General features: G+C 49.1%; 1 protein-coding gene across 1 annotated transcript; it reads left to right on the top strand.

Annotated features, from left to right (window-relative positions):
- The first annotated feature begins 3,310 nt into the window (after positions 1 to 3,310).
- CFAP52 (cilia and flagella associated protein 52) lies at positions 3,311 to 58,828 on the top strand. The gene is made up of 14 exons (XM_077458602.1): positions 3,311 to 3,478; positions 12,249 to 12,448; positions 14,849 to 14,985; positions 18,527 to 18,655; positions 20,702 to 20,801; positions 23,718 to 23,834; positions 27,843 to 27,943; positions 28,042 to 28,212; positions 43,745 to 43,893; positions 46,763 to 46,908; positions 53,306 to 53,457; positions 55,126 to 55,228; positions 56,894 to 57,005; positions 58,528 to 58,828. The coding sequence occupies exons 1-14, from the start codon at positions 3,421 to 3,423 to the stop codon at positions 58,701 to 58,703; spliced, it is 1,851 nt and encodes a 616-aa protein (XP_077314728.1). The 5' UTR covers positions 3,311 to 3,420; the 3' UTR covers positions 58,704 to 58,828.
- Positions 58,829 to 71,151: the final 12,323 nt, after the last annotated feature.

The following is a 71,151-nucleotide window of genomic DNA, read 5'->3' on the forward strand; positions in this document are numbered from 1 at the left end:
AATGGTGGATTGTAAATTGCCTTGTCTGGTATGTGATACATGTAATGGAACGCCCCACTCTCCGCTTGAGTGCTTTCGTCATATACCACTTCCTCCAGTCTGAATATAGATATTATAGCCACATATTACAACCAAGAAGTAGGCAGGGCTCGTTTGGCTGCAAAGCTGGAACGCTTTATTTGAACAAGAATACAGGCTTTTATACACTTGAGAAGGACAGTTCCCCTCCTGATCATATTACCCTAACAATACAAACTGTAACCAGAAACATAAATTAAAGCGGAGTTCCACCCACAAATGGAACTTTCGCTTTTTGGGGGGGGGGGGGAGGTGGATAACCTCTTTTTAGAGGGTACTAGCTCCCATTTCCTCCTGGCGCACCCGTGGCATGGGAAGGAAGATGACCTCATCCCCCTCCCTCTCGGCAATCATCTGGGACACAGGGCGTAGCGCGGCTCACGCAGTGCCTGCCCGGCTGTGAAGCCACAGCGGGGAGCCCACTTTGGCAATGCCTGTGCCGCAGAGAGGAGGGGGAGACGAGTGGGGCTTCGTTCCCCAGCATCGCTGGACCCTGGGACAGGTAAGTGTCCAATTATTAAAAAAAAAAAAAAAAAGTCAGCAGCTACAAATACTGCAGTTGCTGACTTTTAATTCATTTATTTTTTTTAAGCGGAACTTTGCTTTAACATGAGCTAATTAACTAGTAATTTAACCAACCTAGGTGACTCAGAGGTCTGACTGATCAGGTCAGACTTGCCGTCTTCTAGTTCAGAAGACACAATACACATTGTCATAAGTATAAACACAGAACACCTTCACACAATAGCAGGAGCCCCCAGTAGCAGACGGACCGGCTCCTACATGGAAGACCATGAAATCCATATCTAAGGAATGCTTTAATTTATCAGGGATTGCAGATGGCATGGCAACAATCTACAAAACTCTTACAAATTTCCATCATTTTCTCAGACACCCTGTGCCCCTAATAGACACAGGATGAGTAGACATAGGAGGTGCATGGGGAGCTGAAACAAGGGTTTCCAAACCTCTCCAAAGGATTCTGGTTTCCATGGGCCCCCCCTAGATTATGAATTCCTGAGTTATGTTTTATACAATGTTCATTGCTCTGACTATAAACCACGTCTATGCTACAGAAGAAAGACAAAGCTCTTGTGTGGTGCAGCAACCTAATGAGGTACATTACATGTTCATAGGAAGGACTTACCAAAGGTTCTGTATGTCATGTGTGATCTCATTCAAAAGATTATTTAATGCTGGACTATAAAATAAAGGTTGTTGGGTTGTAGCACACGATTGTACAGAAATGTTGGTACAGTTTAGGAAACTGGATCTGAGGAACTGACCATGGAACTTTCATAAACATTCTGACATCGGCTCCTCAGACACTTTCCGAGGGTTACGTCATTTCTGCAGCCGCCCTCCCAATGATTCCGATACCAAGAATGCTACAGCTGTAACCCCCTGTTACAGCTCACCATGCACTCCCACATTCTATACCACCATTGCACCCCACTGTGCCCCCCATTATACCTCACTGTGCCCCCTATTACACCCCACTGTGCCTCCATTACACCTCACTGTGCCCCCCATTATACCCCACTGTGCCTCCCATTACACCCTACTGTGCCCCCCATTAGACCCCACTGTCCCCCCATTAGACCCCACTGCCCCCCATTAGACCCCACTGCCCCCCATTACACCTCATTGTGCCCCCCCATTATACCTCACTGTCCCCCCATCATACCTCACTGTCCCCCCATTACACCCCACTGTGCCCCCCATTATACCTCACTGTGACCCCCCATTACACCCCACTGTGCCCCCCATTATACCTCACTGTGACCCCCCATTACACCCCACTGTGCCCCCCATTATACCTCACTGTGACCCCCCATTACACCCCACTGTGCACCCCTATTATACCTCACTGTGCACCCCCTGTTACAGCTAACCATGCACTCCCACATTCTATACCACCATTACACCTCACTGCCCCGCCCCATTATACCTCATTGTGCCCCCCCATAATACCTCACTGTGCCTCCCATTATACCCCACTGTGCCCCCCATAATACCTCATTGTGCCCCCCCATTATACCTCACTGTCCCCCCCATTACACCCCACTGTGACCCCCCATTATACACCACTGTGCACCCTTATTACACACCCCTATTATACCTCACTGTGCTCCCCCTGTTACAGCTAACCATGCACTCCCACATTCTATACCACCATTACACCCCACTGTGCCCCCCATTATACCTCACTGTGCCCCACATTATACCTCACTGTGACCCCCCATTACACCCCACTGTGCACCCCTATTATACCTCACTGTGCACCCCCTGTTACAGCTAACCATGCACTCCCACATTCTATACCACCATTACACCTCACTGCCCCCCCATTATACCTCACTGTGCCTCCCATTATACCCCACTGTGCCCCCATAATACCCCACTGTGCCCCCCCATAATACCTCATTGTGCCCCCCATTATACTCCACTGTGCCCCCATTATACCTCACTGTCCCCCCATTACACCCCACTGTGTCCCCCATTATACCTCACTGTGACCCCCCATTATACACCACTGTGCACCCTTATTACACACCCCTATTATACCTCACTGTGCTCCCCCTGTTACAGCTAACCATGCACTCCCACATTCTATACCACCATTACACCTCACTGCCCCCCCCCATTATACCACACTGTGCTCCCCCATTATACCTCACTGTGCCCCCATTACACCTCACTGCCCCCCATTACACCCCACTGTGCACCCATTACACCTCACTGCCCCCATTATACCTCACTGTGCCCCCCATTATACCCCAGTGTTCACTTCAACATTCTATACCCCATTACACCCCACTGTGTCCCCCCATTATACCTCACTGTGCACCTCGCATTCTACACTCTATTATACCTCACTATGAACACCCAATACACCCCACTGTACCCCCCATTATACCTCACTGTGCATCCCCTCCCCCGCATTGTACACCCCCATTACACACACTGTGCCTCCCCCCATTACACCTCACTGTGGTCCCTTTTATACCTCCCAGCGCACCCCCACATTCATTACCCCATTACACCCCACCTTGTCCCCCGCCCCCCACAATTCTCAGTCGGCAGCCCAGCTCAGTCAGAAACCTCCCGCGCCCACAGCGCATGCGTGCTGAGAAGAGCGCCGCAGCTGCCCTCCACTGCGCATGCGGAAACTCGGAAGGCGGGGCGGACGCCTTCCGCTCATTGGCGCGGTCAACGCGCCTGCGCAGAGCTCGGTTCCCACGGCAACGTGTAAACACACGGAGGAGCCGGTTACTAGGAGACGGGAGGAAGCTGCAGACAAGAAATCATCTCTCAGAGCAACACAAGACAAGAGAAGACATGGCGGCCGAGGAGGGAGACCTGCAGCTGGAGCTGGACTCAGTCATCGGGTTTAATGGTGAGAGGGGAGAGAGGTGGGGGGGGGGGGGGCCCGAAACCAGCAGGGGCCCCACTGGAGTGACTCCACTTGTCTTCTGATATTTGTAACTTTGTATGTTATATATCATCATCTTATATTATATTATTATTATTATTATATATTTATACAGAATTCATATAAACATAGAAATCATAGGCGTGCGCAAGGGGTGTGCGAGGTGTGCCTGGGCACACCCTAATCCAGGGGGGTTGGCAACTGGTAGAGGGTCTTGTACCGATCGGCTGGTGATGGGTAGACCATAACCCTTCTATTGCTATGCCGGACAGGAGGGGCAAAGGGAGGACGACGCCCACCGTGTATCTGATCTGCATATTCCTCCTGCAGCCAATGAAAGTCTGCGTCTCCTTCTCTCCCTTCTGACGCCATTCAGTGGCTGGTGGAAGGAAAATACAGTATATGCCGTCGCCCCCCCCCCCCCCCCAATTCTATTCCTCTTCTTTTATTTAATACCAATCACTCACAGTGTTCATTCATAGCGGAAGCATAATAAACTGTTTACTAGGCTTCCGTATGTGAATGAACAGGAAGCCGCTCAGCGCAGAGCACTCCCCATTCATTCCCTGTGCAGTGCCGCTGAGGCTGCAGAGAAACAGGGAATCCTCAGTCCCTTTATCTGTCTCAAAGGTGAGACATCAGGGGGTGTTTTTAGAGCCCTGATATTTCAATAAAAATTTGTAAAAAAAAAAAAAAATTGTAAAAAAAAAAAAAAATTGTAAAAAAAATGAGAAAAAAATATATAAAAAAAAAAAAAAAGAAAGGAAAAAAAAGGCTGGCAGTTCAGAAAAGCCGCTAACCATGCACACTCTGTACTTGATTAGCCACTTTTGGAGGACAGGAAAGACATTGGAGGTCTGATAGACCCCCCCTGGTGTCTCCATGAAGAGTACCTGTCACTTGCCGAGACCTATCACAAGGGGCTGGGGGGGGGGGGGGGGGGTTGTTCATCCCTTTGTGATAGTAATAAAGTTAAATGTAAAAAAAAAATATGAATTTTTATAAACTAAATAAAAATAATGAATAAAAAAATGTAAGAGCGCCCCCCCCCCCCCCCATCCGCCCACACTCAAAGGGAAGCGCGCGCCTAGGTTTGTATGCGGCTCCAGGACATCCCGGGCACCAGAAATATGCAGCGTCTTTACGTTGCGCGGGTGAATGCGCGGATTAGACATGTTCCATGGCGGAAAAAAAAATGTGTTAATTTTTGGTTTCATTCATTCATTCTTTTTTTTTTTTTTTTTTTTTTATTCTTTTTTTTTTTTTTGTCGTTTTTCGGGTCATTCATTGTGATTGCAATTCGTAAATTTGAAAACTTGAATATCCCAAAAAATAAGAAAGAAAATCCGAAAAGAAGAAAGAATAACTAATTATAATTATTATTATAATAATATAATAATAATAATAATAATAATAACTAATTAACTAATAATCACTAACTATGAAAATGATGGGTATCGGAATTTCCTTTCACATTTGGCTGTTGGGGAACGTGACCAATCCATCTGAAGTTACGAATTATCCGAAATAAGGAATGTCGCATCTAAACAAAACGGAACGGAATGAAATTAATAATAAATAATAATAGTAATAATAATAATAATTGTTATTTATTATTAATTCGTTACATTCACTTCGTTTAGATGCGGCATTCATTAATTTTAGGATCATTTGTAACTTCGGATGAATTCGTATTCGTTACGTTCACTAGCAGACCAATTTTAAAGGAAATTCCAATACCTATAGTTTAATAGGTAGTAAAAGTTAAAGAGGGATTCCACCTACATAAAAAAATGATTAAAAGCCAGCAGCTATAAATACTACAGCTGCTGACTTTTAATAAATGGACACTCACCTGTCCCGGGGTCCAGCGATGTCGGCAGCCGAGACCGATCGATCGCTCGGCTCTCGGATGCTGCCGCCGCCATTCTAGGTGAGGGAATCAGGAAGTGATGCGTTGCAGGCTTCACTTCCCGGTTCCCTACTGCGCATGCGCGCGACTCACGCAGCGCAATAGGAATGGTCCGCGCTGTCTCTGGGGACCCGTGTGAGTCCCAGCAGACAGTGCGCCGGGACAGGAAGAGGCATATACAGTGGGGATCGAAAGTTTGGGCACCCCAGGTAAAAAAAATGTGTATTAATGTGCACAACGAAGCCAAGGAAAGATGGAAAAATCTCCAAATGGCATCAAATTACAGATGAGACATTCTTATAATATGTCAAAAAAAAAAGTTAGATTTTATTTCCATCATTTTACACTTTCAAAATTACAGAAAAACAAAAAAATGGCATCTGCAAAAGTTTGGGCACCCTGCAGGGTTAAAGCGGGAGTCCGCCGGGACTCCGCGTTTTTTTTTTTTTTTTAAAAGCCAGCAGCTACAAATACTGCAGCTGCTGACTTTTAAAATAGTGACACTTACCTGTCCAGCGCGCCCGCGATGTCGGCACCCGAAGCCGATCGCTAGGTCGTCTGTCGGGTCCTGCCGCCGCCATCTTGGGTATGGGAATCAGGAAATGGAGCCTTTCGGCTTCATTTCCCGGTTCCCTACTGCGCATGCGCGAGCCGCGCGGCGCAATCCGGACGGTCCCCGCTGCCTCTGGGAACTGTGTGTTTCCCAGCAGGCAGCGGGGCACTTGCGCAAAGGGGCGGGCAGTTGCGGAAAGGGGCGTAATCTACGCCCCTTTCCGCAGACAGCTATACCCCGGAAGTGGGTGCAGTTACCTGGATTATCCAGGTAACTGCACCCCCCTCCCCCCTGAAAGGTGCCAATTGTGGCGCCGGAGGGGGGGGGATTCCGATGAGCGGAGGTCCATTTTAGGGTGGACCTCCGCTTTAATATCTTGTACTGCCCCCTTTGGCAAGTATCACAGCTTGTAAACGCTTTTTGTAGCCAGCCAAGAGTCTTTCAATCCTTGTTTGAGGTATTTTTGCCCATTCTTCCTTACAAAAGTGTTCCAGTTGTTTGAGATTGCTGAGCTGTCTGTCACGCACTGCTCTTTTAAGGTCTATCCATAGATTTTCAATAATGTTGAGGTCAGGAGATTGTGAAGGCCATGGAAAAAAACCTTCAGTTTACGCCTCTTGATGTAATAAAAGAAAATAAAACCGCGCTGAAACCCCAAAAAAAAAAGGAAATTTCTTTCCTTACTTTGTCAAGCAAAAAGAAAAATATCAAACAAAAAAGGAATATTTTTCTCAGATAAATATCCAAGAAATTAGTCTTAGAAATAAATACAAATAGTCCAAAATTTTTTTACAAATGAATGTTTCACAGGATATAAGGCTGCTGCTCCACAGTGGGATACACACACATAAACATAGATAGAAAATAAACAAAAGAGCTGCGCCAAATAATATAAATCAAAAAAACATACAATTATAAAGAAAAGTCCATGGAAACTTTATGTTATCCAAAAAAAGGAAGACGATCGCACCACAGTGATTCCACACTTCCTTATCACTATAGTGTCCCACCACCAACAAAACAGTGCACTTACCAGACAGTAAAAGCACAAGGAGCGTTTAGAGTACCAAGCCACCGACAGCTCCTCGCCTCCACCAGACACTTTATCCTTTATCCCTCAGGAAGGAATGATCCATACACTGTAGCCGCTCCACATTCTCATAAGTAACCCAATTTCACGTTCGTAATATAAAAAGAAAAGAAGCCTCCCATAGTGTAAAAAAACTTCAATGCTTTTTTAATTAATAGAAATGCACTTACATAAAAACGAACGATTTCAGCATATAAAAACAAGCCGGCCGGCAAAAAACGAGAGCCCGTCCTCCTCTCGTAACACGTGGTGACGTCACAGCGTGCCCTCCCTCTTGATGTAATCCCCTGTGGATTTTGAGGTGTGTTTAGGATCATTATCCATTTGTAGAAGAATTCCTCTCTTTAACTTAAGCTTTTTCACAGATGGCATCAAGTTACCATCCAAAATTTGCTGAAATTTTATTGAATCCATTTTTCCTTCTACTCATGAAATGTTCCCTGTGCCACTGGCTGCAATACAACCCCAAAGCATGATTGATCCACCCCTATGCTTAACAGTTGGACAGAGGTTCTTTTCATTAAATTCTGTGCCCTTTCTTCTCCAAACGTACCTTTGCTCATTCCGGTCAAAAAGTTATATTTTAACCTCATCGGTCCACAGAACTTGTTTCCAAAATGCCTCAGGCTTGTCTATATGTTCATTTGCAAAGTTCAAACGCTGATTTTTGCGGTGAGGACGTAGAAGAGGTTTTCTTCTGATGACTCTTCCATGAAGACCATATTTTTACAAGTATCTCTTTATAGTGGAATAGTGTACCACAACTCCAGTGTCTGCCAGATCTTTCTGGAGGGATCGTGCAGTCAAACGTGGGTTTTGAATTGCTTTTCTCACAATCCTGCGAGCCGTTCTGTCTGATATTTTTCTTGGTCTTCCAGATCTTGCTTTAACCACTTCCCACCCGGCCAATGCACATATACGGCCGGGTGGGAGCCGTCTACTTCTGATAGGACGTTCAGGAACGTCCTTCAGAAGGAGCGGGATCGCGCACGCGCGTGCCCGCGCAGCGGCGCGATCCCGATGTGCTCGTGTCACCCGGACACGGCGCATCTCAGATCGGCAGGAGGGCTCTGTGATTGGCCTTCCTGATCACATGACGGCCATGTCCAATCACGGCCGTCATGTGATGTAAACAAACAGCCGGTTGGTAGGCAATCAGCTCCTCCTCTCCTCACACAGAAGAGCGGAGCCGGCTGATGATCAGTGAGTATGAGCTGTTTTTTACAGCTTTTTACTCACTGATCACCAGTCTAGTGTAAACACACAACACACCACACAGTATAAACGCAGTCCCCACACATGTCCCCAAAACATACATGTCCCCAAATAATAAAACACATGTCCCTAATAATAAAAACATGTCCCCCACATATGTCCCACTAAAATCACATGTTCCAATGATTATCTGCACACATATGTACGTGATCACCTGCACACATCTGTACATGATCATTTGCGTATATATGTCCGTGATCACACAAACCAATTATTATACACTTAACGGAATTTTTTTTACCAAAAACATGTAGCAGAATACATTTTGGATTAAATTAATGCAAAATTAGTTTTTATTGGATTTCTTTTAAAATAGAAAAAAGAAAATATTGTTTTTTTTTCCAAATTTCCACTTTTTTTGTGCTTATATCGCAAAAAATAAAAAACGGAGTCGTGAATAAATACCACCAAAATAAAGCTCTATTTGTGCGAACAAAATGATAAAAATTTAATTTGGGTGCAGTGTAGCACGACCGCGCAATTGTCACTGAAAGCACTAAAGCGATGAAAGCTGAAAATTGGGCTGGGAAGGAAGGGGGCGAAAGTGCCCTGTATTGAAGTGGTTAACTTCCACTGTTCCTGATGACTGCCATTTCTTAATTACATTCCGAACAGAGGATATTGACATCTGAAAACACTTTGCTATCTTCTTATAGCCTTCTCCAGCTTTGTGAGCGTCAACTATTTTCAGTTTCCGTTTTCTAGACAACTGCCTAGAAGAACCCATGGTGCTGATTGTTGGGGCAAAGTCAGATGAGTCTGCCCATTTAAAACCTTTGAGATTGACATCACCTGGTCTTCCCAGACGATGATTGAGAACAATCCATGACACTGGCAGGTCTCAGCTTTGCAAAGGGGGCAGTGCATGCTATGAATTCTGCAGGGTGCCCAAACTTTTGCAGACGCCATTTTTTTTGTTTTCTGTAATTTTGAAAGTGTAAATGATGGAAATAAAATCTAACTTTTTTTGACATATTATAAGAATGTCTAATCTGTAGTTTGATGCCATTTGGAGATTTTTCCATCTTTCCTTGGCTTCGTTATGCACATTAATACACATTTTTACGTGGGGTGCCCAAACTTTCGATCCTCACTGTACTCCCGTGGGAGTCTATGCCCGGAAGTGGGTGCAAATACCTGTCTTAGACAGGTATCTGCACCCCCCCCCTCCCCCCTGAAATGTGCCAACTGTGACACCGGAGGGGGGGAGGATTCCGATGAGCGGAAGTTCCACTTTAGGGTGGAACCCCGCTTTAAGTTATTATTAGTTAGTTATTATTTCAGATTTTCACATTTTTGGATTTTCGGATTATGAATTTACGAATTTTCTAAATATTCAAATTTAATGCCGCATCTAAACAAATGGAACGGAACAAATTAATAATAAATAATAATAGTAATAATAATAAAAAGTTTTTATCATTGTTATTTATTATTATTAATTCTTTACATTCACTTTGCTTAGATGCGGCATTCATTATTTTTAGGATAATTTGTAACTTCGGAGGAATTCGTATTCGTTACGTTCACTAGCAGCCAAATTTACTTGGGAGCTGGGAGGCAGCATACAGGAGGTCAGGTCAGCAGCTTTCAGACTTCACTTGACCCTTGGCCTTCCACAGTGGTAGTTCCCATACTTCCATCTTGACAAGCTTTGAAGTCCAAGGTCACCAGATGTCTGACATTGATTTCCTTCATGTTCTGTCTACCAAGATGCTGGAAGATAACATGTGGTAGGTCAGCAGGACATTTGGGAACTGTTGGGGACCTTATGGCTGACATTGGCAGCTGCCGAATCTCACACTCTGCAGCATACAGGAGGTCAGATCAGCAGATTTCAGACCTCAGTTGACCCTTGGCCTTCCACAACGGCAGTTTCCATACGTCTATCTTCACAAGTTTCTATAACCTTAAGCTTGAAGTCACCTGATGTCTGAAAGTGGCTGCCTTGGCAAGTCCCAGACCTCAGGTGCTGCCTAATAAGGAGCTGGGACGCAGCATACGGGATTTCAGCCAGGTACCATTTTTAGACTTCAGTTGACCCTTGACCTTCCACAGTGGCAGTTCCTATACTTCTGTCTTGACAATTGTTGAGTTCCAGTCACCTGCCTGGGGCAACTGCCAGACTTCACACACTGCCTACTTGGGAGCTGTGAGGCAGCCTACGGGATTTCTGGAAGTTGACACACCTTCAGTTTTCAGACTTCTGTTGACCCTTGACCTTCCGCAGTGGCATTTCCCATGCTTCTGTCTTGACAAGCTTTGAGGTCCAGGGTCACCTGATGTCTGACAATGGCTTCCTTGAGCTCACGTGCTGCCTGCTGAGAAGCTGGAAGACAACATGCAGTAGGTCAGGTGGTTGACATCATGGCTGGTGACCTGTCAAAGACCAAACAAGGGACATTTGGGAGCTGTTGGGTGCCTTATATCTGACAGTGGCAACTGCTGGATCTCACACGCTGCCTACTTAGATGCCGGGAGGCAGCATATGGGATTTTAGGCAGTTGACAGACCAGCAGCTTTCAGACTTCAGTTGGCCCTTGATCTTCCACAATGGCAGGTCCTATACTTCTGTCTTGACAAGCCTTGAGGTCCAAGGTCACCTGATGTCTGACATTGAATGCCTGGGCAGGTGCCGGACTTCACACACTGCTTACTAAGGAGCTGGGACGCAGCATACGGGATTTCAGGCAGGTGCAGTTTTTAGACTTCAGTTGGCCCTTGACCTTCCACATTGGCAGGTCCTATACTTCTGTCTTGACAAGTGTTGAGGTCCAGGGTCACCTGATATCTGAAAGTGGCTGCCTTGGTAAGTCCCAGGCCTCACGCACTGCCTACTAAGGAGCTGGGAGACAGCATACAGGATTTCAGGCAGTTGGCAGACCAGCAGTTTTCAGACTTCAGTTGGCCCTTGATCTTCCACAGTGGCAGGTCCTATACTTCTGTCTTGACAAGGCTTGAGGTCCAAGGTCACCTGATGTGTGACATTGACTTCCTGGGCAATTGTCAGACTTCACACACTGTTTACTAGGGAGCTGGGACTCAGCATACAGGATTTTCGGCAGTTGACACACCTTCAGTTTTCAGACTTCTGTTGACCCTTGACCTTCCGCAGTGGCATTTCCCAGGCTTCTGTCTTGACAAGCTTTGAGGTCCAGGGTCACCTGATGTCTGACAATGGCTTCCTTGAGCTCACGTGCTGCCTGCTGAGAAGCTGGAAGACAACATGCGGTAGGTCAGGTGGTTGACATCATGGCTGGTGACCTGTCAAAGACCAAACAAGGGACATTTGGAAGCTGTTGGGTGCCTTATGTCTGACAGTGGCAACTGCTGGATCTCATTACACTGCCTACTTAGAAGCCGGGAGGCAGCATATGGGATTTTGGGCAGTTGACAGACCAGCGGCTTTCAGACTTCAGTTGGCCCTTGATCTTCCACAATGGCAGGTCCTATACTTCTGTCTTGACAAGCCTTGAGGTCCAAGGTCACCTGATGTCTGACATTGAATGCCTGGGCAGGTGCCGGACCTCACACACTGCTTACTAAGGAGCTGGGTGGCAGCATACGGGATTTTGGGCAGTTGATAGACAAGCTTTTTTCCAGACTTCTGTTGACCCTTGACCTTTCACAGTGGTAGTTCCCATACTTCTGTCTTGACAAGCTTTGAGGTCCAGGTCACCAGTTGCCTGACATTGGCTGCCTGGACCTCTCGTGCTGCCTACTAAGAAGCTGGAAGACAAATGTGCAGTAGGTCAGGTGGTGGACATGGCTGGTGATCTGTGAGGGAAAAATTAAGGAAAAACCTCCAGCGGTCTGTGACAATGTGGTCGGTTATTGAATCTATTGTATCTGTTGATGGAAGGTTGCCTCCACTTCGCAAACTTAACCAACCTTACCGTTCCAGGCCACGTGCCCTCTGGGCTGATCTCTCACCCGGACAGGGAGCACCTCATCTACCCCTTAGGATGCACCGTCGTCATTGAGAATCTCAGCAAACACAAGCAGTACTTTCTTCATGGCCACACCAACAATGTCTCCTGTGTGGCTGTCTCCAAAAACGGACGATACCTGGCATCAGGGCAAGTCACATACATGGGATTCAAGGTCAGTTTCCCATAATCCCTATCAATCCCTCTCATATTTACCATGCTGTACATTGACACCTAACGCCTAGCCCCAGTGTATGAGCCTCCGGTGTTTAGGTGAGGCTGGAAGGTACACTGCCGGTGTTGTGTCGAATTCTGTCCCCCGTCGGATAGTGTTCGCCCTGTATTGCGCTTGCGCAGTACGGAGGACAAGGAGATGCCGAAAGTCTCCGAAGATGGACGGCGCCTGCGCACTGAGTCCAGGTTCAAGCCCCACCATCCAAGTGGACATAGAGTCAGAATAAAAAATTGGCGAGCGAAGCGAGGCCGTGCCCGAAGTGTGGCGAGCGAAGCGAAGGGTCCTCTTACTAAGTGCTGTTTAACATCATCTACCGTATGTCCACTTGCATGGTGGGGCTTGAACCTGGACTCAGGGCAGAAGATACTATTAAGTATACAGGCGCCGTTCATCTTCGGAGACTTTCGGCATCTCCTTGTCCTCCGTACTGCGCAAGCGTTGCGCCTGCGCAGTACGGGGCGGACACTATCCGATGGGGGGACAGTTCTCGGCAGAACACCGGCCAATGCTGCTGCTAGAAATCATGGGGCCCCCATACAGCCTACCCGATGGGGCCCCCCACCCCAGCCTAGGTGGGTGTGTGGGTGCAGGTATATGCCCCCGAACACGGCTACAGCTACATGAACCACTTATTCACGTGGCCAGAGTACCCGTGTGAATGAGCCGTTAAATATGTTTTCTTTATATAATAATTTTCATTTTTTCTTAGTTCGTTGCATTTTTTAATAGCCCCTAGAGTAGGAGGGGAGGGGCAGGGGTGGGGCGGAGCGGGGAAATTTGTGACATATAAGGGAATGTGATTGAGCAGACAAATCCTGCTACAGAATGAAAGAACAGGAAGCACTCTATCCAGAGGCTTCCTGCTCATTCACAAACGGAAGCATAGTAAACATGAGGGGGGGGCACAGAGGGATCAAAGCATCAGATGATCCGGGGTGGGATGGGGTGGGGAAATTGGTGAAATATAAGGGGTCTAAACAGACCCCTGATGTCTCACTTTTGAGACAGAGAATGTGATTAAGGGGACAAATCCTGCCACAGAATGAAAGAACAGGAAGCACTCTATCCAGAGGCTTCCTGCTCATTCACAAACAGAAGCATAGTAAACATGGGGGGGCACAGAGGGCTCAAAGCATCAGCTGATCCGGGGTAGGATGGGACAGGGGAACTGGTGAAATATAAGGGGTCTAAACAGACCCCTGGTGTCTCACATTTGAGACAGAGAATGTGATTAAGGAAACAAATCCTGCTACAGAATGAAAGAACAGGAAGCACTCTATCCAGAGGCTTCCTGCTCATTCACAAACTGAAACATAGTAAACATGGGGGGGAGGCACAGGGGGATCAAATCGTCAGATAAAGGAGATCCTCGGCAGGAGAGGGTGTGATCAGAGTGGTGAAGGGGGCCAATCCATGAAACCGCCCCCCCCCCGGCTCCTCCTGCAGCAGCTAACAGTCAGCAGGAGAGAGAAGAGGAAGCGCTTGCTGTGCTGCAGGGAGGGAGAAATACCTGCATTATAAAGCAGCCCGGGCCCCCTATTGAACTGATGGGGCCTGGGTCTCCCTGCTGAACTGATGGGGCCTGGGCCCCCCTGTTGAACTGATGGGGCCCAGGCCCCCATACAAGAGGGTTGGTGCTACCCCTTTATCAGTTGCTGCAACAGCTGTCAGCTTCTCACTGACTTTGACAGGGCTCCAGCAGCAGGGCCTCTGATAAAGGGGTAGCACCGACCCTCTTGTACGGGGGCCCGGGCATCAATAGTTCAACGGGGGGGGGGGCTAGGTCCCCGTACAAGAGGGTTGGTGCTACCCCTTTATCAGCGGCTCATTGACTTTGACAGGGCTTCAGCAGCAGGGCCTCTGATAAAGGGATAGCACCAACCCTCTTGTACGGGGGCCCAGGCTCCAAAAGTTCAACGGGGGGGGGGGGGGGCAGGTCTCCATACAAGAGGGTTGGTGCTACCTCTTTATCAGCAGCCTGTCAAAGCCTATGAGAAGCTGACAGCTACTGCGGTTGGACAGGGCAGGACGGTGCACTGATTGGTACTTACAATAGTACAGTAGGTGCCCAGGGATGAATGCTCAGACTGCAAGCTGTCTGTATTCTGAGCATTCACTCCTGGGTGCAGACTGCACTAAACATATGTGCCACTCAGTGCACCGTCCAGCCGCAGCAGCTGTCAGCATGTCTCATGCACTTGGGTAGGCCGCCGGCATCAGGGCTGGAGGTCCATTGCCCTCCAGCCGCACAAAAAAGCGCAGCGTCACGCTAAACACCAAGTGTACACGAGGCCTTAAAAAACTTTCCTTGTATATAATAATTTTTTTCTCTCTCTCTAGGCGGACATTTTCTTGTGGGATTATGCTAAGAGAGAGTCTTGCGGCAAACTGACCCTGCACAAAGTGAAAGTGGAGGCCCTGGCATTCTCACCAAATGACCAATACCTGGTGTCACTGGGAGGGCAGGATGATGGCAGGTACGTCGGGGCAGTCATGAGGCACAGATAGAGGACGGCAAAACCTGCCAATGTCATTAGAATCAGTGAAGTCACCTAAGGATGCCATTCTATGGCAAATAATGTCCCACTTCCTTCTTATAATTGAGATATTTGCCATCAAACCAAGAATCGGCACAAAGTGCCGTCCAAACGGGTAGTTTATTGCATGAGCACAACACAAGAAAAGGGGCAATGTTTCAGAGTCACACAGGACCCCTTCGTCATGCACATGCATGATCACAACACAAGAAAGGTGCAACGTTGTGGAGTCACGCAGGACCCCTTCATCATGCACATGCATGATCACAACACAAAGGTGGGACGTTTCGGAGTCACTCAGGACCCCTTCGTCAGGCACATGCATGATCACAACACAAAGGTGTGACGTTTCGGAGTCACTCAGGACCCCTTCGTCAGGCACATGCATGATCACAACACAAGAAAGAAGCAACGTTGTGGAGTCATGCAGGACCCCTTCGTCATGCACATGCATGATCACAACACAAAGGTGGGATGTTTCGGAGTCACTGAGGACCCATTGGTCTGGCATGCATGATCACAACACAAGTGAGGTGCAACGTTTCGGAGTCACGCAACACCCCTTTGTCAGGCATGCATGAGCACAACACAAGAAAGGTGCAACATTTCGGAGTCACGCAGGACTCCTTCGTCAGGCATCTATGATCACAACACAAGTGAGGTGCAACGTTTCGGAGTCACGCAACAGCCTTTCGTCAGGCATGCATGAGCACAACACAAGAAAGATGCAACTTTTCGGAGTCACGCAGGACCCCTTCGACATGCATGCATGATCACAACACAAGAAAGATGCAACATTTCGGAGTCACGCAAGACCCTTTCATGCACATGCCTGACGAAGGGGTCCTGCGTGACTCCGAAACGTTGCACCTTTCTTGTGTTGTGATCATGCAATAAACTACCCATTTGGACGCTACTTTGTGCTGATCCTTGGTGTGCTGGCAAATATCTACGTTGTGACTTGAACCAGTATCCAGCTGGTTGTTGCTGCAGCACCGAAAACCTTGAGAGCTTATACCAGGAACGTGTGCGATGGGAATATAAAGTATTACTTCCCTCTTTTAGACACCATTAGAGGGGAATCCATGCTTTATGCTCATATTTTAGGTTGTTATTGAACAGTTGACCTGAAAAAGTAATTGTGATGTGACTTCATGTATGTGCCGTGCCATATTTTCTTTATTTCAAGCATAGATCTGTTGATTCTTTCTCTAGCCTCCCACTGTCAGATAGTGCAATTGAAATCCTTGCTGAAAACGTTCCCAGACAGGATCAGCTAGAGGATGCACTGCCAAGTTGACCCTTAAGCCTCGTACACACGATCAGATTTCCGGACGAACGGTCGTCCTTTTTTATGTTGCATGCTAGTCTCATGTCGAAAGTGAAGAGGTTTCCACATTACCGTACTTTCTTTTAAAGCAATGAGTACATCTTGAAAGAATAACCAGGATTAAAAATTGGCTGCATATTGTCCTCTAAACATCACAAGGAATGTGGGAATCAGTGCCCAGCCAGTGACTCACTGGGGTCGGGTGGTTCACTTCGAAGAAAGTATTAATGTATATGGTAGGTCTGGAGTGTCCATGCAGTGCCAGCAGCTTTTAGATTTGTTTTATTACACGGTCACCAAAGGTAAGGGGATATTATATTTAATGATGTGCGAGTTATGTTTCATCATCTGTATAATTAAACCATACATTTGGACATTATAGATTAGTCATGATCAGGGCTGTATTTAAGGCAGGGCAAAAGGGGCAGCTGCCCTGGGCCCTGTCATTGTTGTGGGGCCCAAAGCAGCTGCCTCTTGCTTTCCAACTATCCTGGTTTAAATTCCTTTGCCCTTTTGAAGTTTTAGTCCTGTGCTGTGTCCCGATATCTCAGTGTGAAGTGCTGCTACTAATGCTGAGCAGCTCTGCCCTATTGTTGTGTACAGATGACTCACCTGCAGACCCTGTGTTTACATGTAAATAACCGGCATTCATATGTAAATAGCAGCGGCATTCATAAGCAAATAGCTGCAGCCGGGGACATTAATATGTACATAAAGGCGGCATTCATAGGTATATCATGTCTCCCTGCAGTGAGGAGAAGATGTGCTGTAACCTCTACCAACCAGTGAGCAGTAATACTGTAAAGTAATCTCTAGCAACTGATTAACAAGCAGAAATCATTTGCTGTAACCTCTAGCAACTAATCAGTGAGCCGTAATGTGTGCTGTAACCTCTAGCAACCAGTCAGTAAGCGGTAATGATATGCTGTAACCGCTGGCAACCCATGGCAATTGCTGCCTGATCTGATATAGTAAACTGATTTTAAGTCTAGCTGCTCTTTATTGTATGTCTCAGAGCAGGTGGAGAGTGAAATTGAATGGGGGTGGGGCCAAAAAAAATTTTGCCCAGGGTCCAATTAATATTAAATTCCAGTGAAGGGAACTCTTAAGGCATCAAATTTTGGACAATTTCATGCTCCCAACTTTGTCATGTTGGAACAGAAAGGGGCCAATAACAAACTTTTCCCACATAGTTGGGAGCATGAATTTGTCCAAAATGTCTTGGTATGCTGGGGCCTTAAGAATCCCCTTCACTGGAACTAAGCGGTCAAGCCCAACCCCTGATAAACAACCCCCCCACACCATAATCCCCCCTCCACCAAATGATTTGAACCAGTGCACAAAGCAAGGTCCATAAAGACATGGATGAGCGAGTTTGAGGTGGAGGAACTTGACTGGCCTGCACAGAGTCCTGACCTCAACCCCCATAGAACACCTTAGGGATGAATTAGAGCAGAGACTGTGAGCCAGGCCTTTTCATCCAACATCAGTGTCTGACCTCACAAATGTGCTTCCTGGAAGAATGGTCAAACATTCCCATAGACACCCTCCTAAACCTTGTGGACGGTCTTCCCAGAAGAGGTGAAGCTGTTATAGCTGCAAAGGGCCAACTCAATATTGAACCCTCCGGACTAAGACTGGGATGTCATTAAAGTTCATGTGCGTGTAAAAGCAGGTGTCCCAATACTTTTGGCAATATAGTGTATTTAGGACAGAATCCAGGTTCCAGAATGGCAGATGGGGCCCAGGCTGACAATGATCAGAAGGAGCTCAAACAAGCTGGGAAAAATGGGGTCCAAAAAATTTGCAGGGATAATCCAAAGCATGGACAGTCAAATAAAAAGTCACACAGAGCTGAGCCGAGAGTAGGAGCTGACCGACCTGTTGATCAGCTACACACTGAATGTCCAGAAGTCTAATTAAGCTTTCCTGATTGAGACAGGTGTGCGCTGCAGCGCTGAGTTAAACCCAGCTAATAGCAAAGGTTCAAGGCTGTTTGTTTTTTGTGGTTGCCATGGTTTCATCTACTGTTTTCACTTCTTCCATTATCATAGAGAAGCCTTCTTCGAGGATATGCATTTTACCAATAATATATCTCATTTAGGGGCAGCGGGTTTCATGTTTTCTCAGTTGTCAGATTTGTTCTTTCAGCGTCGTCCTATGGAACGTGTTAACCAAAGAAGCTATCTGCGGGAGCCCGGCGTCATCGCTCAGTGCCGGACATGCCGTGGCTGTGTCCTTCCTCAACAACAGTGACGATGTCTTCATAACTAGTGGACAGTAAGCTGACTTCCTTGTATCACAATCTACTGTCGTGACGATGCTTTGTCCTGACATTGACCACACACCGGGCCTGGGCTGGGACAAGGGGGGGCAGGAGGGGCGGCCGTCTTGGGCACGGTGGGGATCTTGGGGGGGTTGTGTTAAAATACACTAAAAACGTGTTGCGCTGTCACATGATTGGTGCATAAATCTCCACAAATGTCGTGATAATATTAATAAATGAATTAAAGTCCAGAATGAAGGAAAAATGATTTAAGTGTCCAAAGAAAAGTCCGTAAAAGTGATACACAACTAAGTGCAAATGTTCCTAATAGGTGCAACAGCCAGTGCTCCCCCCGTAGGAAATCAGGGCAAATATATCCTCTTACCAGATCCTTAGACCAATCAAGGTCTATACTCACATCAGTGAGCTTGACCCCTCACTATAGGTATAAGCCACCTCTGCTTTTCAACTGCCTTGTGGATACCACCAAGGGGTGGGCAGGAGGGGCGGCTGCCCCTGGCGCAATGGTTTATTGCAGGGGTAGGGGGCACCCTGACCCTAACCCTAAGGGAAAGGGGGCGCAGTTTGGCGTCTTTGTCCTGGGCACTGGATGACGGAAAGGGGGGCGCAGTTTGGCGTCTTTGTCCTGGGCACTGGATGACGGAAAGGGGGGGCGCAGTTTGGCGTCTTTGTCCTGGGCACTGGATGACCTTGTCCCGGCATTGGATACCACTGATGGAAGTCACCATATAAATCCTTAAAGAACCTCAGACCGGCTATGCAGTATGTCAATGAGAAGAGAAGAAAAAAAACCTCATTGCGCAGTGTCCAGTAAAAGCAAAAAGGTTTAATAGAAATCTACATACAGCAGCAAAATTGCAACAGGCATTAGGAAACAAACACCCGTCCTCCACCCTCCACGGTCGCTACGACATCCACGCTGCTTCCTTGCCTTGCCTGACGTATGTTTCGTCTGAATAGACGTCTTCTGTGTCACTTCTGCCTCACAGATTCCTGCTGTTGACATCATTTATTTATTATCACGTTGAACACATCAAGCGCAATGATTTTTTTTTTACATACGGTACTTTTTTTTTGTGTTAGAATAGGTGATTTAGAGGAGGGGATTTGTACTACTAGGGATGATTGGGAGGATTTGTGCTAGGAGGGGAAATTTGGGGGTGGGGGATAAGTTCTAGGAGGGGGGGGGGGGATTTGCACTAGGAAGGGGAGTTGGGGAGGGTGAGGATTTGAGTGGGTAAGGGGGATTAGTATTGTAAGAGGGGGAATTATTTTGGGGGGAGAATTTTGGCTTGCAAAGGGAATTTACACTTAGTAGTCAGTGTGAAGTTTAGTGTTCTCATTTTTTATTGTGGGAAGGGAGAGGATTTTTGCTGACACATAATGCTCATAGGACACGCATTGCACGTGGTTGCAGGGCGGCCCCATTCAGTTGAACGGGACATGCTCATCTGGCACATTTTAAGGGGAGCAGAGGCGCCAATTGGCATCTTCGCCCTGGGCGCTAGATAACCTTGTCCCGGAACTGCATGGGCCGAATGCCAAGCGACATCAGCCGGTTCAATAAAAACTGTCTGACATTCGACCCCTTTGATGTGGCAACCGGTCTGACATGGATGAGAGAGTTTGGGGTGGAGGAACTTGACTGGCCTGCACAGAGTTCTGACCTCAACCCCATAGAACACCTTTGGGGTGAATTAGAGCGGAGACTGCGAGGTAGGTCTTCTTGTCCAACATCAGTGCCTGACCTCACAAATGCGCTTCTGGAAGAACGGTCAAACATTCCCATAGACACATCTCCTAAACCTCGTGGACGGCCTTCCCAGAAGAGGTGAAGCTGTTATAGCTGCAAAGGGCCAACTCAATATTGAACCCTCCGGACTAAGACTGGGATGCCAATAAAGTGCATGTGGCTGTAAATGCAGGTGTCCCAATACTTTTGGTAATATAGTGTTGTGCAGTAAGGCATACTACTGTTAATGAAAAAGCTTGTAAAGTTGTAATAATCTTACTGGCCCCAATGTTGTGTCTCCCCACAGCGGCACACTGCGTGTCTGGGAGGTGGACCTGCCGAACAGGAAGATGCGTCCAACTGAGTGTCAGATGGGTCAGCTGAAGAGGGTGGTCACCTGCCTCGCTGTGAGTCATATAATCAATTCTGTCTTTTTTGTCTTTGTTAGACGCTCAGCCTTGCCCAATCAAGGCTCTTCCTCATCCCATCCTCCCATACAAGAAAAGAAACCCAAACTGCCTTTCTGTGAGGAATCAGCAGCAGGGATGACCAAATCTGCATAGCTACATTAGGAAACGAAGGCCAGACTATTATTATATAGTGAAATTATTAATAGTAAAACAAAAGACATCCAAGCACCAGCAAACGGGAAACACAACAAACAAAAACATATAAATGGACCACAACCCAAAAACCAAAATGCCTAACTAGCAACCTAAGTACAGTGGGGTTAGTTTACTAAAACTGCAGAGCGCAAAATCTCGTGCAGCTGTGGGTGGGAGCCAATTAGCTTCCAGGCTCGTTTGGTCAAAATGTAATTGATCCACAGACTGGATGAAGCAGAAGTAGGGAGATCCTTGCACTGCAGGTCCCCAGATACAGCTTCCTTTCCAGCAAGGAGAACAGTGAGCAGCAGGACCAGGTTTGTGTAGTCATTCACCAAAGTGAAAGGCAACGTCCTGCTCAGGGTCTGCACATGTGTCCTTACACAGACTTGTGGTGGGGGGGGGGGGGGGGGTTGGGGGGAGCGTGTCTGACCAGGTTTATTACTGAGTGCTGATTGCTGTATGAACTGGGTCTATTCTGATCCCTGTTAGACTGCACAGTCATATTCAGACATCCCGCACATGAGCAGTAACAGGAAAGTAAAGTAAATGTTCTGGAAATAGGGCTGGTTAGTAGACATGGGCGCCGTCCAAAAATTTGTTTTGTTTCGTTTCGTACGAAAAAACAAAACAAAAAAAAATTCAATTCGGATTCGTACAAAATGCGAATTTTTGTTAGATTCGTAAACTTTTAGTTAAAATAACGAAAGTTTGTTACAATGAATTTATCATTATGAGGGGTTCCCACCATCCCTGTGCTGTGCTGACTTCCTCTGATTGGTGAACAAAACACCAGTCACGTTTCTGTTAATTTGGATCTGAAATTCGTTAATGAAATTTCGTATTTTGTATAAAATTTGTAAGCATAGAAATTCCCCATGGGGTTCCCACCATCCCTGTGCCGAGTTCCCGGGTCTGTACACCCGCTGTGCCCATTATGAGGGGTTTCCACCATCCCTGTGCTGAGTTCCCGGGTCTATACACCCGCTGTGCCCATTATGAGGGGTTCCCACCATCCCTGTGCTGAGTTCCCGGGTCTGTACACCTGCTGTGCCCATTATGAGGGGTTCCCACCATCCCTGTGCTGAGTTCCCGGGTCTGTACACCCGCTGTGCCCATTATGAGGGGTTCCCACCATCCCTGTGCTGAGTTCCCGGGTCTGTACACCCGCTGTGCCCATTATGAGGGGTTCCCACCATCCCTGTGCTGAGTTCCCGGGTCTGTACACCCGCTGTGCCCATTATGAGGGGTTCCCACCATCCCTGTGCTGAGTTCCCGGGTCTGTACACCCGCTGTGCCCATTATGAGGGGTTCCCACCATCCCTGTGCTGAGTTCCCGGGTCTGTACACCCGCTGTGCCCATTATGAGGGGTTCCCACCATCCCTGTGCTGAGTTCCCGGGTCTGTACACCCGCTGTGCCCATTATGAGGGGTTCCCACCATCCCTGTGCTGAGTTCCCGGGTCTGTACACCCGCTGTGCCCATTATGAGGGGTTCCCACCATCCCTGTGCTGAGTTCCCGGGTCTGTACACCCGCTGTGCCCATTATGAGGGGTTCCCACCATCCCTGTGCTGAGTTCCCGGGTCTGTACACCCGCTGTGCCCATTATGAGGGGTTCCCACCATCCCTGTGCTGAGTTCCCGGGTCTGTACACCTGCTGTGCCCATTATGAGGGGTTCCCACCATCCCTGTGCTGAGTTCCCGGGTCTGTACACCCGCTGTGCCCATAATGAGGGGTTCCCACCATCCCTGTGCTGAGTTCCTGGGTCTGTACACCCGCTGTGCCCATTATGAGGGGTTCCCACCATCCCTGTGCTGAGTTCCTGGGTCTGTACACCCGCTGTGCCCATTATGAGGAGTTCCCACCATCCCTGTGCTGAGTTCCCGGGTCTGTACACCCGCTGTGCCCATTATGAGGGGTTCCCACCATCCCTGTGCTGAGTTCTCGGGTCTGTACACCCGCTGTGCCCATTATGAGGGGTTCCCACCATCCCTGTGCTGAGTTCCCGGGTCTGTACACCCGCTGTGCCCATTATGAGGGGTTCCCACCATCCCTGTGCTGAGTTCCCGGGTCTGTACACCCGCTGTGCCCATTATGAGGGGTTCCCACCATCCCTGTGCTGAGTTCTCGGGTCTGTACACCCGCTGTGCCCATTATGAGGGGTTCCCACCATCCCTGTGCTGAGTTCCCGGGTCTGTACACCCGCTGTGCCCATTATGAGGGGTTCCCACCATCCCTGTGCTGAGTTCCCGGGTCTGTACACCCGCTGTGCCCATTATGAGGGGTTCCCACCATCCCTGTGCTGAGTTCCCGGGTCTGTACACCCGCTGTGCCCATTATGAGGGGTTCCCACCATCCCTGTGCTGGGTTTTTAACTTTTAGGTTCGTTAACCTTTTCGTTAATTACAAATTTTTGTTATGAATTTGGATCCGAAATTTCGTATGGAATTCGTATGCATAAAAATTTGTATTTCGGATTTATACGAATTGCCGGAAATTCGTACAAATTTTCGTTTTGTACGAAACGAATCGCACATGTCTACTGGTTAGTACAACCGCCATGTGAATGTATAACTTATTATATGACCTGAAATGAACTTTAATAAGGAGTAGCGCAGAGGACATGTATGCATCTCTCTAGATCCGGGTGGGTTGTAGGTTGTCACCCGCTGTAGATTGTTGTTCCATAGTTATTTGACCAGTGTCCTCCTCTCAGGTGGCAGAAGATGACGGCTGCTTCTACTGCGGCACCTCCACAGGAGATATCCTGAAGATGAACACAAAGACCAAACTGCTGAACAGCTGTGGGCCCCAGAAAGGCAGATTCAGCCTGGTAAGAGAACCCGTCCCTTATACCCTGCAATACTTATGTAAAGGGACAGGGTAAAAAAAAAAAAAAGGAAAATAAATTAGAAGAATTTTTTTTTTTTTAAAGCGCCCATCCTGCCGTGTAAGCAAACGATCGTTAGAGTGAGACCAATAACTCTAGCAAAAGTCCTCCTCCGTAATTTAAAACTGGTAACCTGTAGACATTTTTAAACACCGCCTAAAGAGATTTTCAAGTGTCAAAGTTTGTCGCCGTTCCACCAGCGGGCGCAATTTTGAAGCGTTGGGTAATATTTTACTCGGCGTAACATGATCTTTCACAATTTAAAAAAAATTGGGCTAACTTTACTGTTTTCTTATTTTTTAATTAAAAAAAGTGTATTTTTTTCCCCAAAAATTGCGTTTGTAAGACTGCTGCGCAAATACCGTATGACAAAATATTGCAAAGACCGCCATTTTATTCCCTAGGGTGTCTGAAAAAAATATATATATACTGTTTGTAATTTTCCAGCAAAATAACCTGATTTTAACTTGTAAACAACAAGTTTGAAAAATAGGCCTGGTCCTTAAAGAGGAAGTAAAGGCAGTTGAAAAAAAAAAAGCAACCTGCAAGGCAAAGGCATAATGAGCTAGTATGCATAGCTTACAAGCTCATTATGAATAACTTACCTGAGAACGAAGTGGTCCTCCGTCTTCATGTTCGCCGCTGCCATGTATCCCGGAGTGACTTCCGGGTCTCGCTGCTCCAGCGCTGTGATTCGCCGGAGCAGCGATGTCATCACTCCCGCGCATGCGCACGGGAGCCGGCACGAGCCGCATATCGCCGCGATCTGCGGCCTGCCCCCCGCTGTCTACGGCACATGCGCAGCAGTGGCTGTCTTTTTGTAAATATCTCCTAAACCGTGTAGGTTTAGGAGATATTTCTTGGACCTACAGGTAAGCCTTAATCTAGGCTCACCTGTAGGTCAAAGTGGTTTGTAAGGGTTTACAACCACTTTAAGTTTTCGTCAAGCCAACGCACTTGCTAAATTCCTCCTTTAGCATTTGGAATGTTTTAAGCCCCATGTTGGTCATAATTTGGTGTATGTACAAGATCCCATGGCGTATCCAAACTGCGGGGTCTGGGATTGACAATAATTCAGGCAAGTGTGTGTTAAACCAAAAGGGGTATGAGAGTGAATCTTCGGGGTCCCGAGTTTTTGTAGGGCCGTCCGCCATATCCTCCGGTGGTGTGTTAACATGTCTACTTTGTGTTGGGAGGGGCGCCTTGTCAGTGGGGCCCTAAGAACTGACTGAAGTTGGGTATGAGCTGGGTCATCAGGGTACTTACAGAGTAATAGCTGGAATCTTGGTAGTTCGTTCTTGTCAAAATAGATAGAAGTGGGACAATTGGGAAGCAAGATAATAATCCTGAAAGTCTGGAAGTGTCAGGAACTATGAAACAAACAGAGAAAGAAGTACAATCAAATCACACTTGTTTATTAATAAAAATTAAAAGATAAATAGAAAAAAGCGTAGTCAAGCATAGCCAGAGTCCAGTAGCCAGATCGGGTAGTCAGCCAGTCCAAAGTTTGTAAACCAGATCGGGTAATCAGCCAGGCCAGAAGTCAGGGATCCAAGGAGAGCAACTGCAAGCAGGATAGAAGCCAGGAAGGATGTCAGCATCCAGTCTTGAAACAAACAGAAGGAGATGGTTCCTAGTGAAGTGACCAACGCGAAGGCAAAGGAAAGAGTGAGCTGGAAGGCTTTAAATAGGCAGGTCAGACGAGCATCATTGGGAACAGCTAGGTAACTGTGGAAAGAGAAGAGAGCTGGCATTTAGCCGACAGCTGAGCAGCCAGCCCAGAGGAGGAAGGGCTAAGCCAGCCCTGACAGGAAGAGCAGCTACTCCCAAAGTCACTGGGTTCTTCAGAGTCCTCCAAGATAATTTGTGTCTGCTGTGACCCCATATAAACAAATTAAGAATTGATTCAATTGTTTAGAAACAATTTTGTGGTATATACAGGGGGGCATGCCACACCAAGTAGAGTCTCTTTGGGAGGAGTATCATCTTGACCAGATTAATGCATCACATAACACCCAGGGGTAGTCTGGCCCAAGTTTGCGTCTTGGTCTTGATCAGGGTGTACAGGGGTTGAATATTCAGGGGTGCATAGTCCGTCAGCAAAGAGACCCTAGGGAAAATCAGAGGGGGGGACGTGGGTACAGGGGGGAAATGATCAAGCGGGTGGATCTGGGACTTAGACCAATTAATACTCAGACCCGAGTGGCTACCAATGCATTCTATGGAGTGGAGGGCTGCAACAAGGGATGGACCCGAGTCGGCTAAGTATTGTCAGTGTACATCCCAATCTTTTCTTCCATATTCCCTATCCTAAGGCCACGGATGTTGGTGTCTGCACGAACCATAATAGCCAGTGGCTCCACAGCCAGTGTATACAGCATGGGGGAAAGGGGGCAGCCTTGTCGGGTCCCTCTCTCCAGTGGGAATTGGGTAGAGAGCCAGCCGTTTACAAACACCTTAGCTTTTGGGGATTGATACAGGAGTTGAATTTGATTGGGGCCAAGTCCAAATCTCTTGAGGCACTCCCACAGGTAGTTCCACTCCACGGAATCGAAGGCCTTGGCGGCATCTAGGGCCACCACGACCCTCGAGCCGACTTCATCGTGGGATCCCTGAATGTTCATTAGTAGATGGCGAATGTTCATAAAGCCAGTCTGGTCAGGATTGATCAGTGATAAAATGACCTGGTTAAGGCGGGAGGCAAGAATCTTAGCCAGTATTTTAATGTCGACCTGTAGTAAGGAAATAGGTCTATACCAGGGATCTGCAATTAGCGGACCTCCAGCTGTTGCAAAACTACAAGTCTCATCATGCCTCTGCCTTTGGGTGTCATGCTTGTGGCTGTCAGAGTCTTGCTATGCCTCATGGGATTTGTAGTTCTAGAACAGCTGGAGGTCCGCTAATTGCATATCCCTGGTCTATATCATTCCGGATATTTGGGATCTTTATCCATACTCAAATATCCTTTGCCTACAGAAAAATATGCGCTGCTTGGCCCTCTCAATATGCAATTGGAAGACCTCTCGTTACTGAACCTTGAGATTATTGGCAGTGCTGGGTGAGGGGTCTCGGTGAAACGCCTCCACTTGCTAAATTCCTAATGCTGCCGGTATCTTCATTTCCTAAGATTAGACCTGTAAAATGCAGGCTGCCCTGTTCCCAGTTCTGAATGCTGGAAGGCGTGGCCAGAGCAGGGTCATGTGACATGTTGCAAGAGATCTGCTCAGAAATACCATGGAGGGTCTGATGACTGGTGGGCGGCTGGGCGCATATTCAAGAAGGAGAAGAAGAGATTCTTTAAACACAGATCCACTGAATGGATGAAGCAGAATCAGGGAGATGCATGCAGTGTGAATCCTCTCCAGCAAAGAGAACAGTGAGCAGTAAATGTGTGGGAAGCACAGATTGGATGAAGTAGAAGCAGGGAGATCCTTGCACTGCAGGTCCTTGGTTACACCTTCCTCTCCAACAAGGAGAACAGCTCAGTAGTAACATCATCAAATCACACCGGATCTGGTGAGACTAGCAGTCCGAGGTAGCGGTGCCTTAGATCTCACACTGGGATATACAGCTATAAGGCTAATGATCTGGAGTAGGGATGAGCTCAGGCGTGTTCGCACACTCCATGTGCAGAGCCCGCCAGGAAGTCGGTGCTGCGCTGCGCTAATCACAGGTAGTGAGACATTTCCCAATCTCTGCAGCCGCGCATCGGGAAATGTCTCACTGCCTGTGATTAGCGCAGCGCAGCACCGACTTCCTGGCGGGCTCTGCACCTGGAGCATGCGAACATGCCGGAGCTCATCCTTAATCGGGAGTGTATAGGCACAGGAAGTGTACATTTATCAGGGGGAAATCAAGGCAAGAGGCACATTTTCGAGTTCAGGTTCATTTTAAGGTATTCCCCATCTTCATTATATACAATCATACTAATTATTTTATTTCCTTTTTTAGGGAGTGACATCTCTGAATTTGCTGAAAACAGGAGAGCTTCTGATTGGCTCTGGAGATGGAAAACTGTCACTCTGCAAAGAACCGAACTATAAGGGAGCTAAGTGAGTGTCAAATGCTGGGTGCCTTGTGTAGCTAATAAGCCACAAATACATTATAATGTACACATAATGTTGTATGACTGTGCTTCTCCATCCCTTAGAAGGGTCCAGCTGCAGGGGGCCATCACCTCCATCACCCTCCGAGGACAGGGCCACCAGTTCTTTGTGGGCACCTCTCAGGCGCAGATCTACCGTTTCAACTATCCAGAATTTAAAGAGGAGCTTGTAGCTACTTGTCACAGCGAAGCCATCAATGACATCGTCTTCCCCTTGTATGTATGCGTCTTCAAAATATATAAATATATGCAGTAATTATCCCGACGATAGATGGTCATAGAATTTTATGTAGATTGCAAAATCCGCGTGTGTGTCCTCAACGTTTGCCATTTTTAAATATAAAATTAGTATTTTACCATTTACCCATTCATCCATTTCATCTCGGCACTGCCAATCTCTTTTGGCCATGGCCTTCTACATGGCATTTCTCAAGGCTGATGGAGACAACAGTGCATAGGTGTGCACCCCAAAGCTCAAACACATATGTGTGCATGTGTGTATATATATAGATATATATATATATATATATATATATATATATATATATATATATATATACTGATGGTGTCAGTAGTTTATATTTTTATTATCTTAGTATTTATTATTTTTAACAATTTTTTTAATCACCATTTTTTAATTTTTTTATCACAATTTTTTTATTTTTTTAGCACATTTTTTTATCACTATTTTTTTATTTTTTTATCACAATCTTTTTATTTTTTTATCACAATCTTTTTATTTTTTTATCACAATTTTTTAATTTTTTATCACAATTTTTTTATCACAATCTTTTTATTTTTTTATCACAATTTTTTTATTTTTTTATTACAATTTATTTTTTTGGAGCCCCATTAGGGGGCTTTGCTAAAATATCAGGGGTCCAAAGGGTGAATCTGTACCACACGGGGGTGATTAGGGTGTGCCCAGGCACATCTCGCACACCCCCTGTGTCGCCATGCCTATGCAACAGTGGACCATGCCTGTGTACAGCAATGTGTGGTGAAATAGCCACTTGTGGTCTCCATTGGGACTCAGTGTTCAGGGTGACAACACCCAAGCAGGATCGGGAGACAATGACAAAGCATTGTTGACAGGAAGAGCCTGAACAAGGCCTTTCATGGCAGGATCCCCAGGAAGTATTTTAACCACTTGCTTACTGGGCACTTAAACCCCCCTCAGTCCCAGACCAATTTTCAGCTTTCAGCGCTGATGCACTTTGAGTGACAATTACGCGGTCATACAACACTGTACCCAAATGAAATTTTTATCATTTTTTTCCCACAAATAGAGCTTTCTTTTGGTGGTATTTAGTTACAGCTCTGAGTTTTATTTTTTGCTAAACAAACAAAAAAAGATGCAAAAAAAATAAAATAAAATCATGTTTTAATAGTTTGTTATAAAATTTTGCAAACGGGTCATTTTTCTCCTTCATTGAAGTGCGCTGATTAGGCGGCACTGATAGGCTGCATTGGTGGGCACTGATGGGCTGCATTGGTGGGCACTGATGGGCTGCATTGGTGGGCACTGATAGGCTGCATCGGTGGGCACTGATAGGCATAGTTAAGGCGGCACTAATAGGCACAGATAAGGCGGCACCGATGGGCACAGATAAGGCGGCACTGATGGGCAAAGATGGGCACAGATAAGATGGCACGGATGGGTGGCACGGATAAGTGGCACGGATGGGTGGCACGGATGGGCACTGATAGGTACCACAGATAGATGGGACTGATGGGCACTGATAGGTGGCACTGATAGGTGGCTCTGATAGGTGGCACTGCTGGGCACTGATGGGCGGCACTGCTGGGCACTGATGGGCGGCACTGCTGGGCACTGATGGGCGGCACTGGGGTGCAGCACCTTTGAGGCAGATTGGGTGGCACTGTGGGTGGCACTGTGGGGTGGCACTGTGGGTGGCACTGTGGGTGGCACTGTGGGTGGCACTGTGGGCACTATGGGCACTGACGGGGGGCACTGACGGGGGGCACTTACTTTTGCTTTTATTTTACTTCAGGATGGCACTGCGGGAGGCAGGTGGGCACAGGCAGGTGGCAGGTGGTCCCTTGTATTGATGGCCGTGATCGGGACTGATGTCCCGATCACGGCCGCCGGTGATCGGCTTTTTTTTTCTCTCCTCGCGCTGTCAGCGCGAGGAGGAATAATAGCCGATTACCGGCTCCGTTCTATCACATGATCAGCTGTCATTGGCTGACAGCTGATCACGTGATAAGGGGTCGGGATCGACCCCTTACACGGATCGGTGATCAGGCGAGTCTCACGGACTCGCCGATCACAGAGCGCGCCGCGCGCGCCCCTCAGGGGGCGCGCAGGCCGCTCATAACCGGGACGACGTCAATAGACGTAGTCCCGGAAATGTAGGCCCGCGCTAATGCCGTCATTTGGCAATAGCGCGGATCTGAAGTGGTTAACGAAAACTGTAAAAACCCACCCGTAGTCCGACCAGACTGACGCATTTCACCCAAAGCGTTCTTAATTGTAGCCCACTTTGGGCAAAGATGTAAGAGCGGCCAGTCCATGTGATTTTGCCATTGTTGTGGAACACATTTTGTAGAATTGAGTGATGTCAGTGGAGTGGAGTGATGTCAGTAGAGTGGAGTGATGTCAGTGGAGTGGTGTCAGTGGAGTGGAGTGATGTCAGTGGAGTGATGTCAGTGGAGTGATGTCAGTGGAGTGGAGTGATGTCAGTAGAGTGGAGTGATGTCAGTGGAGTGGTGTCAGTGGAGTGGAGTGATGTCAGTGGAGTGATGTCAGTGGAGTGGAGTGATGTCAGTAGAGTGGAGTGATGTCAGTGGAGTGATGTCAGTGGAGTGGAGTGATGTCAGTAGAGTGGAGTGGTGTCAGTGGAGTGGAGTGATGTCAGTGGAGTGATGTCAGTGGAGTGGAGTGATGTCAGTAGAGTGGAGAGATGTCAGTGGAGTGGTGTCAGTGGAGTGGAGTGATGTCAGTGGAGTGATGTCAGTGGAGTGGAGTGATGTCAGTGGAGTGGAGTGATGTCAGTAGAGTGGAGTGATGTCAGTGGAGTGATGTCAGTGGAGTGGAGTGATGTCAGTGGAGTGGAGTGGTGTCAGTGGAGTGGAGTGATGTCAGTGGAGTGGTGTCAGTGGAGTGGAGTGATGTCAGTGGAGTGATGTCAGTGGAGTGGAGTGATGTCAGTGGAGTGGAGTGGTGTCAGTGGAGTGGAGTGATGTCAGTGGAGTGATGTCAGAGGAGTGATGTCAGTGGAGTGGAGTGATGTCAGTGGAGTGATGTCAGTAGAGTGGAGTGATGTCAGTGGAGTGGAGTGATGTCAGTGGAGTGGTGTCAGTGGAGTGATGTCAGTGGAGTGATGTCAGTGGAGTGATGTCAGTGGAGTGGAGTGATGTCAGTGGAGTGGAGTGATGTCAGTGGAGTGATGTCAGTGGAGTGGAGTGATGTCAGTAGAGTGGAGTGATGTCAGTGGAGTGGAGTGATGTCAGTGGAGTGATGTCAGTGGAGTGGAGTGATGTCAGTGGAGTGGAGTGATGTCAGTGGAGTGGAGTGATGTCAGTAGAGTGGAGTGATGTCAGTGGAGTGATGTCAGTGGAGTGGAGTGATGTCAGTGGAGTGGAGTGATGTCAGTGGAGTGGTGTCAGTGGAGTGGAGTGATGTCAGTGGAGTGGTGTCAGTGGAGTGGAGTGATGTCAGTAGAGTGGAGTGATGTCAGTGGAGTGATGTCAGTAGAGTGGAGTGATGTCAGTGGAGTGATGTCAGTGGAGTGGAGTGATGTCAGTGGAGTGGAGTGATGTCAGTGGAGTGATGTCAGTGCAGTGGAGTGATGTCAGTAGAGTGGAGTGATGTCAGTGGAGTGGTGTCAGTGGAGTGGAGTGATGTCAGTGGAGTGGTGTCAGTGGAGTGGAGTGATGTCAGTGGAGTGATGTCAGTGGAGTGGAGTGATGTCAGTGGAGTGGTGTCAGTGGAGTGGAGTGATGTCAGTAGAGTGGAGTGATGTCAGTGGAGTGATGTCAGTGGAGTGGAGTGATGTCAGTGGAGTGGAGTGATGTCAGTGGAGTGGTGTCAGTGGAGTGGAGTGATGTCAGTAGAGTGGAGTGATGTCAGTGGAGTGATGTCAGTGGAGTGGAGTGATGTCAGTGGAGTGATGTCAGTGGAGTGATGTCAGTGGAGTGATGTCAGTGGAGTGGTGTCAGTGGAGGGGAGTGATGTCAGTGGAGTGATGTCAGTAGAGTGGAGTGATGTCAGTGGAGTGGTGTCAGTGGAGTGGAGTGATGTCAGTGGAGTGGAGTGATGTCAGTGGAGTGGTGTCAGTGGAGTGGAGTGATGTCAGTGGAGTGGTGTCAGTGGAGTGGAGTGATGTCAGTGGAGTGATGTCAGTGGAGTGGAGTGATGTCAGTGGAGTGATGTCAGTGGAGTGGAGTGATGTCAGTAGAGTGGAGTGATGTCAGTGGAGTGGAGTGATGTCAGTAGAGTGGAGTGATGTCAGTGGAGTGATGTCAGTGGAGTGGAGTGATGTCAGTGGAGTGGTGTCAGTGGAGTGGAGTGATGTCAGTAGAGTGGAGTGATGTCAGTGGAGTGATGTCAGTGGAGTGGAGTGATGTCAGTGGAGTGATGTCAGTGGAGTGGAGTGATGTCAGTGGAGTGGAGTGATGTCAGTGGAGTGGTGTCAGTGGAGTGGAGTGATGTCAGTGGAGTGGTGTCAGTGGAGTGGAGTGATGTCAGTGGAGTGATGTCAGTGGAGTGGAGTGATGTCAGTAGAGTGGAGTGATGTCAGTGGAGTGATGTCAGTAGAGTGGAGTGATGTCAGTGGAGTGATGTCAGTGGAGTGGAGTGATGTCAGTGGAGTGGAGTGATGTCAGTGGAGTGATGTCAGTGCAGTGGATTGATGTCAGTAGAGTGGAGTGATGTCAGTGGAGTGGTGTCAGTGGAGTGGAGTGATGTCAGTGGAGTGATGTCAGTGGAGTGGTGTCAGTGGAGTGGAGTGATGTCAGTGGAGTGGTGTCAGTGGAGTGGAGTGATGTCAGTGGAGTGATGTCAGTGGAGTGGAGTGATGTCAGTGGAGTGGTGTCAGTGGAGTGGAGTGATGTCAGTAGAGTGGAGTGATGTCAGTGGAGTGATGTCAGTGGAGTGGAGTGATGTCAGTGGAGTGGAGTGATGTCAGTGGAGTGGAGTGATGTCAGTGGAGTGGTGTCAGTGGAGTGGAGTGATGTCAGTAGAGTGGAGTGATGTCAGTGGAGTGATGTCAGTGGAGTGGAGTGATGTCAGTGGAGTGGTGTCAGTGGAGTGGAGTGATGTCAGTAGAGTGGAGTGATGTCAGTGGAGTGATGTCAGTAGAGTGGAGTGATGTCAGTGGAGTGATGTCAGTGGAGTGGAGTGATGTCAGTGGAGTGGAGTGATGTCAGTGGAGTGATGTCAGTGCAGTGGAGTGATGTCAGTAGAGTGGAGTGATGTCAGTGGAGTGGTGTCAGTGGAGTGGAGTGATGTCAGTGGAGTGGAGTGATGTCAGTGGAGTGGTGTCAGTGGAGTGGAGTGATGTCAGTGGAGTGGTGTCAGTGGAGTGGAGTGATGTCAGTGGAGTGATGTCAGTGGAGTGGAGTGATGTCAGTGGAGTGGAGTGATGTCAGTGGAGTGGTGTCAGTGGAGTGGAGTGATGTCAGTAGAGTGGAGTGATGTCAGTGGAGTGATGTCAGTGGAGTGGAGTGATGTCAGTGGAGTGGAGTGATGTCAGTGGAGTGGTGTCAGTGGAGTGGAGTGATGTCAGTAGAGTGGAGTGATGTCAGTGGAGTGATGTCAGTGGAGTGGAGTGATGTCAGTGGAGTGATGTCAGTGGAGTGGAGTGATGTCAGTGGAGTGGTGTCAGTGGAGGGGAGTGATGTCAGTGGAGTGATGTCAGTAGAGTGGAGTGATGTCAGTAGAGTGGAGTGATGTCAGTGGAGTGATGTCAGTGGAGTGGAGTGATGTCAGTGGAGTGGAGTGATGTCAGTGGAGTGGTGTCAGTGGAGTGGAGTGATGTCAGTGGAGTGGTGTCAGTGGAGTGGAGTGATGTCAGTGGAGTGATGTCAGTGGAGTGGAGTGGAGTGATGTCAGTGGAGTGATGTCAGTGGAGTGGAGTGATGTCAGTAGAGTGGAGTGATGTCAGTGGAGTGGAGTGATGTCAGTAGAGTGGAGTGATGTCAGTGGAGTGATGTCAGTGGAGTGGAGTGATGTCAGTGGAGTGGTGTCAGTGGAGTGGAGTGATGTCAGTAGAGTGGAGTGATGTCAGTGGAGTGATGTCAGTGGAGTGGAGTGATGTCAGTGGAGTGATGTCAGTGGAGTGGAGTGATGTCAGTGGAGTAAAGTGATGTCAGTGGAGTGGTGTCAGTGGAGTGGAGTGATGTCAGTGGAGTGGTGTCAGTGGAGTGGAGTGATGTCAGTGGAGTGATGTCAGTGGAGTGGAGTGATGTCAGTGGAGTGATGTCAGTGGAGTGGAGTGATGTCAGTGGAGTGATGTCAGTGGAGTGGAGTGATGTCAGTGGAGTGATGTCAGTGGAGTGGAGTGATGTCAGTGGAGTGGAGTGGTGTCAGTGGAGTGATGTCAGTGGAGTGATGTCAGTAGAGTGGAGTGATGTCAGTGGAGTGGAGTGGTGTCAGTGGAGTGGAGTGATGTCAGTGGAGTGGTGTCAGTGGAGTGGAGTGATGTCAGTGGAGTGGTGTCAGTGGAGTGGAGTGATGTCAGTGGAGTGATGTCAGTGGAGTGGAGTGGAGTGATGTCAGTGGAGTGATGTCAGTGGAGTGGAGTGATGTCAGTAGAGTGGAGTGATGTCAGTGGAGTGGAGTGATGTCAGTAGAGTGGAGTGATGTCAGTGGAGTGATGTCAGTGGAGTGGAGTGATGTCAGTGGAGTGGTGTCAGTGGAGTGGAGTGATGTCAGTAGAGTGGAGTGATGTCAGTGGAGTGATGTCAGTGGAGTGGAGTGATGTCAGTGGAGTGGAGTGATGTCAGTGGAGTGGTGTCAGTGGAGTGGAGTGATGTCAGTGGAGTGGTGTCAGTGGAGTGGAGTGATGTCAGTGGAGTGATGTCAGTGGAGTGGAGTGATGTCAGTGGAGTGATGTCAGTGGAGTGGAGTGATGTCAGTGGAGTGATGTCAGTGGAGTGGAGTGATGTCAGTGGAGTGGAGTGGTGTCAGTGGAGTGATGTCAGTGGAGTGGTGTCAGTGGAGTGGAGTGATGTCAGTGGAGTGATGTCAGTGGAGTGGAGTGATGTCAGTGGAGTGGTGTCAGTGGAGTGGAGTGATGTCAGTAGAGTGGAGTGATGTCAGTGGAGTGATGTCAGTGGAGTGGAGTGATGTCAGTGGAGTGGAGTGATGTCAGTGGAGTGGAGTGATGTCAGTGGAGTGGTGTCAGTGGAGTGGAGTGATGTCAGTAGAGTGGAGTGATGTCAGTGGAGTGGTGTCAGTGGAGTGGAGTGATGTCAGTGGAGTGGTGTCAGTGGAGTGGAGTGATGTCAGTGGAGTGATGTCAGTGGAGTGGAGTGATGTCAGTAGAGTGGAGTGATGTCAGTGGAGTGATGTCAGTAGAGTGGAGTGATGTCAGTGGAGTGATGTCAGTGGAGTGGAGTGATGTCAGTGGAGTGGAGTGATGTCAGTGGAGTGATGTCAGTGCAGTGGAGTGATGTCAGTAGAGTGGAGTGATGTCAGTGGAGTGGTGTCAGTGGAGTGGAGTGATGTCAGTGGAGTGATGTCAGTGGAGTGGTGTCAGTGGAGTGGAGTGATGTCAGTGGAGTGGTGTCAGTGGAGTGGAGTGATGTCAGTGGAGTGATGTCAGTGGAGTGGAGTGATGTCAGTGGAGTGGTGTCAGTGGAGTGGAGTGATGTCAGTAGAGTGGAGTGATGTCAGTGGAGTGATGTCAGTGGAGTGGAGTGATGTCAGTGGAGTGGAGTGATGTCAGTGGAGTGGAGTGATGTCAGTGGAGTGGTGTCAGTGGAGTGGAGTGATGTCAGTAGAGTGGAGTGATGTCAGTGGAGTGGTGTCAGTGGAGTGGAGTGATGTCAGTGGAGTGGTGTCAGTGGAGTGGAGTGATGTCAGTGGAGTGATGTCAGTGGAGTGGAGTGATGTCAGTAGAGTGGAGTGATGTCAGTGGAGTGATGTCAGTAGAGTGGAGTGATGTCAGTGGAGTGATGTCAGTGGAGTGGAGTGATGTCAGTGGAGTGGAGTGATGTCAGTGGAGTGATGTCAGTGCAGTGGAGTGATGTCAGTAGAGTGGAGTGATGTCAGTGGAGTGGTGTCAGTGGAGTGGAGTGATGTCAGTGGAGTGATGTCAGTGGAGTGGTGTCAGTGGAGTGGAGTGATGTCAGTGGAGTGGTGTCAGTGGAGTGGAGTGATGTCAGTGGAGTGATGTCAGTGGAGTGGAGTGATGTCAGTGGAGTGGTGTCAGTGGAGTGGAGTGATGTCAGTAGAGTGGAGTGATGTCAGTGGAGTGATGTCAGTGGAGTGGAGTGATGTCAGTGGAGTGGAGTGATGTCAGTGGAGTGGAGTGATGTCAGTGGAGTTGTGTCAGTGGAGTGGAGTGATGTCAGTAGAGTGGAGTGATGTCAGTGGAGTGATGTCAGTGGAGTGGAGTGATGTCAGTGGAGTGGTGTCAGTGGAGTGGAGTGATGTCAGTAGAGTGGAGTGATGTCAGTGGAGTGATGTCAGTAGAGTGGAGTGATGTCAGTGGAGTGATGTCAGTGGAGTGGAGTGATGTCAGTGGAGTGGAGTGATGTCAGTGGAGTGATGTCAGTGCAGTGGAGTGATGTCAGTAGAGTGGAGTGATGTCAGTGGAGTGGTGTCAGTGGAGTGGAGTGATGTCAGTGGAGTGGAGTGATGTCAGTGGAGTGGTGTCAGTGGAGTGGAGTGATGTCAGTGGAGTGGTGTCAGTGGAGTGGAGTGATGTCAGTGGAGTGATGTCAGTGGAGTGGAGTGATGTCAGTGGAGTGGAGTGATGTCAGTGGAGTGGTGTCAGTGGAGTGGAGTGATGTCAGTAGAGTGGAGTGATGTCAGTGGAGTGATGTCAGTGGAGTGGAGTGATGTCAGTGGAGTGGAGTGATGTCAGTGGAGTGGAGTGATGTCAGTGGAGTGGTGTCAGTGGAGTGGAGTGATGTCAGTAGAGTGGAGTGATGTCAGTGGAGTGATGTCAGTGGAGTGGAGTGATGTCAGTGGAGTGATGTCAGTGGAGTGGAGTGATGTCAGTGGAGTGATGTCAGTGGAGTGGTGTCAGTGGAGGGGAGTGATGTCAGTGGAGTGATGTCAGTAGAGTGGAGTGATGTCAGTAGAGTGGAGTGATGTCAGTGGAGTGATGTCAGTGGAGTGGAGTGATGTCAGTGGAGTGGAGTGATGTCAGTGGAGTGGTGTCAGTGGAGTGGAGTGATGTCAGTGGAGTGGTGTCAGTGGAGTGGAGTGATGTCAGTGGAGTGATGTCAGTGGAGTGGAGTGGAGTGATGTCAGTGGAGTGATGTCAGTGGAGTGGAGTGATGTCAGTAGAGTGGAGTGATGTCAGTGGAGTGGAGTGATGTCAGTAGAGTGGAGTGATGTCAGTGGAGTGATGTCAGTGGAGTGGAGTGATGTCAGTGGAGTGGTGTCAGTGGAGTGGAGTGATGTCAGTGGAGTGGTGTCAGTGGAGTGGAGTGATGTCAGTGGAGTGATGTCAGTGGAGTGGAGTGATGTCAGTGGAGTGATGTCAGTGGAGTGGAGTGATGTCAGTGGAGTGATGTCAGTGGAGTGGAGTGATGTCAGTGGAGTGGAGTGGTGTCAGTGGAGTGATGTCAGTGGAGTGATGTCAGTAGAGTGGAGTGATGTCAGTGGAGTGATGTCAGTGGAGTGGAGTGGTGTCAGTGGAGTGGAGTGATGTCAGTGGAGTGGTGTCAGTGGAGTGGAGTGATGTCAGTGGAGTGGTGTCAGTGGAATGGAGTGATGTCAGTGGAGTGGAGTGATGTCAGTGGAGTGATGTCAGTGGAGTGGAGTGATGTCAGTAGAGTGGAGTGATGTCAGTGGAGTGGAGTGATGTCAGTGGAGTGATGTCAGTGGAGTGGAGTGTTGTCCGTGGAGTGGAGTGATGTCAGTGGAGTGGAGTGATGTCCGTGGAGTGGAGTGATGTCAGTGGAGTGGAGTGATGTCAGTGGAATGGTGTCAGTGGAGTGGAGTGATGTCAGTGGAGTGGAGTGATGTCAGTGGAGTGATGTCAGTAGAGTGGAGTGATGTCAGTAGAGTGGAGTGATGTCAGTGGAGTGGAGTGATGTCAGTGGAGTGATGTCAGTGGAGTGGAGTGATGTCCGTGGAGTGGAGTGATGTCAGTGGAGTGGAGTGATGTCCGTGGAGTGGAGTGATGTCAGTGGAGTGGAGTGATGTCAGTGGAATGGTGTCAGTAGAGTGGAGTGATGTCAGTGGAGTGATGTCAGTGGAGTGGAGTGGTGTCAGTGGAGTGGAGTGATGTCAGTGGAGTGGTGTCAGTGGAGTGGAGTGATGTCAGTGGAGTGGTGTCAGTGGAGTGGAGTGATGTCAGTGGAGTGGTGTCAGTGGAGTGGAGTAATGTCAGTGGAGTGGAGTGATGTCAGTGGAGTGATGTCAGTGGAGTGGAGTGATGTCAGTGGAGTGATGTCAGTGGAGTGGAGTGATGTCAGTAGAGTGGAGTGATGTCAGTGGAGTGGAGTGATGTCAGTGGAGTGGAGTGATGTCAGTGGAGTGATGTCAGTGGAGTGGAGTGATGTCAGTGGAGTGGAGTGATGTCAGTGGAGTGATGTCAGTGGAGTGGAGTGATATCCGTGGAGTGGAGTGATGTCAGTGGAGTGGAGTGATGTCCGTGGAGTGGAGTGATGTCAGTGGAGTGGAGTGATGTCAGTGGAGTGATGTCAGTGGAGTGGTGTCAGTGGAGGGGAGTGATGTCAGTGGAGTGATGTCAGTAGAGTGGAGTGATGTCAGTAGAGTGGAGTGATGTCAGTGAAGTGATGTCAGTGGAGTGGAGTGATGTCAGTGGAGTGGAGTGATGTCAGTGGAGTGGTGTCAGTGGAGTGGAGTGATGTCAGTGGAGTGGTGTCAGTGGAGTGGAGTGATGTCAGTGGAGTGATGTCAGTGGAGTGGAGTGGAGTGATGTCAGTGGAGTGATGTCAGTGGAGTGGAGTGATGTCAGTAGAGTGGAGTGATGTCAGTGGAGTGGAGTGATGTCAGTAGAGTGGAGTGATGTCAGTGGAGTGATGTCAGTGGAGTGGAGTGATGTCAGTGGAGTGGTGTCAGTGGAGTGGAGTGATGTCAGTAGAGTGGAGTGATGTCAGTGGAGTGATGTCAGTGGAGTGGAGTGATGTCAGTGGAGTGATGTCAGTGGAGTGGAGTGATGTCAGTGGAGTGGAGTGATGTCAGTGGAGTGGTGTCAGTGGAGTGGAGTGATGTCAGTGGAGTGGTGTCAGTGGAGTGGAGTGATGTCAGTGGAGTGATGTCAGTGGAGTGGAGTGATGTCAGTGGAGTGATGTCAGTGGAGTGGAGTGATGTCAGTGGAGTGATGTCAGTGGAGTGGAGTGATGTCAGTGGAGTGGAGTGGTGTCAGTGGAGTGATGTCAGTGGAGTGATGTCAGTAGAGTGGAGTGATGTCAGTGGAGTGATGTCAGTGGAGTGGAGTGGTGTCAGTGGAGTGGAGTGATGTCAGTGGAGTGGTGTCAGTGGAGTGGAGTGATGTCAGTGGAGTGGTGTCAGTGGAGTGGAGTGATGTCAGTGGAGTGGAGTGATGTCAGTGGAGTGATGTCAGTGGAGTGGAGTGATGTCAGTAGAGTGGAGTGATGTCAGTGGAGTGGAGTGATGTCAGTGGAGTGATGTCAGTGGAGTGGAGTGTTGTCCGTGGAGTGGAGTGATGTCAGTGGAGTGGAGTGATGTCCGTGGAGTGGAGTGATGTCAGTGGAGTGGAGTGATGTCAGTGGAATGGTGTCAGTGGAGTGGAGTGATGTCAGTGGAGTGGAGTGATGTCAGTGGAGTGATGTCAGTAGAGTGGAGTGATGTCAGTAGAGTGGAGTGATGTCAGTGGAGTGGAGTGATGTCAGTGGAGTGATGTCAGTGGAGTGGAGTGATGTCCGTGGAGTGGAGTGATGTCAGTGGAGTGGAGTGATGTCCGTGGAGTGGAGTGATGTCAGTGGAGTGGAGTGATGTCAGTGGAATGGTGTCAGTAGAGTGGAGTGATGTCAGTGGAGTGATGTCAGTGGAGTGGTGTCAGTGGAGTGGAGTGATGTCAGTGGAGTGGTGTCAGTGGAGTGGAGTGATGTCAGTGGAGTGGTGTCAGTGGAGTGGAGTGATGTCAGTGGAGTGGTGTCAGTGGAGTGGAGTGATGTCAGTGGAGTGGTGTCAGTGGAGTGGAGTGATGTCAGTGGAGTGGTGTCAGTGGAGTGGAGTAATGTCAGTGGAGTGGAGTGATGTCAGTGGAGTGGAGTGATGTCAGTGGAGTGATGTCAGTGGAGTGGAGTGATGTCAGTGGAGTGATGTCAGTGGAGTGGAGTGATGTCAGTAGAGTGGAGTGATGTCAGTGGAGTGGAGTGATGTCAGTGGAGTGGAGTGATGTCAGTGGAGTGATGTCAGTGGAGTGGAGTGATGTCAGTGGAGTGGAGTGATGTCAGTGGAGTGATGTCAGTGGAGTGGAGTGATGTCCGTGGAGTGGAGTGATGTCAGTGGAGTGGAGTGATGTCAGTAGAGTGGAGTGATGTCAGTGGAGTGGAGTGATGTCAGTAGAGTGGAGTGATGTCAGTGGAGTGGAGTGATGTCAGTGGAGTGGAGTGATGTCAGTGGAGTGGAGTGATGTCAGTAGAGTGGAGTGATGTCAGTGGAGTGGAGTGATGTCAGTGGAGTGATGTCAGTGGAGTGGAGTGATATCCGTGGAGTGGAGTGATGTCAGTGGAGTGGAGTGATGTCAGTGGAGTGATGTCAGTGGAGTGGAGTGATATCCGTGGAGTGGAGTGATGTCAGTGGAGTGGAGTGATGTCAGTAGAGTGGAGTGATGTCAGTGGAGTGGAGTGATGTCAGTGGAGTGGAGTGATGTCAGTGGAGTGGAGTGATGTCAGTAGAGTGGAGTGATGTCAGTGGAGTGGAGTGATGTCAGTGGAGTGGAGTGATGTCAGTGGAGTGATGTCAGTGGAGTGGAGTGATGTCCGTGGAGTGGAGTGATGTCAGTGGAGTGGAGTGATGTCAGTGGAATGGTGTCAGTAGAGTGGAGTGATGTCAGTGGAGTGATGTCAGTGGAGTGGTGTCAGTGGAGTGGAGTGATGTCAGTGGAGTGGTGTCAGTGGAGTGGAGTGATGTCAGTGGAGTGGTGTCAGTGGAGTGGAGTGATGTCAGTGGAGTGGTGTCAGTGGAGTGGAGTGATGTCAGTGGAGTGGTGTCAGTGGAGTGGAGTGATGTCAGTGGAGTGGTGTCAGTGGAGTGGAGTAATGTCAGTGGAGTGGAGTGATGTCAGTGGAGTGGAGTGATGTCAGTGGAGTGATGTCAGTGGAGTGGAGTGATGTCAGTGGAGTGATGTCAGTGGAGTGGAGTGATGTCAGTAGAGTGGAGTGATGTCAGTGGAGTGGAGTGATGTCAGTGGAGTGGAGTGATGTCAGTGGAGTGATGTCAGTGGAGTGGAGTGATGTCAGTGGAGTGGAGTGATGTCAGTGGAGTGATGTCAGTGGAGTGGAGTGATGTCCGTGGAGTGGAGTGATGTCAGTGGAGTGGAGTGATGTCAGTAGAGTGGAGTGATGTCAGTGGAGTGGAGTGATGTCAGTAGAATGGAGTGATGTCAGTGGAGTGGAGTGATGTCAGTGGAGTGGAGTGATGTCAGTGGAGTGGAGTGATGTCAGTAGAGTGGAGTGATGTCAGTGGAGTGGAGTGATGTCAGTGGAGTGATGTCAGTGGAGTGGAGTGATATCCGTGGAGTGGAGTGATGTCAGTGGAGTGGAGTGATGTCAGTGGAGTGATGTCAGTGGAGTGGAGTGATATCCGTGGAGTGGAGTGATGTCAGTGGAGTGGAGTGATGTCAGTAGAGTGGAGTGATGTCAGTGGAGTGGAGTGATGTCAGTGGAGTGGAGTGATGTCAGTGGAGTGGAGTGATGTCAGTAGAGTGGAGTGATGTCAGTGGAGTGGAGTGATGTCAGTGGAGTGGAGTGATGTCAGTGGAGTGGTGTCAGTGGAGTGGAGTAATGTCAGTGGAGTGGAGTGATGTCAGTGGAGTGGAGTGATGTCAGTGGAGTGATGTCAGTGGAGTGGAGTGATGTCAGTGGAGTGATGTCAGTGGAGTGGAGTGATGTCAGTAGAGTGGAGTGATGTCAGTGGAGTGGAGTGATGTCAGTGGAGTGGAGTGATGTCAGTGGAGTGATGTCAGTGGAGTGGAGTGATGTCAGTGGAGTGGAGTGATGTCAGTGGAGTGATGTCAGTGGAGTGGAGTGATGTCCGTGGAGTGGAGTGATGTCAGTGGAGTGGAGTGATGTCAGTAGAGTGGAGTGATGTCAGTGGAGTGGAGTGATGTCAGTAGAATGGAGTGATGTCAGTGGAGTGGAGTGATGTCAGTGGAGTGGAGTGATGTCAGTGGAGTGGAGTGATGTCAGTAGAGTGGAGTGATGTCAGTGGAGTGGAGTGATGTCAGTGGAGTGATGTCAGTGGAGTGGAGTGATATCCGTGGAGTGGAGTGATGTCAGTGGAGTGGAGTGATGTCAGTGGAGTGATGTCAGTGGAGTGGAGTGATATCCGTGGAGTGGAGTGATGTCAGTGGAGTGGAGTGATGTCAGTAGAGTGGAGTGATGTCAGTGGAGTGGAGTGATGTCAGTGGAGTGGAGTGATGTCAGTGGAGTGGAGTGATGTCAGTAGAGTGGAGTGATGTCAGTGGAGTGGAGTGATGTCAGTGGAGTGGAGTGATGTCAGTGGAGTGGTGTCAGTGGAGTGGAGTAATGTCAGTGGAGTGGAGTGATGTCAGTGGAGTGGAGTGATGTCAGTGGAGTGATGTCAGTGGAGTGGAGTGATGTCAGTGGAGTGATGTCAGTGGAGTGGAGTGATGTCAGTAGAGTGGAGTGATGTCAGTGGAGTGGAGTGATGTCAGTGGAGTGGAGTGATGTCAGTGGAGTGATGTCAGTGGAGTGGAGTGATGTCAGTGGAGTGATGTCAGTGGAGTGGAGTGATGTCCGTGGAGTGGAGTGATGTCAGTGGAGTGGAGTGATGTCAGTAGAGTGGAGTGATGTCAGTGGAGTGGAGTGATGTCAGTAGAGTGGAGTGATGTCAGTGGAGTGGAGTGATGTCAGTGGAGTGGAGTGATGTCAGTGGAGTGGAGTGATGTCAGTAGAGTGGAGTGATGTCAGTGGAGTGGAGTGATGTCAGTGGAGTGGAGTGATGTCAGTGGAGTGGAGTGATGTCAGTAGAGTGGAGTGATGTCAGTGGAGTGGAGTGATGTCAGTGGAGTGATGTCAGTGGAGTGGAGTGATATCCGTGGAGTGGAGTGATGTCAGTGGAGTGATGTCAGTGGAGTGATGTCAGTGGAGTGGAGTGATATCCGTGGAGTGGAGTGATGTCAGTGGAGTGGAGTGATGTCAGTAGAGTGGAGTGATGTCAGTGGAGTGGAGTGATGTCAGTGGAGTGGAGTGATGTCAGTGGAGTGGAGCTCATTAATGTGACAGATTGCATCATATATGTCCCACACTCTAAACCCCTCCCCCAACACTAACCTCACATCTAAATGAGCTCCAGTCCCATTATGTGACTCTCTCATGAACATGGATGCACTTATATTTCCTTCCTGGGTTTTCTTCTCTCCAGTGGTACTTCGGAGCTCTTTGCCACATGTGCGAAAAATGACATCCGGGTTTGGCACACAACCAGCCACAAGGAGCTGCTGCGGATCACCATATCCAACATGACCTGCAACGCCATCGAGTTCACTAGAGACGGCAAGAGCATCCTATCAGGTGAGACCAATGTTCTGTTACTGGGATGTCCCATCTGTCCTCTGATTGGAGGAATGATTATAGGACACAGTGTTCAGTGATGTGGGGGATGTCCCACCTGTCTTCTGATTGGAGAACTAATCATAGAGAATAGCGTTTAGTACTGCGGGGGATGTCCCACCTGTCTTCTGATTGGAGAACTAATCATAGAGAATAGCGTTTAGTACTGCGGGGGATGTCCCATCTGTCCTCTGATTGGAGGAATAACCATGGAGCACAGTGTTTATCACTGCAGGGGATGTCCCATCTGTCCTCTGATTGGAGGAATAACCATGGAGCACAGTGTTTAGTACTGCAGGGGATGCCCCATCTGCCCTCTGATTGGAGGAATGACCATGGAGCACAGTGTTTAGTACTGCAGGGGATGCCCCATCTGCCCTCTGATTGGAGGAATGACCATGGAGCACAGTGTTTAGTACTGCAGAGGATGCCCCATCTGCCCTCTGATTGGAGGAATGACCATGGAGCACAGTGTTTAGTACTGCAGGGGATGCCCCATCTGCCCTCTGATTGGAGGAATGACCATGGAGCACCATGTTTATCACTGCAGGGGATGTCCCATCTGTCCTCTGATTGGAGGAATACCCATAGAGCGCAGTGTTTATCACTGCAGGGGATGCCCCATCTATCCTCTGATTGGAGGAATAACCATGGAGCACAGTGTTTATCACTGCAGGGGATGTCCCATCTCTCCTCTGATTGGAGGAATGACTATAGAGCACAGTGTTTAGTACTGCAGGGGATGTCCCATCTGCCCTCTGATTGGAGGAATGACTATAGAGCACAGTGTTTAGTACTGCAGGGGATGTCTCATCTGCCCTCTGATTGGAGGAATGACCATGGAGCACAGTGTTTAGTACTGCAGAGGATGCCCCATCTGCCCTCTGATTGGAGGAATAACCATGGAGCACCATGTTTATCACTGCAGGGGATGTCCCATCTGTCCTCTGATTGGAGGAATACCCATAGAGCTCAGTGTTTATCACTGCAGGGGATGCCCCATCTATCCTCTGATTGGAGGAATAACCATGGAGCACAGTGTTTATCACTGCAGGGGATGTCCCATCTCTCCTCTGATTGGAGGAATAACCATAGAGCACAGTGTTTAGTACTGCAGGGGATGCCCCATCTGTCCTCTGATTGGAGGAATGACCATAGAGTACAGTGTTTAGCACTGCAGGGGATGTCCCATCTGTCTTCTGAATGGAGGAATAACCATGGAGCACAGTGTTTATCACTGCAGGGGATGTCCCATCTGCCCTCTGATTGGAGGAATGACCATAGAGCACAGTGTTTAGTACTGCAGGGGATGTCCCATCTGTCTTCTGATTGGAGGAATAACCATAGAGCACAGTGTTTAGCACTACGAGGTATGCCCCATCTATCCTCTGATGGGAAGAATAACCATAGAGCACAGTGTTTAGCACTGCGAGGGATGCCCCATCTGCCCTCTGATTGGAGGAATAACCATGGAGCACAGTATTTAGTACTGCAGGGGATGCCCCATCTGCCCTCTGATTGGAGGAATAACCATGGAGCACAGTATTTAGTACTGCAGGGGATGTCCCATCTGTCCTCTGATTGGAGGAATAACCATGGAGCACAGTATTTAGTACTGCAGGAGATGTCCCATCTGTCCTCTGATTGGAGGAATAACCATAGAGCACAGTGTTTAGCACTGCGGAGGATGTCCCATCTGTCCTCTGATTGGAGGAATGACCATAGAGCACAGTGTTTAGCACTGCAGGGGATGTCCCATCTGTCTTCTGAATGGAGGAATAACCATGGAGCACAGTGTTTATCACTGCAGGGGATGTCCCATCTGCCCTCTGATTGGAGGAATGACCATAGAGCACAGTTTTTAGTACTGCAGGGGGTGTCCCATCTGTCCTCTGATTGGAGGAATAACCATAGAGCACAGTGTTTTTGCACTGCAGGGGATGTCCCATCTGTCTTCTGATTGGAGGAATAACCATAGAGCACAGTGTTTAGCACTGCGAGGGATGCCCCATCTATCCTCTGATGGGAAGAATAACCATGGAGCACAGTATTTAGTACTGCAGGGGATGTCCCATCTGCCCTCTGATGGGAAGAATAACCATAGAGCACAGTGTTTAGCACTGCGAGGGATGCCCCATCTGCCCTCTGATTGGAGGAATAACCATGGAGCACAGTATTTAGTACTGCAGGGGATGTCCCATCTGCCCTCTGATTGGAGGAATGACCATAGAGCACAGTGTTTAGCACTACGAGGGATGCCCCATCTATCCTCTGATGGGAAGAATAACCATAGAGCACAGTGTTTAGCACTGCGGGGGATGCCCCATCTGTCCTCTGATTGGAGGAATGACCATGGAGCACAGTGTTTAGCACTGCGGAGGATGCCCCATCTGTCCTCTGATTGGAGGAATAACCATAGAGCACAGTGTTTAGCACTGCGGGGGATGCCCCATCTGTCCTCTGATTGGAGGAATAACCATGGAGCACAGTGTTTAGTACTGCAGGGGATGTCCCATCTGTCCTCTGATTGGAGGAATAACCATAGAGCACAGTGTTTAGCACCGCCTCCTTGTAGTGATAACATCCTCAGTGTAAAACTCACTACATTGTACACAATCTGCAAGGAGTTTTCCTCCCATCCCCCCACACACACATGCCGGGAGGTTCCGACCAGCCCAACATTAGTGTGTGCGTTTGTTTGACTGAGCTAGAGAGATTAGATAGTAAGCTCTTGTGGCGCAGGGACTGATGTGAAATAAAATGACATATATGCTCCCTTTTCATCGCATTGAACGGGGAGATTATAAAAATTAAAATTTTTTCCCCACAGCCTGGAATGATGGAAAGATCCGAGCATTCACACCTGAAAGCGGGCGACTCATGTACCAGATAGAAAACGCCCACAGCATGGGAGTGACCGCCATCGCAGTGACCAGCGACTGCAAGAGGATTGTGAGCGGAGGAGGGGAAGGACAGGTGTGTGACCTCTGACACCGGGGACTTAACACTACACTCCAGGCAGATATAAAAGACCCCCCCCCCCCAAAAAAATGCAGCTGCATATTCAATAATAAATCATGAAATGCATTTTTTAAATACAAGCAGTATAAGTACCTGATTGTGAGCTGGTGTTGGACCCTGTACAGCAGAGCTCAGAGAGCGAATTAAAGTAGCAGCACCAGAAGCCAATCGGTTATGCTGCAGTACAAGGGGTATGCTGATAGGAGAGGAGAACAAAGTGTCAGATGGATGTATTACTGCACATTTCTAAGTAGAGTTGAGAAGAGTTAAATTGTTTTTTTATTACTGATTTACTTCCTGTCCCAGTGACACGCCGCCCATTGTTTGTAAAAGTGTCACTGGGACAGGAAGCTAGGGAAAATCTTCCCAACCGGGGTCACAAACAAATATAAAAACTTGACAGAAATGCAAAGACATGGAGCGTGCTTACAGGAGGAAAGAGCTGATCAGATGCAGCCCATCCATTGGGGGCGCCCTAATCCACGAGTCTTACTTCTGGGTTCTGCGCGGCTCCGAAAACGCTGCACTATCCTTGTGTGGTGATAATGCAATAAATCGCCCATTTGGGCGCTGTCTGTGTCATTCCATGGTGTGCTGGCAAATATCTTCACTAATCCACGAGTCTGAACCCTAATCTACATGTAGGGTGCCGGCCGCATGGATTTCAATGGGGTTTTTTTTTTTTTTTTTAAGCATGTGATTAGAGCCTGAGGCTCTTATTGGCTTAAAAAAAGGGTGGGCTCGGGGAGCAGAGCACTGCGCCCTGAGCCCACCCAGTTGTGTGACAATAGAGAATTAATATTCGCTATTGTCTTCCTGATTCTCCTCAGAAAGCGGGTCTTAAAACCCGATTGGTCGAGAGGAGACTCGATCCTATTGGCCGCTGAGAGAAGAAGGAGAGGAGCCGCGGAGGACGAAGCCACTGTGAAGCTGCAGGCGCAGGGTGAAGCCGGCGAGGAGGAGGAGGCGTAGGAAGCTGCTAGATGGGGGAAGTGCAGGGCTGGTGGGGGGATGGACCAGGGAGCGACCGACGGACCGAACGTGAGGGGTTACGATGGGTGTGTCTTGTTTTCCGCCCCTCCTCCCCCCCAAATCTTCAGTACCAGCCACCACTGGAGCTGATTAGTGACCTCATCAGTCTTCCGCTGCTCCTTCACTTTCCAATCACAGGGCAGAGAGATGACCAAGCTGTGTTGCTTTACTGCAGCAAAGAAAAGTCAGATCATCAGGCTTGCAACACCTCCCAACATTTTGAGATGGGACTGAGGGACACCTACTAACAAATGTATGTAGGCATAGGACACGCCCCCTGCCACACCCCCTTAAAGGAGAATTAACCAAATAAGGGTTAATTAAAATCACAAGGACTTTTCCTTACCACTTCTATTCCTTTATATCGGCTTTTAAAATGTACAAATTCAGCAATTCAGAAATTGGATGAAAGGTTTAGCGCTGGGAAACACTTTTTGAAAGATTAAAAGTGCGTTTTATATACATCTATAGAGATCAGACCAAAATGAGGGGGAAGAGGGACAGAGGGGCATTGCTCCAAATCAGGGACAGTCCCTCGAAATCCGGGACAGTTGGGAGCTATAAGCTAGCCATACAGTCTGCTGTATCTGTATATGTCGGGACCTACTGATCAATATGCAATGAAAACAGGGGCGGACTGACCATTTGGGCACTGCCCGAGGGCCCCATGCCACCAAGGGGCCCCATCAGGGTTGCCAGGCTCAATAAAACCAGGGACAGAATGTAAAAATCTGTGTTTTTTTAAAACAAAATCCCAAGATTATAGCTGCCCCGCCTCTCCAATACCTTTTCAGTGTGTGTATGTGTATTCTGTGTGTGTGTATTCTGTGTGTGTGTATTCTGTGTGTGTATTCTGTGTGTGTGTATACTGTGTGTGTCTACTGTGTGTGTATATTGTGTGTCTGTGTGTGTATACTGCATATGTGTGTGTGCATACTGTGTGTGTATACTGTATGTGTGTGTGTATACTGTGTGTGTATACTGTGTGTGTGTGTGTGTGTATACTGAGTGTGTATATTGTGTGTCTGTGTGTGTATACTGTATGTGTGTGTGTATACTGTATGTGTGTGTGTGTTTACTGTGTGTGTATACTGTGTGTGTATACTGTATGTGTGTGTGTATACTGTATGTGTGTTTACTGTGTGTGTATACTGTGTGTGTATACTGTGTGTGTGTGTGTATACTGTGTGTGTATACTGAGTGTGTATATTGTGTGTCTGTGTGTGTATACTGTATGTGTGTGTGTATACTGTGTGGCCCCATAATCTACTACCTGGGGGCCCCATAATCTCCTATAGTCCGAGGGCCCCATAATCTTCTCCTTTTGCCCGGGGCCCCATAATCTCCTATTGCCCGGGGTTCCCATGTGTTGTCAGTCCGCCCCTGAATGAAAACATTGTCAATCAGATCATTTTGTTACGGATTTTGAAGCACTGTGATGTCATCACTTGGTCTGCCTGCTGGTCTTTGCTCATAGTAAAGCCAGACATAGTCGGTTTGAGACTCGGCCAGTTCCTGCAGGCGGGCTGAATGTACCCAAGTTCATCGATCAACTTGGGTACAACCAGCCTGTCAGATTTTACATGCGATTATTGCTAGCACTGGGAGAACACAATGGCTCCGGGGGAGGGATTCCCCCAACATCACTAACTGTGTTGATGGTGGAATCAAGCCGTTTATTTTCTTTCCTTTCCTGCAACCCGTGGTTGCAGGAAAGAAAATCGCTGTGTCTATGGTGGGCTTAAGATTGAGTATTGTGGGAGTGGTCTGCAGGCTTCTGTAAACATTAGGGCACCTTGCCTTGAGCATTATACAGTAAGGCCGCGTACACACGCGCGGACTGTTCGCCCAACCTTGTTCGTCAAACAGTTTGTCAAACAGTCCGCTCAAAATTTGCATGAGCGGACTTGCCCACACACGAGCGGACTGTTTCAGCGAACTGTTTGCCAAACAGTTCGCTCAACTTTTGAAATGAACGGACTCGCCCACGTAAGGCGGAGCCAAGTCCGCCCATTTCGAGCGCGTGTACAGGTAGGCGGGGCCCGCGAAGGAGACGTCGCGGGCTCCGCCGCCTGGAATGGGCTTAAAGGGGAACCCCAACGCCGAAAAAAATCGGCGTGGGGGTTCCCCCAAAGTCCACACCAGACCCTTGTCCGAGCACGCTACCCGGCCGGCCAGGAAAGGGGGGCGAGCGAGCGCGCCCCCCCTCCTGAGCCGTACCAGGCCGCGTGCCCTCAACATGGGGGGGTGCCTTGGGGAAGGGGGGGCCGCGCGGCCCCCCCACCCCAAAGCACCTTGTCCCCATGTTGATGAGGACAAGGGCCTCTTCCCGACAACCCTGGCCGTTGGTTGTCGGGGTCTGCGGGCGGGGGGCTTATCGGAATCCGGGAGCCCCCTTTAAGAAGGGGGCCCCCGGATACCGGCCCCCCACCCTATGTGAATGAGTATGGGGTACAATGTACCCCTACCCATTCACCTGTGAAATAAAGTACAAAAAAAAACACAACACATGGAAAAAGTATTTTATTGCACAGCTCCGGGGGTCTTCCGTCTTCGGGGGTCTTCTCGCCGGACTCCTCCGCTATGTGTGTGTAGCTCTTTTGCTAGCGGAGGAGTCCGGCTTTCTTCCTCCCCGCCGCCGGCCTTTTCCCCTGACTTCGGGGGTCTTGTCCCCCTCTTCGGTTCTTCTGCCGGGCCACCGCGCCTTCTTGTAGCTCTTTTACAGGCGGTGGCCCGGTCTTCTGTCGCCGCTGTCGTCGCCGCCGCCGCCGCCTTCCGTTCTTGTTCTTCTTCTTGTTGTTCTTCTTCTTCTCCTGGAGATGTTGACTCGACGAGCTCTCCGGCCGGAATGCCAGAGCCGCGCTGTGCGGTCACTTATATAGTGACAATGGGGCGGGGTCACATGGTATATGTCACATGGGTTGGTCACATGGTGACCCCGCCCCCTTACGATGTCATAGTCCCCATGTGACATCAACCCATGTGACCAATCCATGTGACATATACCATGTGACCCCGCCCCATTGTCACTATATAAGTGACCGCACAGCGCGGCTCTGGCATTATGGCCGGAGAGCTCGTCGAGTCAACATCTCCAGGAGAAGAAGAAGAAGAAGAAGAAGAAGAAGAACAAGAACGGAAGGCGGCGGCGGCGGCGGCGACGACAGCGGCGACAGAAGACCGGGCCACCGCCTGTAAAAGAGCTACAAGAAGGCGCGGTGGCCCGGCAGAAGAACCGAAGAGGGGGACAAGACCCCCGAAGTCGGGAGAAGAGGCCGGCGGCGGGGAGGAAGAAAGCCGGACTCCTCCGCTAGCAAAAGAGCTACACACACATAGCGGAGGAGTCCGGCGAGAAGACCCCCGGAGCTGTGCAATAAAATACTTTTTCCATGTGTTGTGTTTTTTTTTGTACTTTATTTCACAGGTGAATGGGTAGGGGTACATTGTACCCCATACTCATTCACATAGGGTGGGGGGCCGGTATCCGGGGGCCCCCTTCTTAAAGGGGGCTCCCGGATTCCGATAAGCCCCCCGCCCGCAGACCCCGACAACCAACGGCCAGGGTTGTCGGGAAGAGGCCCTTGTCCTCATCAACATGGGGACAAGGTGCTTTGGGGTGGGGGGGCCGCGCGGCCCCCCCTTCCCCAAGGCACCCCCCCATGTTGAGGGCAGGTACGGCTCAGGAGGGGGGGCGCGCTCGCTCGCCCCCCTTTCCTGGCCGGCCGGGTAGCGTGCTCGGACAAGGGTCTGGTGTGGACTTTGGGGGAACCCCCACGCCGATTTTTTTCGGCGTTGGGGTTCCCCTTTAAGCCCATTCCAGGCGGCGGAGCCCGCGACGTCTCCTTCGCGGGCCCCGCCTACCTGTACACGCGCTCGAAATGGGCGGACTTTCCGAGCGGGAACAGTCCGCTCATTTCGAAAGTACAGCGGACAGGCCCACACACGGGCGGACTGTTCGCTCAAACACAGTTTCAGCGGACAGTTTTTCGGAATTTCCGAAAGACTTTGTCCGTCCAACTGTCCGCTGAAACTGTCCGCTGAAAGCCCACACACGAGCGGACTGTCCGCCCAAACACTGTTCAGCGGACAGGGTTGGGCGAACAGTCCGCCCGTGTGTACGCGGCCTTAGTTATACGAGAGGACACATCCCTGGCATCCTTTTAGACATGCATCCATGCTGCTCACTGGCAGGGTTGCCAACTGCCAGTAAATTTACTAACAGTTTGTTAAAATCAGTGTTTTTTTTACAACTGCCAGTAAATATCTGGGGCTGATAATTTCATGCAGTGTTGACTTTTTTTAAAGCGGGAGTCCGCCGGGAGTTCCGCCGTTTTTTTTTTTTTTAAAAGCCAGCAGCTACAAATACAGCAGCTGCTGACTTTTAAAATAAGGACACTTACCCGCCCAGCGCGCCCGCGATGTCGGCACCCGAAGCCGATCTCTCGATTGTCTCTCGGGTGCTGCCGCCGCCATCTTGGGTATGGGAATCAGGAAGTGGAGCGAGTCACGCTGCGCAATAAGGATGGACCCGCTGCCTCTGGGATCTGTGTGTTTCCCAGCAGGCAGCGGGGGACTTTCGGAAAGGGGCGTAGATCTACGCCCCTTTCCGCAGAGAGCTATCCCAGAAGTGAGTGCAGATACCTGTACTGTACAGGTACCTGCACCCCCCTCCCCCCTGAAAGGTGCCAATTGTGGCGCCGGAGGGGGGGAGGATTCCAATGAGCGGAAGGTCCACTTTAGGGTGGACCTCCGCTTTAAATGTAAATCAAGCAAATGACTTTGTTCTAGATATTGTCAGTGTTTCCATATCATGTTTATACTGTTCAAATATTCTCTGTGTTCGTTTTCAATAGGAGTTCTGTAATTTCTCAGGTTGTCGGTAAAAAATGTTTTCCGCCAGTAAATTTTCCATGTTTTGTCAGTAAAAATTTTTGAGGGACGTTGGCAACCCTGCTCACTGGGCGCTGAAGGCTTTATCTGTGCAATCCGCTGATAAGTTGCTTGATTTGTAATCAAACAACTGACCAGTAGATTGCACAGATACAAGGTAAGGTGTGTTCTTTCATATAACTCCCAGGAGCAAAATGATTGATGGGAAAGGAAGGTAATAGCTGTGAGAGGTGGGCAATGACAGCACAGGTCAGAGGAGAAGGGATTGATGATGATTGAAGTCATTCAAACAGATTAAAGCAGCAACTTCAAAATGTTTTCTTTGTGAAGATACAATTTGCAGGGAATTGAGAAGTAACATAAGTCTAGGGTTCAGCTTTATTTTCATCATTTGGTAACTATGACTTTATGCTGCAATTTTGTGCTGCAGGTGAGAGTGTGGGAGATCGGCAGGGAAAGCCAGCGGCTCGTAGAATCCATGAAAGAACACAAGTCGGCGGTAACGTGCATCAAACTGAAGGGCAACAACCGGGAGTGTGTTACGGCCAGCTCTGACGGAGCCTGCATCATATGGGACCTTGTGTCAGTTCTTCACCGATATCTCCCCCCTATTTGTGTGTTCGTGAGCCCAACATTATGGTAGTGCCGGTGTCCTGTCAAAAAGCCGCTACGCGTCAGAATATGTAACGAAAGTGACTTTCCGGCACGGCCATGTTGGTACACCCAGCACTCAGCCACAGTAAGCCTACAGTCAGAAGGCGGCAAGCGGACATCTTTTTACACCCACCGAAGTCTTGCATTTCACATTTAGTTTTACCAGTAAACTCAGATTATATTGTGACATACAGGATCTAAAAAGTCTGTGTGACTGTTCTGATGTTGAATTTTAAAAGCATCGTCAAGCCTACTTTGCAGGTTTGCTAATCTGACAGAACACCGCTGCTTTTAAAATTCAACATCAAAACAGTTTGACGGATTTCTAAATCCTGTATTTCATGATATAAGATGCGTTTACTGGTAAAAATAAGTGTGAAATCCAAGACTCTGGTGGGTGTAACAAGATGTCCGCTTGGCGACTTCAGACTGTAGGCTTACTGCGGATCGAGTGTGGGGTGTACCAAGATGGCCGCAATGGTTGCACTTTCTGATAGGTAGCAGCTTTCTGATAGAACACCGGCAGATCCCAACCAGGATTCCAAACAGCCTAAGATATTTATTCTCTGTGCACTGCATTTAGGACTTCCCTAGGAGGACATTATCAAGTCCTTCTGACATCAGAAGTGCTGAATACATACAGAGATTTTCAAACTTCTGACTAGCCAACAAGTTTCAAGCACTGGGGGTTGGAGAGGGAGAATGTTTAGGTAGCTTACATGAATGGAGAAGACAGGGAGAGTCTCTGTAATGTGAAAGCTGGGCTAAAGGATAGGCAAAGGGAACGGTCACCTTGGGTGCTTCAGCAAGGGGGGGGGGGTGGGGTGGCAGAACCTGCAACTTATGCGGGCGAAGTTCACAGCCCATGGTGGAGGTGGGGAACACTTTTGGCCTCTTTGATTTTGGTGCCAATGGACCGTGTCCTGTAACTTGATGTGAATGTGAAGCTGCTGAATTACCAGTGGTGGTGTCATTCAGTGTTTGAGGGGTTTGTCAGTGTAGTGTGAATTATAAGACTGGCTGAACAGAACCCAAAATATCTTGCCAGCTAAAGCAGTTATGAATATCAGTGTGCTCAGTAAAAGGTGAGCAGAGGACAAGTCACTAGTATAGTCTCTAATCTCCCTGCAGCTGGTCTGTTCTCCGCTACTGACTTGCACCTCTGTGGTGGGGGGGGGGGTCATCATGGTAGGGCTTTGCTTCCTAATATCAGATCTGCCCCCCCCCCCCCTGACTGGTGATCTGGTGATGAAGAAGCAGCAGAAAAGGTGGAGGAGGCACAGATCTACAGAACTGATGAAGAAGCAGGGAGGTCCGTGCACTTCGGGTCCTCAGGTACAGCTTCCTCTCCAGCAAGGAGAACAGCACAGTCGTGTCATCAGCATTTCTCACTCCAAATCTGGTGAGACTGGCAGTCAGAGGACGCAGTGCCGTATATGATCTCACACTGCAGATGTACTGCTATGATGCTACAGAACAGGAGAGCCCAGGCATCCAAGTGCACTGCTTCTCCGGCAATATGGGACAGCTGACACCCCTCAGTTACACTTTCCGGTCTTCTTCCTCTGTAAACTTGGATCTGTTCTGTCCTTGCAGGAGGTTTACACGGAAACAGATGATCCTATCCAATACATTGTTCCGCTGCGTCTGTTACCACCCCGAGGAGTTCCAGATCATCACCAGCGGCTCTGACAGAAAGGTACAACCATGAGTTAGACTTATCAGTATCTACAGTTCACTGCCGAAAAATGCGTCTGTTTTCTTTTCATTACTTTTTTTCTTTTTTCGTTTATCGGGTCATTTTGGTACATAGTAGGTGAGGTCGAAAAAAGACCATCAAGTCCATCAAGTCAAACCTATAAACCTATTGTTATGATCGCAATTCGTAAATCTGAAAATCCGAAAATTCTAAATAATAACTAATAATAATTAACTATTAAATTATAAGTATTGGAATTAGTGAACAAATACAAATTTATCCGAGGTTACGAATTATCCGAAATACCGAAACCGCATCTAAACAAATCGAAAGAAACAAATTAATAATAAATAATAAAAAAAATTATTATTAATAATAATTAAGAATTATTATTATTAATAATATTATTAATAAATTATTATTATTATTATTATTAATAATAATATTTAGTCACGTTCCATTCGTTTAGATGCGGCATTCGTTACTTCAGATAATTTGTAACTTTGCATAAATTCGTATTTGTTACGTTCACTAACAGCAAAATTTGAATGGAAATTCCAATACTTATAATTTAATAGTTAGTTATTGTTTCAGATTTTCTAATTTTAAGGTTTTTGGAATTTCTAATTTACAAATTTTAGAATTTACAAATATTCATAAAAATTTGTTAATTATACGATACAGCCCACTTCCTGTTTCTTGTCTGGTCATCAGCCTAGACTTATGACATCATGCACAGCTCTCTCTCTCTCTCACTCTCATGAGAGTTTGCCAGGAAGGGAGGGGGGGATGAGTCATAAGAGGGCCAATGAGAGCTGCAGAGCTGGAGGTGTGCCTCTGTGTAAATCCAGGAAGTAAACAGGCAGCAGCTTCAGCTGCCCACAGTTAAAACGGCTGCAGCCAGACTCAGTGGAGGGAGATTTCTGCAGCATATTTGGCGAGTACAGAATCCCAGTATATATAAAATAATATGCAAAGTGGTTGGAGAGAGACTTCAGAAGGGCAAAGATGTTTTTATTACAAATTATGTGAGCGGACTGCAGTTCCTCTTTAAGATGGATATAGGGCAGTGGTCTCCAAACTGTGGCCCGAGGGGCCGGATGTGGCCCTTCGCTTGCTGTTTTCCGGCTCTTGAAGTACTATTCCCTCTACTGACACCAACAATGAGGCACCATTCCTTTCACTGACACCAACAATGAGGCACCATTCCTTTCACTGACACCAACAATGAGGCACCATTCCTTTCACTGACACCAACAATGAGGCACTATTCCTTTCACTGACACCAACAATGAGGCACCATTCCTTTCACTGACACCAACAATGAGGCACCATTCCTTTCACTGACACCAACAATGAGGCACCATTCCTTTCACTGACACCAACAATGAGGCACCATTCCTTTCACTGACACCAACCAAAACACAGCTGTAAGATGTTCCCTTATTCTCTGTCTCAGGGACATCGGTAACCAGTACAAATAGAGAGGGTTAAACCCCCCCCTCCCCACCCCCCACTAGGGACAGACAGCAATAAAAACCTGACAGGGGTCTATTCCTTCCACAATCTATCCAAATTTAAAATGAAAGGTTTTGTCTCTACATACTTGTTGACTTTTCAATGCTAGTAAAGTAAAGAGCGTCTGATTGAATTATTTCTTTGCAGATCGGGTACTGGGAAGTATTTGATGGCTCACCAATAAGAGGTCTCGAGGGATCCATGTCCGGTGCCATCAATGGAATGGACATAAGTGACAGCGGAAGTCACTTTGTGACAGGTAACATCATTTCTATTGCAGTATACTGTGTGCTGATTGGAGGACCCTTTCTGACCACCGGTCAGTGGCGGCTGGTGCTAAAAAAATTTTTTGGGGGGGGGGGCGCAAACTGAAAAATACTGACCCCGCCCATCAATTGCAGCCTCACTGTGCCCATCATATGCAGCCACTTGTGCCCATCAAATGAAGCCATTGTGCCCATCATATGCAGCCACTTGTGACCATCAAATGCAGCCACTTGTGCCCAGCTACCTTTGGCAATCAAATGCAACCAGGCTCTGCTGTCACTTCACTAAACCCCCCCCACGCGCACATGTGTGGCCAGTCCTGTGACACTTACGGCTCTTCTCCTCGGCGGCTCTTCTCTTCGGTGGCTCTTTTCTTCGGCGCCTCTTCTCTTCGGTGGCTCTTCTCTTCGGTGGGGCTCTTCTCCTCGGCTGCTCTTCTCCTCGGCTGCTCTTCTCCTCAGCTGCTCTTCTCCTCGGCTGCTCTTCTCCTCGGCTGCTCTTCTCCTCGGCTGCTCTTCTCCTCTGTGGCTCTTCTCCTCGGTGGCTCTTCTCCTCGGTGGCTCTTCTCCTCGGTGGCTCTTCTCCTCGGCGGCTCTTCTCCTCGGCGGCTCTTCTCTTTGGCTGCTCTTCTCCTCGGCTGCTCTTCTCCTCGGCGGCTCTTCTCTTCAGCGGCTCTCTTCCACTGCGGCTCTCGTCTCTTCCTCAGCGGCTCTCGTTTCTCTTCCTCGGCGAGAAGCAGCAGCTGTGGCTCCTGTGTCTGCTGGTCTCCTCTTCTGCAAAAGCGTTAGCTATCCAATAGGATCGCCTAATGCTTTGGCCAGTCGGGAGACAGGTCTCACTGACCTGCCTACTGATTGGCAGGGAGGAATGTTAGTGTGAAAATGAATTTGCTATGCCACGCAAAAGGGTGGGATCGGGACGCAGTGCTCTGCGCCACAAGCCCACCCTGTTTTGAAGTCTATTAGAGCCTCTGGCTCTAATCACGTGCTTCAAAATACACATCCCCCGTCTATCCTCGCCATAGTATTTCATGTGTCCGGCGTCCTGAAAGGGGCTTGACAGTTTGGTTGTGAGCACAAGCAACTGTGACAGTTATAATTCATGGCATGCCTTGAATGTAACAGCTTTGGGGAAAAGTTGAAATCGATGGGTTTAGTTCTGCTTGAAGGCCTCCGCATCAGAATGTCCAGCTCTGTCCGTGGCCATTACAAAGTCAGATGACGCCGTCCCACCACCACTATGGATTCCCCATCATATAGAATGAAGTGATATTCGGAGGGGGAGGGTCCAGCTATGAAAAGAGGGAACCATTATGGTCATTGGAACCCTCCGAGGACCAACCAAAACTCAATTATAATACCTAGGTAAAAGCCAACCAAAAATGGAAGGTTCAGTGACCATGTACGTTCCCCCCTCAGCCAATGAAGAACTACAGATCTCAGCATGCCGCTGCCAGCTTCCAGTCAGAGCAGAGCAGACAATCCTGTCATTTTTTCTTCTTTTCTCTCTTCCAGGTGGGGATGACAAACTAGTGAAAGTTTGGGATTACAACGAGGGCGAGGTGACCCAAGTGGGCATCGGACACAGCGGCAGTATCAGCCGGATAAAGATCTGCCCCCTCTCCAAATACATCATCAGCGTCAGCAGTGACGGGGCAATTCTGCGCTGGAAATACCCCTACCCCGTCTAGACAGCCCTCAGCCCATATCGAATTGTTTAACGTGGTGGACCTTTAAAAAAGACGTTGTCATTACTTTTACAAAGATTAAGGTGTAACTCCGAGCAAAATAAAAAGGATGTATTTGATGGATTCTATATGTAGGATCAACACGGCTGATTTTGTTTTTTCCGAGTCCCCCTGTAAGATTGTTATATTATCTGTTGATCCTGCCCAGGGTTGGAATAAGGGCTGGGCAGAAGAAGGAGTGATCCTGCCCAGGGCCGGGACAAGGGGTGAGCAGTAGGAACGATCCTGCCCAGGGCAGGGACAAGGGGTGGGCTGAAGGAGATATCCTGCCCAGGGCAGGGACAAGGGGTGGGCAGAAGTAGTGATCCTGCCCAGGGCCAAGACAAGGGGTGGGCTGAAGGAGCTATCCTGCCCAGGGCCAAGATAAGGAGTTGGCAGAAGTAGTGATCCTGCCCAGGCCCGGGACAAAGGGTGAGCAGAAGGAAAGATCTTGCCCAGGGCCGGGATAAGGAGTGGGCATAAGGAATGATCCTGCCCAGGGCCAGGACAAGGGTTGAGCAGAAGGCATGATCCTGCCCAGGGCTGGAATAAGGGGTGGGCAGAAGGGGCGATCCTGCCCAGGGCCAGGACAAGGGGTGAGCAGAAGCAACAATCCTGCCCAGGGCAGGGACAAGGGGTGGGCAGAAGCAGCAATCCTGCCCAGGGTCAGGACAAGGGGTGGGCAGAAAGAGTGATCCTCCCCAAGGCCGGGATAAGGGATGGGCAGATGTAGCGATCCTGACCAGGACTGGGATAAGGGGTGAGCAGAAGTAAAGATCTTGCCCAGGGCCGGGATAAGGGGTGGGCAGAATGAATGAACCTGCCCAGAGGCAGGACAAGAGGTGAGCAGAAGGAGTGATCCTGCCCAGGGCTGGAATAAGGGGTGGACAGAAGGGGTGATCCTGCCCAGGGCTGGAATAAGGGGTGGACAGAAGGGGTGATCCTGCCCAGGGCCAGGTTTGGGGGGATGGGCAGAAGAAGGGATCCTCCCCAGGGCTGGAATAAGGGGTAGGCAGAAGGAGCAATCCTGCCCAGGGCAGGGACAAGGGGTGGGCTGAAGGAGCAATCCTGCCCAGGGCCAAGACAAGGGGTGGGCTGAAGGAGCTATCCTGCCCAGGGCCGGGATAAGGGGTGGGCAGAAGTAGTGATCCTGCCCAGGCCCGGGACAAGGGGTGAGCAGAAGGAAAGATCTTGCCCAGGGCCGGGATAAGGAGTGGGCATAAGGAATGATCCTTCCCAGGGCCAGGACAAGGGGTTAGCAGAAGGCATGATCCTGCCCAGGGCTGGAACAAGGCGTGGGCAGAAGGGGCGATCCTGCCCAGGGCAGGGATAAGGGGTGGGCAGAAGCAGCAATCCTGCCCAGGGTCAGGACAAGGGGTGGGCAGAAAGAGCGATCCTCCCCAAGGCCGGGATAAGGGAAGGGCAGATGTAGCGATCCTGACCAGGACTGGGATAAGGGGTGAGCAGAAGTAAAGATCTTGCCCTGGGCCAGGATAAGGGGTGGGCAGAATGAATAATCCTGTCCAGAGGCAGGACAAGAGGTGAGCAGAAGGAGTGATCCTGCCCAGGGCTGGAATAAGGGGTGGACAGAAGGGGTGATCCTGCCCAGGGTTGGAATAAGGGGTGGACAGAAGGGGTGATCCTGCCCAGGGCTGGAATAAGGGGTGGACAGAAGGGGTGATCCTGCCCAGGGCCAGGTTTGGGGGGATGGGCAGAAGAAGGGATCCTCCCCAGGGCTGGAATAAGGGGTGGGCAGAAGGTGCGATCCTGCCCAGGGTCAGGATAAGGGGTGGGCAGAAGGAACAATCCTGCCCAGGGCCAGGACAAGGGGTGGGTAGAAGGAACGATCCTGCCCAGGGCCAGGTCAAGGGATGTGCAGAAGGTGTGATCCTGCCCAGGGCCAGGATAAGGGGTGGGCAGAAGGAACAATCCTGCCCAGGGCCAGGACAAGAGGTGGGCAGAAGGAACGATCCTGCCCAGGGCCAGGTCAGGGGATGGGCAGAAGAAGTGATTCTCCCCAGGGCTAGAATAAAGGGTAGGCAGAAGGAACGATCCTCCCCAGGGCTAGAATAAGGGGTAGGCAGAAGGAACGATCCTCCCCAGGGCTAGAATAAGGGGTGGGCAGAAGGAACAATCCTGCCAGTGCTGGGATAAGGGATGGGCAGACGAAACGATTCTCCCCAGGGCTAGAATAAGGGGTGGGCAGAAGGAACAATCCTGCCCAGTGCTGGGATAAGGGAAGGGCAGACGAAAAGATTCTCCCCAGGACTGGAATAAGGGGTGGGCAGAAGGAACAATCCTGCCCAGGGCGGGACAAGGGGTGGGCAGAAGAAATGATCCTGCCTAGGGCTGGGACAAGGGGTGGGCAGAATGGGCAGCTTTCCTGCCCACAGTGTGTATTGTAGGGATGGAGATGCTGCAAGTTCCTTCTACTATAAGGCTGACAGGAGTAGTAACAAAGGCATCACTACTTCTGTCAGCTCAGTGGTGGGAGAGGAGCAGAGAGTTGGGATAAGGTGCAGGCTGTGCTCTCTTCCCCCCTCCTCCTACTAGGCTCACACACAATGAAGGGGTGGGGGTGGGGGTTACAATTTGGCATCTTTGCCCTGGGCACTGGATGATCTTGTTCCGACACTGATCCTGCCAGTAGGGTCATTATTTTTCCAGCCACTTTCTGTAACAGTGTGACAACGCTGTTCACTCTCCATTAAAATCACAGCAGTGTTGTCACCCTGTAGACAGGCCAATTCTAGATGGACATTAATACTATTACAAGTATTTATATAGTGCCAACCATTTATGCCGTGCTTCACATATTGTACGGTCACATCAGTCCCTGTCTTCAAGGAGCTTACAATCTAAGGCCCCTCCCGCACATTATTACATATACTAGGGCCAGTTTAGACAGGAGACAGTTAACCTCCCAGCATGGATTATGGGAGGAAAACTGAAGCAAGCCATAGATGATACAATTTTTTTTTCTGCAACCTGCAGTCAGTGTTGATGGGGAAATCAACTTCCCTGCCGGCAGAACACAATGATCACTGCTGGCAGCCATGACCGCCGGCAGTAATCACATTACAGTAATCCGACAGGCTGGGTGTATTTAAATCGATCGATGGATCAACTTTTCTACAACCAGCCTGACTATAAATGGATCGAATCTCGGGTGGTTCCTGCTGAACTGTGGGATTTGATATGGCCGGGTTTACTGTGGTGAGCACCCCCTGCAGTGTTCTATGGTTTGTCCGAACCGCAGTAACTGCCGTCTTTCCTGGACAGCTTGGCCTGGCTGCAGGAAGTGAACAAATACCAGATCTACTGGCAGGATCAACGGGGTAATAAAACCAACGTTATAAGGAGGACTCAGAAAAGCAAAAACAGCCGTGTGAATGGCAGGCGGCATCCTATGCGTCATTTATGAATTTGCACATATAGTAGTTCCAGTTTAAACAAACGCAGCTTTAAAAAAAATTACATTACTTATCATTAGTGCCTCAGTTGCATCCAATCAGATGCAGCATTTCAAGAAGAATCCTCAGCACCCAGTGCTTCCGGGTGCGTCTGATAAATACGTCTCCCCATTGGCTGCTGTGGTTCCCCTCCCCTAAGCTGCTACATCATAGTGTGACTATTGACCTCAGGGGATGCACTAGGGATGTGAGAGCTCATCGCTGCCCCTAGTGGCTCCTCCTTCCAGCTCTCACATCCCTAGTGCATCACCTGAGGTCAATAGTCACACTATGATGTAGCAGCTTAGGGGAGGGAACCACAGCAGCCAATGGAGAGACGTAGGCAATCCGACGCACCCGGAAGTGCTGAGTGCTGGAGATTCTCACCTGAAAGGCAATGGATGCAGCGGAGGAGCCAATGAATGATAAGTATTATTCATATATTTTACAATCCTGCGTTTTTGTTTTATGTTTCTAGGAAGCTACGAAGCAAGCTGCATTAAAGTTTAGCAATCATAAGAAATGATTTCCGGTATCCTGGATGGAACTGATATATAGATAGTTACAGGTCACATCTGATTAAGGGCCCGCTCACATGGGGGGTGGTAAAAACAGATAATTGAGCCTTGGGTTTACCACCCCTGTCTCTCAACATAAAGAAGGGCATGTGAAGCATCAAAAAAATGAATCCCCCCCACTGTGGTGTTTTACAGGCAGTACTGCAGCTCCAATGCAACCCACTCAAGTGAATGGGGCCATGCGGCAACCACTCTGCAGCTGCGTGCCCTGCTGATGGTTCAGCCCTTTCAAGTGGCAACATATCGCCTTCCAGCTGCCTTGTGAAGAGCGATCCACTGTGATCGCTTTTCAGAGGGGAAGCAAGTTCTGCCACCTGTCTGAGCAAGGGCCGGATTGCAGTGGATTAATTAATTCCCAGCACCGATCTACGAACTGCCCCATCAAGGGGTCAGATAACCCAGAAGGGCAGATTCTGATTAAAGGGGAAGTCCCCTGTCATATTTCGCTCCTCCTGCTGCATTCTCCCCTATAGAAAGTTATATTATAAATCCAACAGGAGGAGCGCGATCCCCTCATAATGCGGAGATTTCATTACTGGAGAATCTGAAGGAAAAAAAACACGAGAAGCAATTATTTATTATTTTCTTCAAAATCCACCAAACTCTGAAATCCAGTCTGTCCCTTTAAATACAATCTATACAAGTGGAACGTTCTGAGAGATGACCGCACTGCGCCGTTCTGACCGCACGGAGTGTCCGGACTTTGTATCAATGCTTTGCTGTCGGCCCAAACGTCACATCTTTTCACCCCCCCCATCCCCCCAGCAACATGTCACCGGAACGTTCTTCAGTGTGACGGTCTGCAGACGATCGTTTAATGTTTCCTCATTAATACTGATTGTTTTACTGTTAAATAAATATTTTCTTATTTGTTATATATTTGGTGATCTTTTATTCCTGTAATACTACAAAATGATTTCTTTTTTCTGCTGCTGCAATAAGCTCTCCTAGTGCTAGAGGGTGAAATGGACTTCCATTTGATGGCCACAGGAGGGCGCTATCACCATACAGGAGACAGTGAGAAGATGCCTGTCCTTCCTCTCCCTTCTTCCCTCCTCTGTCATCCATTTCACTCATCAGTCGCTCTGCGTCCTTCCGCCCCCTATCTCTTTTTTCTCTCATACCCGATCCTCTTTTATGTCTTTTTTCTCTCTTGTAACCCAATTCCTAAAAAATCAGTGAAGTGCAGTGAGGAACCGCGTCTGCCCCAATGAGGGCAAGAGAATTTCTTTCTTTATTTCTCATTATCTTGCACATGATTAGATGTTTTCTCTTAAATTCACACTTTAGAAAATCAATTTAGAGATCCTCTCCTCTCTCCCTATTTTCTCTTCCTCTCTCATTTTTCGTTTTCCTCTCCTCACCCTCTCTCCTCTATTCTCCTCTCCCTCTCCTCTTCCTCTCTCTCTCCCCTTCCTCTCTCCTCTCCTTCTCTCCTCTCCCCTTATCCCTTCTCTCCTCTCCCCCTCTCTCCTCTTCTCTCTCTCACCTCTCCTTCTCTCCTCTCCCCTTATACCTTCTCTCCTCTCCCCCTCTCTCCTCCCCCTCTCTCCTCTCCCCCTCTCTCCTCTCCCCCTCTCTCCTCTCCCTCTCTCCTCTCCCCCTCTCTCCTCTTCCCCTCTTTCCTCTCCTCTCCCCCTCTCCTCTCTTCCTCTCCCCCTCTCTTCTCAGCTCTCCCCCTCTTTTCTCAGCTCTCCCCCTATCCCAGGCTTTCTCAACCTTTTAACCCTAGAGGAACCCCAAAAATAATTTTCATGTCTCGAGGAACCTTTACTAAAACCCAATCTTTAGAGCTCAATAGGAACAAAATGCTCCTTATATTGGTGGTCAATGGGAAGAATGAAAGATATTTGGTGTTGTGCTGTTGGCTTTGCTAAGTGGTGCTGAACCTCAAACTCTGTAGACATCATCCAATAGGTGCTTCATCAGCCACAGCTCAAGGAACCCCTAGCAACCTCCGCAGGAACCCTGGCTGAGAATGGCTGCCCTATCCTCTCCTTCTCTCCTCTCCCTTCCTCCTTCCTCTGTCTCCTCCCCTCTCCTCTCCTTTCCCTGTCTCTCTATTTCCTCTCTCTCTCCTCTCCCCTCTCCCTGTCTCTCTATTTCCTCTCTCTCTCCTCTCCCCTCTCCCTGTCTCTCTATTTCCTCTCTCTCTCCTCTCCCCTCTCCCTGTCTCTCTATTTCCTCTCTCTCTCTCCTCTCCCCTCTCCCTTTTTCTAAACAAAAGGGTCAGTCTACTGTCTTTCAGACTTTAGAGGGGCTGCACTGTGGCTATTTGGAGTAGAAAAGATTCCAAAGGCAGTCGGAAAAAAACATTGCCCCATCATCGGTGTCAGTGGGGAAGAATAGTGCCCCATCATTGGTGTCAGTGGGAGGAATAGTGCCCCATCATTGGTGTCAGTGGGAGGAATAGTGCCCCATCATTGGTGTCAGTGGGAGGAATAGTGCCCCATCATTGGTGTCAGTGGGAGGAATAGTGCCCCATCATTGGTGTCAGTGGGAGGAATAGTGCCCCATCATTGGTGTCAGTGGGAGGAATAGTGTCCCATCATTGGTGTCAGTGGAAGGAATAGTGCCCCATCATTGGTGTCAGTGGGAGGAATAGTGCCCCATCATTGGTGTCAGTGGGAGGAATAGTGCCCCATCATTGGTGTCAAAGGGAGGAATAGTGCCCCATCATTGGTGTCAAAGGGAGGAATAGTGCCCCATCATTGGTGTCAAAGGGAGGAATAGTGCCCCATCATTGGTGTCAAAGGGAGGAATAGTGCCCCATCATTGGTGTCAAAGGGAGGAATAGTGCCCCATCATTGGTGTCAGTGGGAGTAATGGTGTCAGCGGGAGGAATGGTGCCCCATTATTGGTGTCAGTGGCAGGAATAGTGCCCCATCATTGGTATCAGTGGGAGGATAAGTGCCCCATCATTGGTGTCAAAGGGAGGAATAGTGCCCCATCATTGGTGTCAGTGGGAGTAATGGTGTCAGCGGTAGGAATGGTGCCCCATTATTGGTGTCAGTGGCAGGAATAGTGCCCCATCATTGGTATCAGTGGGAGGAATAGTGCCCCATCATTGGTATCAGTGGGAGAAATAGTGTCCCATCATTGGTATATGTGGGAGGAATAGTGCCCCATCATTGGTGTCAGTGGGAGGAATAGTGCCCCATCATTGGTATCAGTGGGAGGAATAGTGTCCCATCATTGGTATCAGTGGGAGGACTAGTGCCCCATCATTGGTGTCAGTGGGAGGACTAGTGTCCCATCATTGGTGTCAGTGGGGGGAATAGTGCCCCATCATTGGTGTCAGTGGGAGGAATAGTGCCCCATCATTGGTATCAGTGGGAGGAATAGTGCCCCATCATTGGTGTCAAAGGGAGGAATAGTGCCCCATCATTGGTGTCAAAGGGAGGAATAGTGCCCCATCATTGGTGTCAAAGGGAGGAATAGTGCCCCATCATTGGTATCAGTGGGAGGAATAGTGCCCCATCATTGGTGTCAAAGGGAGGAATAGTGCCCCATCATTGGTGTCAGTGGGAGGAATGGTGCCCCATTATTGGTGTCAGTGGGAGGAATAGTGCCCCATCATTGGTGTCAGTGGGAGGAATAGTGCCCCATCATTGGTCTCAGTGTGGGATGGGGGAATTAGGGTTTGTATCAGTGGATGAAAACAAGCAGCTGGCCCCTGGGCCACAGTTTTGACATCACTGATATAAATAAACACTTACAAGGATATATTAAACAGATCAAAGGAGAGCAAATACATAAGAGAAGAGAATTTCACTGTTGGGGTTTTGCGACATATATAATGAAATACAGAAGATAATAAATAGCTGAGATGAAAGAATGGAAAAGGGAAAAGTTCCAAAAAAAGAAAAACTGCAGCAAAATTAGAATTTCACAGCAGAAGTGCATTATGGAATCTCACCACTAGATGGCATCTGATTCAATCAGCGTTCCCATCACATTGCCCGATGTTCATTAGCATTATTAACAACCTGAACCTATTACTAAAGACAACAATGGTGATTAATGACTGATGAGGAGATGAGACGATCAAACAACTTCTATATAGTTTCTGCCACACCCCTGAGCTGACTGTATGTTTGATGTGCCTTTTAGTTACGTCAATCTGTATGCATTCACTATGATGTCATAATATATCACCATATTCAATAATGACAAAGATTTTTATTACTTCCTAATATAACATCTGATATGGGTGAGGAGCTTTGTACCACACAGACAGACAGCAAGAATGAACCAACAATCATTTTCTGTGAAGGATTTCACTCTCCTCTCCTGAAATACTCTGCTGGAGGACTCTGCTCCTTCCTCTATAACTCTCCTCTCCTCAAATACTCTGCTGGAGGACTCTGCTCCTTCCTCTATAACTCTCCTCTCCTCAAATACTCTGCACTGCTGGAGGACTCTGCTCCTTCCTCTATAACTCTCCTCTCCTGAAATACTCTGCTGGAGGACTCTTTTCCTTCCTCTATAACTCTCCTCTCCTGAAATACTCTGCTGGAGGACTCTGCTCCTTCCTCTATAACTCTCCTCTCCTGAAATACTCTGCTGGAGGACTCTGCTCCTTCCTCTATAACTCTCCTCTCCTCAAATACTCTGCTGGAGGACTCTGCTCCTTCCTCTATAACTCTCCTCTCCTCAAATACTCTGCTGGAGGACTCTTTTCCTTCCTCTATAACTCTCCTCTCCTGAAATACTTTGCTGGAGGACTCTTCTCCTTCCTCTATAACTCTCCTCTCCTGAAATACTCTGCTGGAGGACTCTGCTGCTTCCTCTATAACTCTCCTCTCCTGAAATACTCTGCACTGCTGGAGGACTCTGCTCCTTCCTCTATAACTCTCCTCTCCTCAAATACTCTGCTGGAGGACTCTGCTCCTTCCTCTATAACTCTCCTCTCCTGAAATACTCTGCTGGAGGACTCTTTTCCTTCCTCTATAACTCTCCTCTCCTGAAATACTCTGCTGGAGGACTCTTCTCCTTCCTCTATAACTCTCCTCTCCTGAAATACTCTGCTGGAGGACTCTTCTCCTTCCTCTATAACTCTCCTCTCCTGAAATACTCTGCTGGAGGACTCTTCTCCTTCCACTATAACTCTCCTCTCCTGAAATACTCTGCTGGAGGACTCTGCTCCTTCGTCTATGACTCTCCTCTCCTGAAATACTCTGCTCTGCTGGAGGACTCTGCTCTCTCTTTTATAACTCTCCTCTCCTGATATACTCGGAACACTCAACATCAGGAAGCGAGCCCAGAGCATTGATGTGCAGCCGAGTGTATGTAGACAGGAAGTGGCTGAAAGAGGCTGCAGGAGATCAGCAGCATTGAGATGGGCAACATAATGAAAAAAAAAATGTGAGAAGGATTCTTAGGAAAAATAAACGTGTCTTTTGTTCGGGAGAGAATATCGGGCAGAGGAGACGTTGGTGGGCAGCCCAGGTGGGGTGGGCAGGAACTTCTCCTGGAAGGGTTTCCTCCGGTTTCCTTGGCATTGGTCGGGATTTCCTGGTGATGTCACTCGCTGACCTCGGGATCGGGGGGAACGATTGTTCTCGCAGGATCTGGATAACAATGGCTCATTGTACGGCTTTAGTGGCTGCGGAGATAAGAGGTTTAACCGGCAATTCAAATAAGTAATAGATCTGAGTTATTAAAGGGTCCAAACTTGTCCAGATCAGCCAATGGGATTCATCCGTTCAAGTATAGAGACCGGGGATTGGCTGTTGGGTGTCTATTAGGGAAGGTGGTTGGACAGGTTCAGCCTGATCTCACTAAGCCACCTCCCCCCTCCCCCATCCACCAGCTTCTCCAGCAACCTGAATTATCTGGTTGGCCCGGTGTTCATGTTTATGGCCAAACACTGGCACCACGGCGTATCCTCAACCAGTGGTCTCCAAACGGCGGCCCTGGGGCCAGAAGTGGCCCTTTGCTTGCTTTTAACCCGCCCCCTTGGAGCAATACTTCATTCACTGACACCAACCATGGGGCAGAATTCCTCCCAATGACACTGCACAATTGGGGGGGGGGGGGGGGGTCCAAAAATCCAATGTACGAAAGGACCAGGGACAGCCAGGCTGGGGAGGAAGGTCTCCAGTTTACTGTCTTTCATACTTTAGGGGGGCCGGACCGTGGCCATCGGGAGTAGAAAATGTCATTGGTGTCTTTGGACCCCATCATTGGTGTCATTGGTAGAAATAGTGCCCCATCATTGATAGGAATAGTGCCCCATCATTGGTATCGGTGGAGGGAATAGTGCCCCATCATTAGTGTCAGTGGGAGGAATAGTGCCCCATCATTGGTGTCAGTGGGAGGAATAGTGCCCCATCATCGGTGTCAGTGGGAGGAATAGTGCCCCATCATTGGTATCGGTGGAGGGAATAGTGCCCCATCATTGGTGTCAGTGGGAGGAATAGTGTCCCATCAATGGTGTCAGTGGGGGGAATAGTGCCCCATCATTGGTATCGGTGGAGGGAATAGTGCCCCATCATTGATGTCAGTGGGAGGAATAGTGTCCCATCAATGGTGTCAGTGGGGGGAATAGTGCCCCATCATTGGTGTCAGTGGGAGGAATAGTGCCCCATCATTGGACCCCATTGTTGGTGTCCTTGGTATAAATAGTGCCCCATCATTGGTGTCATTGGACCCCATTGTTGGTGTCATTGGTATAAATAGTGCCTCATCATTGATAGGAATAGTGCCCCATCATTAGTGTCATTGCTAGGTATTTTGCCCCATCATTGGTGTCAGTGGGAGGAATAGTGTCCCATCAATGGTGTCAGTGGGGGGAATAGTGCCCCATCATTGGACCCCATTGTTGGTGTCCTTGGTATAAATAGTGCCCCATCATTGGTGTCATTGGACCCCATTGTTGGTGTCATTGGTATAAATAGTGCCCCATCATTGATAGGAATAGTGCCCCATCATTGGTGTCAGTGGGAGGAATAGTGCCCCATCATTGGTGTCAGTGGGAGGAATAGTGCCCCATCATTGGTGTCAGTGGGAGGAATAGTGTCCCATTGTTGGTATCAGTGAATGATATAATGCCCCAAGGGACGTCCTCCAGGAAATGGGGCGGGGCCTCTATCTGACTCTCTGCAGCTTCTAATGCACACTGTGAGAAGCTCACAGTGTGCAGTGAAATCAGAGTCAGGGCCCTTTCGCACTGATACTTTGTCCTGCATTTTTATCTTGCAAGAAAAACGCAGGAAAAATATTTCCTTTTAAGCCTATTGGATGTTTCCCACCACGGCGCTGTGGGTGGGTTGCGGTTTGGCAGGCCCTGCATGCTGCATCTTTGGTGCGGTTTTGAAAAACAAAATCGCAGCTTCCCATTGAAATGAATGTAAATCGCGGCAAAAAAACAACAACTCCCCTGCGTTTTGTGTTTTTGTTGCATTTTCTGTCCATTTTTACAGGCGTCGGCGGCCCAAAAACGCACCTTTAGAAACGCATCTGAAAACGCAGCAAAAATCGAGTTCTTACCGTGTGAAGGGGGCCTAAGGCTCCACTCACACCCGACCGCAGGCGGAGACGCGTTTGCGATGCCGTCACTTCTTAACGGCACCCCCGCGGCAAATCGCGCTGCCATCGCAATGCTCGTCGCTCAAAAAAAGAAGCTTATTTTGGGGCGACGGCGTTGCGGGTTTGCGATTTTCCGCAATTTAACGATCGAGGTTACCATTAGAAGTCGTGGCATCGCAAACGCGTCCCACTTCTTAACGGCACCCTAATCGCACCGCGATCGTCCCGCGGCCGAATCTCGCTGCCATCGCAATGCTTGTTGCTCAAAAAAAGGAGCTTATTTTGGGGCGACGGCGTCGCGGGTTGCGATTTTCCGTGAATTTAGCGATCGGGGGTTACCATTAGATGTCGTGACATCGCAAAAACGCGTCCCGCGTTTTGCAGCAATTTGAAAATCGCTGGAGGGGAGGGGAGCGGAATTGCGGCGACTCCGCCCCCAGCGATCAGGTTGTGAATGGAGCCTCAGCAGTCGCAGGACTGAAGGGAAAGGCCGGAGTCGCCTGTTGCTCTGCCCCACAGGGGGGCGCCAGCAGGACCGCTGATAAGGCAGTACAGCATGCCCTCCTGTACTGGGCCCAGGCCACATCAGTTCAAAAGGGGGGGGGGGGGGGGCCCGGGCATCTGCTGAACAGAAGGGTCAGCTGTATTGTCTTATTGCAGACACCAATCTATCTGCTGTCTGGGCTCCCCACCATGTGCCCCCTAAACTACCGGCTTCCCTACTTTGCCACCAGAAGCTCCTGCAGGGCACACAAGTGGATGTCAATTACTGCCTGCTTCCTTTCCCGAATGAACACAGTGAGTGATCAGTACCAATCCCTTATGTGTCCATTCATTGCTGAAGGATAG

Source organism: Lithobates pipiens, unplaced genomic scaffold (assembly GCF_037356315.1).
Source record: "Lithobates pipiens isolate NorthernLeopardFrog02 unplaced genomic scaffold, aLitPip1_a1.2 Scaffold_28, whole genome shotgun sequence".
In the NCBI taxonomy this organism is placed as follows: Eukaryota; Metazoa; Chordata; class Amphibia; order Anura; family Ranidae; genus Lithobates; species Lithobates pipiens.

Excerpts from the sequence above, each read along its gene's own strand:
- CFAP52 (XM_077458602.1), top strand. The coding sequence starts at position 3,421 with ATGGCGGCCGAGGAGGGAGACCTGCAGCTGGAGCTGGACTCAGTCATC. Across the intron at positions 46,909-53,305 it reads GCGGAGGAGGGGAAGGACAG|GTGAGAGTGTGGGAGATCGG; the intron begins GTGTGTGACCTC and ends TTTGTGCTGCAG. Across the intron at positions 53,458-55,125 it reads TGCATCATATGGGACCTTGT|GAGGTTTACACGGAAACAGA; the intron begins GTCAGTTCTTCA and ends CTGTCCTTGCAG.